Source organism: Centruroides sculpturatus, unplaced genomic scaffold (assembly GCF_000671375.1).
Source record: "Centruroides sculpturatus isolate CEXI.00-Female unplaced genomic scaffold, Cexi_2.0 scaffold9, whole genome shotgun sequence".
NCBI classification, from domain to species: Eukaryota; Metazoa; Arthropoda; class Arachnida; order Scorpiones; family Buthidae; genus Centruroides; species Centruroides sculpturatus.
In genome coordinates, this window is record NW_019384576.1 from 1,716,480 (window position 1) to 1,788,568 (window position 72,089).

At 27.5% G+C, this 72,089-nt stretch overlaps 2 protein-coding genes across 2 annotated transcripts in view; one reads left to right on the plus strand and one right to left on the minus strand.

Annotated features, from left to right (window-relative positions):
- LOC111624365 (probable ubiquitin carboxyl-terminal hydrolase MINDY-4) overlaps positions 1-4,851 on the minus strand; it is a 31,957-nt gene extending 27,106 nt beyond the window's left edge. Inside the window, exon 1 of the mRNA XM_023367192.1 lies at positions 4,661-4,851. Within this exon, the coding sequence (XP_023222960.1) occupies positions 4,661-4,729 (69 nt within the window). The 5' untranslated portion in view covers positions 4,730-4,851. The remainder of the gene's footprint in view (positions 1-4,660) is intronic.
- A 6,596-nt stretch (positions 4,852-11,447) lies between these two features.
- On the plus strand, positions 11,448-52,296 carry LOC111624351 (UPF0047 protein YjbQ-like). The gene is made up of 7 exons (XM_023367175.1): positions 11,448-11,795; positions 17,344-17,378; positions 22,340-22,359; positions 24,989-25,028; positions 25,946-25,987; positions 50,027-50,144; positions 51,434-52,296. Exons 1-7 carry the CDS (start codon positions 11,633-11,635, stop codon positions 51,478-51,480), a joined length of 465 nt encoding a protein of 154 aa, XP_023222943.1. The 5' UTR covers positions 11,448-11,632; the 3' UTR covers positions 51,481-52,296.
- Positions 52,297-72,089: the final 19,793 nt, after the last annotated feature.

The window sequence follows — 72,089 nt, forward strand, 5'->3', positions numbered from 1 at the left end:
CTAGAAAATTACTGCACTAATTAAATCCATACTAATCAGGAATATAACTAGCAAAAAACAAAAATGATAATTTTTTTGAAAATAGATTTTCTTTTTTCCACTTAAAAATAATTAGAAATGACTTAATAATAGATTACAAAATCCATAAAAAACTACAGGAAGATGAAATAAAAAAGATTCCATCAATATTGTGATTAAATTTTTAATTTCTTTATTTTACAACTGAAGTTGAAATTCTTTTTTATTAAAAGAGAAAAATTTTCCAATAATGTATGGATCTGCTTCCTTTCTTTTCTATTTAAAGTTCCTTATAGCATAAAATTGCATTTTCTAAAGCTCTTTGTATATTAATGCTTCTTTCTTCATTTGGATCATTATTCAAAATTACATCAAAATACAGTGGGTGATCAGTTAACGAACATAATCCGTTCCAAGACTTTGTCCATTATCCAAATTGCTTGTTAACCGATTATCAATTTACTATAGGTTTTTATGGGAATTTGATTAATTCGTTCCAGAGACTTCAAAAAATAAAAAAATATATACTTTTTTACTAAGTTTATTTATATGTAATAGTAAAAATACATATATATGCAGTCTTGCATTTTTATTAGTCATGTTTTTTCCGTTTGTGAGGGTTAAAGAATCTGTCCAATGTTGATTGCTTTTCTCTTTTCTTCAGGATTTTTCGGAAGTAATGAATAGTATTGTAATTGTAGAGATCCCCAACCCCATTAACCTTATTCTGGTTTGGATGCCACTTGGATGATCGTTGTTCTGACATCCCTGGAGTTCTTCTGTTGTCAGATCAGTTTCCATTATGAGCTCTAAAATGTTCTTTATTTCTCAGATGTGATTTTCATTACTCCATTAGCAGCTTGAGACTTCTTGATATATCTTTCATATTTCTCAGTTATTTCTCAGATGCGATTTTCATTACTCCATTAGCAGCTTGAGACTTCTTGATATATCTTTCATAGCTAAGATTGTGCCTACTGTAGATCTGTTCAAGCCATACTGCCTAGCAACATCAGACATATTGTGCCCACTTTCTATCTTGGCTATTATCTCTTACTTGGTTTCTATGGTGAGCACAGTTCTTGACAATTTTTTTTTAGGCTCCATAATATTATCAGTTTCTTTTTTAAATAAAAAGTTCAGAAATGAACTTACAAAAATTCAGAGAACAGAAATCAACTAGCCCATAAAAAATTATTTAAACGTAAGGCCCAGATGAAATTCGAAATTTGGTATTAAAACATTAACAAATATCTGATGGGACAGTTAAACTTTCACCTTTTGTAAATAAACCTCCGACACAAAACAAGTGCCCATCCAACAGTCTCATGAAGACTATAAAAAATTATTTGTCAGAAAGGTAAACAAAAAGCTGGAATTACAAGGGAGAGTTTCAAAATTCAGAGGGATACTATCTGATTGGTATCAGATTGAGTGTCGATGTTGACGTCTCCTGCGCTCCAAAAGGTTTCGAATTGTTACCTGAAGACAAGGGAAAATCAATGGGTATTCATTATTTTGCTGTCGCTTCTTTTTATGTTTGTTCAGTAAAGTGTTCATTATCCGAACATGTGTTCGTTGTCCGATCATAAAAATCTTTCACGAAAGTGTTTGTTATCCGAACTGTTCATTAACCGATCACCCACTGTATATATTATATCTTTTAAAAACATGTATGAAAAAGCCTAAATTGTGCACCAGCAAATGCAGATAAGTATTTGTTGGTGCACAATTTAGCAATGTAGTGAAAAGTGAGTTGCTGGAATGAATAGCCACTTTTGCTACAGTAAATTCCACACTAAATGAAGTCTTATTTATAAGCAAGAATTCCTGTATTTTACTATGACTTACTCTTGAATCACACAAAGTAATATGCATTTTATATTATACAGCACAGATGAATTCTTATTAATTTATCTTGATATTTAAGATATAATGTGTGCAATGAGAAATAAATATTAATTAATCAATTAGAAAATATAATAAGCACAAATAATTGTAAATGTCATTCATTATATAAAAAAAGAAACTTTAAAAAATTGTGATTAATAATATCTTTAAAATAAAGTTAAAACATAATATTGATCAATCTATTAAAGTGTAACTCTCCTCAAGTAATAAAATATCTTCCATATCAAAATAAAACTTCTGCTTTATCATTTCTTTAATTATCTGATAATTTTAAATTTAATTCAAATTAAAACTAAATAAAAAATTTCTTAAATAATTCTTTAAACAAAATTATTCAAACACATTCATCTAAAGTATATCAGTAAAAATTCTATGAATCATTTATCTTTTTAAATATGTTTTTCTAACATCTTATTTAAACCTAAAATTATGCATAATGAATAAATTTATCATCATTAATAGTGATGATTTATGCATTCTATGTATAGTATTTTAGAAAAATGATGCCTGAACTGTATATGTACAGTACATACATATTCACACACACAAACCTTCTTAAGTGTACATATACAACATAAATATACAATCTCCTAAATCAAGATTTTTTTATCTATAAAATATTTGGAATCATTGGTTTAGAAATTGATTTACTTTTATTACGTATATATTCTATTATTTAGAAATTGACAAAATGATTATATATTTGTACTATAATATCAATTGGAAATGTATATGATAATTTTTTAGAATGAATTTCTACCTATATTTTTTCTAATGATGTAATATATTAACTGCTCTAATTTCAATAACTGAAGATAGCTTCAAGAAAGCCAAAAACATTTCTGCAGAATAAATATTTTTCACTTACCTTAAATAAGCAAGTGTACTCATATCTTTTGGTAAAATATATTAAAGGATAAAAATAGAAACTAAATAGGTTTTAATGATTTTCTTTTAAAGAGTTATTTTAATATTGAAGTAAGGAGAAATGATTAAATATTTACACATTACATGATTAAATCAAGATCTAATAACTAAATATTTCAACCATGCATTTCTAATCATATATTTTTTATAATTATTATTAATATAATTATTTTTTTTATGTATAAAACTAAAAATGTTTCTTTATTTATAATGTTATAAACATTTATATATTTAATATAAAACATTGAAACATATAGAAACTGTCTTTCTTTTATTATATGTGGCTTAAAGTAAAATTGCCAAACTTTAGTTTTCAAAAACTGTACATTTTTTCAATTAAGAGATATGTCATATGCAGAATATTTAATAATTTACCTAATATAATATTTATTACATATTATTCATTGCAGTGTACTTTATATCATATAGTTTAAAAATTATAGCCTATGATATAAAGTACCGTATCTTGTGTCATAACACAATATTACTGGCATTTTGAATATACTTATTTTTAGAAAAAATTGAACAGAAAATTAATATATTCTACTCATATTTTTCTATTAAAAACATTAAATAAATGACAATTTGTATTGAATTTATTACTATCAGATTACATTTTAATTATTTATTATTTAATTAATTTAATATTCATATCTATTTATCATATTAATACAGAAAATGCTGAAAATTCTATTTTGTTACATAATTATAATATATTAAATATTCCATTATCAAATGATTATAGAAATGAGAAAAAAATTCTAATAATAAGAAAAGAATAAAATAATTGTATAGACTTCCTTCTTCCTTCCTTGAGAAGTGAGTAAAGAAGTGTAGAGGAGGCAAGAAGTTATCTTTCTCTCTACACAATTATTTTAATAATATTCTACAGTTCATAAAATATATAAAAAATTGAATAATTCAGTCTTTTAAAAGTTAATCTCTGATTTACTCTAAAAATAATTTAATTAAATCATTTTCAGGATAAATCAAAATATCCTTACTTTTTATTATCACTTGTAATAATTTCTTATGAATCATACATAACGATAGTCATTTATAGACATATACCAAAAGTTACAACCATACTTTATTATTCAATTTTAAAATTTATAGCCTATCTATAATAGCATAGATAAAAGAATTTAAATGTTTTAAGCTTAATATTTAAATAATTATCCTAAAAACATATAATACATTCATATGATTCTTTATGTATATAACAAATTTATAGCTAATAAAATTTTTGAAATGGTTTTACCTAAGATTTAGACACTTCTGGTTGTAACTAGGCTACACATTTACATAATAATTTGTTATAATAGTTTCTTATATTTGAAATAACTTTAAAAAAGAAAATATACAGCAACTTTAATAAAATGATGATAATTATTAATTTAAATGATATTAGAATGGCAAATTATATAATAAGAATGTTTAAAAATTTAACCACATTCATCCATAAACATGAGAAATTAATAAAATGAGGATGATAAAATATAAATTGGGGCATGGTAATTTAAATTTGCTAAAATATATAAAATTCATTTGTATTTAAGTTTCTAAGTAAGAAATTTACTTGGTTTAATTAGAACATTCTTATCTATTTACCGTTATATGAATTGGAAGCGGGATATTTCATAAGATTCTTCAAACTACACGTAAGCCTATTGAAGATAGGAGACATCTGTGTCTCTTCTCTTCCATAACACGATTCCCGGTCGATATATTTATAAATAGAATGTATTTGAATAAATCATTACATCATATATCTGAATATTTTCCATATCAATTTTATTTTCACCTTTCTACATAAGAATTCTCTTATCAGTGAAACAGCAACATCTTCTAGCGATTTCTCTTCCGCATCCATTGATCACAACAGTGCTGGAAAACAAACCGTTTGTTTATATTCTATTCACTCCATTTCCATGGGACGGAGGAAGTGACGAATTAGCTATTATTAATTGATCTGTTTCCGGAACGATATAATTAAGATTACTTGATAACAAAATATTAAATTATTACTAAATGAAGAGGGAAATTATTTTTATAAATAATTTCCCTCTTAACTCTTTTTTAATTTAATAATAATTTAAGTACTGTATTTATTTTAAAAATTTAAATTTTAAAATATTAAACCGCACCAGAGGGCTCTATTTCAATATACTTCGAAATGTTGCCAGATTTGAAGAATTTTCTCCAATACGAAAAATTTAAACAGTAAAATCTCAATGAAGAATTGAAAAATTTATAAGTCCTTAGAGCTAAATGTAATTAATAAATATAGTGTTTTATAACTGTTTTATGTTTTGTTCAACGAGCTGGGATATATTCTAGCTCGTTGGTTTTGTTTTCAAAATTTAATATTAAATTTTAAGTATTTTGTTAATAAAACGCCAATCAATTCGGAAGCTGGAAGCAATGTAGATATGCCTTATATTTTATATTGTGTCTGTTTTCAATGTAAATTTATGTATTTTTATTTTTTCTGATACTATTTTTTATTAGGTTTATGTGCGAAAATAACATTAAATGAGCTCTACATGCAAAAAAGTATATGCGTGTTAAAAAACCCCCTTAATATTTTTTTCTTTTTACTCTTTCCGCCCTGTGGGGACTAAGAGGACAGGCCCATTATGGGTTCGGTCAGGTCCACAATGGGGCAGCCGGGTGGTGAGGGATGGGGCCCGACATATCCGAGATTCCCCGAAAAATTTTTAGGGATTTTTTGACCCGTCCGGATTCGATCCCGGGTCCTCTAGAGCGGTAGGCTGCCACCTTGACCGCTGGGCCATCCGGCCGCAACCCCTTGATATCATCTCAATATAATTTACATAGTAATGGCAATTTAATGTTCATAATACAGTATAAATAAATTCTATTTCTAGAATGCATCCAAGCAAGTTATATTCCAGTTTTTAAATCAAAAGTTTTATTTAAATTTATGGGGGAAATTTATAGAACAAATACAAAAATAGAAGATTTTCAAATGATTCTAAAATATGTAAAAATGGATAATGAAACCAAATGAAAGAACTTTAAAGCGGTCAATGACGAATTCAGGATTTCAAAATTTGGCAGCATTGCTTCAAAGTCTTAATATGGTCATTAATTCTTTAACATAACTGTTCATTTGGAATAAACTGTGACCTTAAGAGAAAAATGTATTTTCTTAATTTAATTATATCTTAATCAATATTATTGCAAGTATTAAATCTAATGGAATAGTATTTGAGAAATCATCAATCTTATAAAGAAAAATTATGGCTACCATCTTTGAAAATAAACTAAATTTTCAACACGACCAATGAGAATCGGTAAAAGCGGTAAAAGATAAATATAAACACTGAATAAAATGGATTGAGTCGTTTCGGATTTTAGAACAATTTTAAAAATGAAGATGACAAGTGATAGGATTTTGAATGTTTATATATGTAAATAGTTATATACAGTCGGATGTCTTTTCATGCGATAGATTCGTTCCATGAAAAATCGCACAAAAAAGACAACTTGAAAACTTAAACATAGGTACAGTAATTTTCTAAAATGACGTAAAACCAAATCTATCAGGACATTCGAATTTTCAACGTTGACTCAGCGCTGATCTCAACATTCGTTAAAATTCGTTCCTTTTTTCAACGTTGAGGTAGCGCTGTTGTCAGCGCTACCTCAACGTTGAAAAAAGTGATGCAGCTCAGCACTCACCAGATGTGTCGACTGCTACTTTCCAATGAATTGTGGGTAATTGGTAAGACATTTGAATGGAATCCATCTTGCTGAGAATGGAATTATGGGAACTAAGCACTTCGTACTCGAGTTGGAACGTCGTTGATGACGTCAAATTGTTGACTTCAACACTCAACACTCGCGTTGAAAATTGGAATGTCCCGAATGAGTTAAAATTCAACTAAAATCGCATAAACAGTTTAAACAAAGTTAAGAAAATGGGAATGTTTAATAAATTTTTTCGGAAATCTGAAAAAAATTCATACGAAACTTAAAATAAATTCGTTTTCAAACTTTATTTATTTGATTTTATTACAAAGCAAAAAACATTTTTACATTTTTTTTCATCGGAATTATGTTAGTATCAAGTTTACTAGCAGTTATGGAATATATTGTACTATAAGCAAACTTAAAATGAATGAAACTGGAATGAAGAAAGTGGTTGTCCTTCGTTGGTGTTGATATATTTTTATTTACCTAGATCTATCTGATCAACCAAACGGCGACAAAGCAGGCTAATGACTGTCATCGAATCGTTGTAGCAGTATGTAACTACAGTGGGAATTTTGGTTTTTATTTCCGGGTGCCGATTTGTTCAGTAGATACGATTGCTTCGAATTAGCGAATTTTTAAAAATTAAGTTTGTACATTTAATTAAACGTAAACTTGTATGAATTTGCAGAAAAATATACATACAATATAGAATAAACGTTTTAAATTTTAAAAATCATTGTCTGGAGCCCGGATTCATGAATTTCATTAGTTACAACATCGTATTCTTGCGATGTTGTTAAATACGACAAAATTTATGACATATCATATCTGCAATTCACGAAGCTCATCATAACTCGATTTACTCTTTACGACAAAATATCAATGTTAAGATTTAGAGAGTACTGTATACTGTTTTGTCCAATAGGATTATAAGAATATATCCCAGGAAGTTTCAATTTTCAAATGGCGCAAGTTGTCTCCGACGTGAGTTCTGGTGAGAAATGGAAGATAGAAAAAAAGGCGTAATTTTACTTCTTCCGAAACATGGGCATTGATGGAATCGAAAAAATAATAGAAGGAAGAATGGATGCAACTATTCGTTCAAAGGGACAATTGGAGAATAGATTCAAAGCGAGACAATTTCAGCCTATATTTGAAATCCAAGCTGAACGAAGGAAACTAAACAACATTAATTTTAATTAAAAAGCATAATAACGGAAATGTTTTTGAACATGGAAGGAAACAGCATTTTTTTTTATTATTAAAAACAGTTTCTTGAAGAAAACGTACAAATTTACCATAATTTTGCTCGGATAACTAGCATAAAATTATCGATACTAGAAGGAAAATAATGCCAATGCATCTCATCCATCCTTAGCAGCCGTTGAAAGCATGGTGCTGGTATGCAATTTAAAACGCTATCTACTATTCCAAACATTAAAACGTTGTTTTTTTCTACTTTACTTCATTGTAGTTGTAATTGTAAGTAAAACAAAAAATGAAATACCAGAGAACCACCTAAAATTCGTGTCAAAGATACGAATGCATTCTGAACTGCAAACCTTTTCTTAATTGTATCGCTTTATTTCTATTTTATTTATCAAAATAGTACATATTTTATTTTATGCTTAAGCTTATTTCTATTTTTAAATATTCAACACATTGTATTCAACACATGTAATACTTCTTGTTTCTGTGTGGCTTTTAAGAAAGTCACAAAACACAGCTTGGTAAAAATTATTTTAAAATAGTTTTGAAATTTCTGTCGGGTGTACTTATGCAGTGCTGGCCCGAGGCAAGTTTTAGGATGGAGCGAGATCCTATTATGGCGCCCCCCTTGGTTGCCCCTAATTTATACCCTTTAATTTTCTTTACCATTGAGGCGCCTACTAGGACTTAGCGCCTGGAGCGGCTGCTCCATTCGCCCTATGGTAGGGCCGGTCATAAGTACACGGGCCTGTCATAAGTACACGGGCCGGTCATAAGTACACGGGCCCTATGGTAGGTCACGGTCATAAGTACAGAGGCCCTATGGTAGGGCCTCTATACTTATGACCGTGGAAAACGTTATCTGTAAAAAATTTCGATCCAATTTCCCTATATTAAGTCACAAAGCTACGTCAAGGCGACACTCATTTTGTGGTAGTTTTTTTAGTTTCCACAAACTGACCTTAATTGCCAGACTGAATAACAATCGGGGAATAAAGCTGGATATTCATTGCTATTCGATTAATTCAGTAAACCGAAATCGTTCGCAAAACTCCAATTCTTATGTCATTTTAATGAAATGGAAGAGGATTCTTAATAGAGATTTATTAGTTTAAGTTAAACACAGAAATAAATAAAATATTACTTTGAAAATGTAAATAAACCATAGCATATTTGTACGTTATAGATAATGTATATTAAAAATATATTACAGTATTATAAATATAATTTCGTACTACATAATTATAATATTGCAAGTAAAACTTATGTTTTGCGTAAGGTTCGCTTGCACATCTTGGCTCTTCAGTACATCACAGAAGCTGAAGGACAGCGATATAGCTTTACCGCAACGCTTAGCAGTGCTGCAGAGCAGCATCTTAAAGGCTAGCTAAATTGAACTTTTACTCCTAGCTATGTTTATAAGATATTTTTGGATCCCCTCGACCTATAGAACACTCTGTAAAAATATTGCAATTAACTCGCAGAACATTCTGTATATGCACAAAGGATATACAGTAGTATATATTTCAAATTGCACATAGTACAGTACATAATACACAAGTTAGTACATAGTACATCGTACTCAGGACATAATGCATACTGCATATATACATGGCATTGGTACGAAATGCACACTGTATTTAAAAAACAAGCTATGCAAGAATTATTTATAATTTTTTATACGTAAACATAAAATGTATTCACTTTTTATATAGGCTATATACAGTACACAATATATTATATGATATTGAAAATATTGTTTTATTAAAGATTTTAATAAATATTATTATAGATGCAGTTAAATATAATTACTTAATTTGTTTTCTCATGATGTCATGGTGCAAGTTAATTAATTATAAATGCATATAAATCCAGCCAAGAATCTACTCATAATTTTTAGAATTATTTCACTTATAGTTACACTATTGCAATTACAACTATTGTACTGTATTGTTTAATTAATGTCCAATGTATTTATTAAATTTAAAGTATATAATATTCAGGACCCAAAATAAGATTCGGATGCTAAGCATATTCTGTTATGGTATTTGGATCTGTATTTTTCAGCAAAAATCTTTATCAATTATAATAAAAATCGATTTTAGTCTATAAAACAAATATAAAATTTTATGAATATGCTATTTATTAATTTAATATCGTTACTTACGCGAATTTTTATCACTTTCTAGAGAAAAGTGATTTGCGTTTTGTAGCTATAAAAACGTTTCTAGAACCGTAATAATAATAATAGTAATAAACTTATGTAAACAATGTAATAACTCTAGGCCAAGAACACACGTGCGTAACAGCCAGAGTCGAACTTGACAGAAATTAAATCCTAAAAAAGTGCTTAAAATTTTAATAAATTCCTTAATTTCACTCTAATATTTTCACTCAATTGTCTACTAAATATGGACGATATTAAATGGACGATTAAGAGTTGTTCTAAAAACAGAAAAATAAAATACTGGTAATAACCGCATTTTACTTATCTATCTACTTATATGTACTTGAATAAAGGTGAAAGTTAAGGAATTTTTATTGAGTTTGCTGGAGTGTATAGATAACAGATGATATCGCTCAGTCAGAGATATTACTGACGAGGTTAAACTTTAAAATATAATTTATTATTTACAGGTATTTTAATAAGAGATACTTATCACTGTATATATTGAAAATTATTATAAAACATTAAGAAGTTTTATGAAGCAAGATCGAATTTAATTGTATAATTCCTTATCGTTATTTTATAATTATTTTTTAATAAATGAAATGTAATAACTTGCGAGTTAGTTGGAAAATAATTTATATTTAACCAAATCATGCACATTTTATAAATTATTTATATTTGTACTAAACTTACAACACTTAAAGTTCGGACAAGCCCCAATAAGACGAGAAAGAAATGCATTTTCTTTATTTTTGTGTTTAATTATGATTATATGATAGGTTTGATAAGAGACACTAAAAGGCCTCATGAAGCCCGTCGTAAGTTCGGCCACAATGATTGGTGGGTGATGAGGGACGGCGCCTGGCATGTTCGGGGCAGACTGTCCTCGAAACATTTTTAGGATTTTTCGACCGCCCAGATTCGATCCCGGTACCCCAAAACGATAGGCCGATGCTTCGGTCATCTAGACGGCGGAACTGATGCATTATTTTAGATTTGTTGTTGTTTTGCTCAGCAACAACGAATCTGAAATATTCAAAAATCTTCTAGAAAAAAATTCTTACGTTTATTTGCATAAAAATTTTTAAATTTTCAGTTTTTATGTTATTTTCTTTGATAATGGGATTTTTTTAGATCGAAGAATACTTAGTACTGTATATAATACGTACAGTATATTAACATTTAGCGCATTTATTTGGAAAACTTCAAAATTTTCATTATATATTAATAAATATATACATATACATTGTATTTTACATTATTCTCAACGATTTTTATCTTAGGAAGAACCCGATATCATCAATATTTAAACACCAATGAAAACAGTCGGCTTTTAGCAAAATCATCAACAATCATATTCGACATAATAAAAACAAATTAATCGCAGTAATATTCTTAAACAATTATTACAAAGTTAATAAACAGTTTACATATAGCAAATGAAATTATAATTTAATTCGAAATAAATTTTATTACGTTTCCATTTATTACCGGAAGAGGGCGAATGAAAGTGTTGCTATGACAACTAATGGTAAAAAATGACAGCCGATTTCTTAAAGTGAATTATTATAAGTCATTTTTGCAGTTATTTTTAAGCCGGTCGCCAAATATATTTGCATTAATTATAAGAGGCCTGATAGGCCGAGTTGTAATAGGAAATTATTGATATGAATAATGGCATCGTCTTCGAACGGAGTGATCCGTCATGGCTCATCGTGGATACAGAGACAAATTCATTTACGCCCCGTTAATCGAGGTTGTCATTTAATAACAAATGAAATTCTTATAGAAGTACCTGAACTTTCTAGAATTAGTATTGGATTGCTTCACGTTCAAAGTGAGTATCGAAATAACAATAAAAAAGCTGCATGATTACAAAATATGAAAGTTGTAGTGCAAAATTGTAGTTTAATTAATAACTATTATTGCTTCTGCCAAAACTCATAGAACATGCTTGAGGGTGGGATTTAACTTTACAAGCTTTTCCAAATGTCTTTTAGGAAGCACATGTATTTTCTGAAGTGAAATCAAACAAGTGCTGCCAAGCAGTTCTGTTTCCCAAACACTGGAAATTCGGTCTGGTTTTGTGCCTCGCCAGCCCGTCCTGGTGAGGTGCAGGTTTCCAGGTCTTCTCCGTGTGTGTAATGCCAGGAATAGGGGCTGGTTACCCTTAAAAAGACCTCCCGGGAGGTGTCCTCATAGACAGATTGCTTGAGTGTTGCATTGCTGAAACTTAATAAATAACAACAACAACAAACAAGTGCTTCTTAAAATGCATAACAATAACTTCACTTCTTGCAATGTTTAAAAGTAAAAATATGAAAAGTAATGTGTGTTTAAGTTATGTGTGCTATGTTAAGTTGTTGAAATTTCGTATTGAAAATGAAATGTTGCATATTTTAATTTTATGCAAAATGCATTTTGTGTTTGAAGAAATTTTTCATTTGTTTTAAAAGCCTTGTTCAATTTTAAGAAAAAAAAAAGAAATTAAATCTGTCCTTATATATATATATATATATTTTTCCCCACATTCAAATATGGCAGATGCAGTATTTTATGACTTTGAAAACCATTACAATCAACTACTCGAAACTGGTTATCCTGAATAAATAAGGTGAATTAAACCAATTTCCACATGAAATATGGTTGAAAATGTTTTTCTTAGAATTTTGTGCTGAAAATCAGTTTTGTTTGCCTTGTTTAAAAATAACTTTTATAAATAAATATTGTTTGATTTCTAACTTATTTATTGTTTGCAATAAAATCTATGTTAAAATAGTTTGAGAATTTTGCTCTTCTTGATTATTATTTAATTGCTTTTATATGTTTTAAAAGCAAAATTATATAAATAGTATGTAAATTTTACATTATCGAGTGTAAACTTTTAAATGTTCTAATTCAATAGTTTGCACTAATGGTTAATAATTTATTACTTTGAATTTCTGCTACTTTTTCAAAAAATTTTCTTTGTGTTGTAAGTTTGAAAATAATATAATTTTGATTATTGGTTTTTCCTATCACTATTGTAAAAGATCATTAAATGATCCATTCCATGCTAACAAGATGTCATCTATATACCTAATGTAGAGGATTGGAAAACATGTTAAAGGTGAAGAGAAATATTTATTCCTGTTTCAACAACCAAATTTATTTATAAAAACAAGGTGGACCCAAAGATCCCCTCTATCAGCTGTCTTGGTGGGATTAATCATGAAAAATATTAAATTTTTTTCTTTACCTTTAACAATGTTTTTCTAATCCTCTACATTAGGTATGCAGATGACAACTTGTTATCATAGGACAGATCATTTAATGATCTTTTACACTTCAAGCAGTACATCCTCCATATACCCATCTATTTCATTTACTTCCTATTACTATAATTTAACTAATTTTCAAGATGACAAAGTAAGAAAATGAACATAATCCTTTGTCGTTAAGATCACTTTTATGGCATTTTTTGTATTATGATGTATTAATCAATTTATGTTCAATACCTTTTTTGCAATAAGCCAAAATAATTATTAAAATGTTAAGCTTAGTATGAAACTTGATTCCTTAGGTTTTTTTCTTATTTTAGATGATACATTTTGATTATGTTAATTTGATTAATCAAAAGTATTAAACATAAAATAGATTGATACAGTTATAATATAAAAATATCATCTATAGATTATATTAGAATTATTTGAAAGATTTGATTTTTTGGGTCTATTACTAATACAGTATAAAATATGTTAAAGGCGAAGCCATTGCATCTTATAAAAATTAAAATAATATAATCTACTATTCATTTAATCATCAGTTAACTAACTTGCCTGTTAATTGGATAAACCATAATTAATGTAAATTTGACTATTATCTGCTTTCTTTCTATTAAATTTCAATATATAGATATATCAGATGCATCTGTATTGTTTTAAGGTTAGAAATAGGGATGTTTTGATACTGCCAATGCTGGTATTGATACTTTCCTCGAATATCAGATTGGTTATCGTTACATTTCCCACAGACAGGTAAGGTCTTACTGAAATTGGATTTTGCAACCAAATTAGAAACTGAAATGGAATTTTATGTTATTTTCAATGTTAAGTTAAACATATATAAAAATATTAATGACCAAAAACCAATAAATGTATTACATCAAATTTCATTTCCAGAATCTGTATATGTTTAGAGTTCTGATTACTATTTGGTCTGCAATTTGAAAACAATTCTAGACCTATAAATTCCCACTGTTGTTCATTTGTCTGTCTTTTCTTAGTCTCGAGAATGGAGTTAGGTAAATGAATATGGAGACCAGATAAGAAAACATTAGGAGTAGGAGGCCCCAATTAACTATATATGAACTTCAAGTGCAAACTGGAAGTCATGTTATTTCAATTCAAAACTTTTTTCCTGAAAGCAGTTAATAGATGACTGGCATGACAACTCTATTTGTAAAGGAAAAGTATGATTTACAGGGGTAGGTCACTACTAATTTGAGATGGAGAGCATATATTTTAAATTAAATTAATTAAAAATATGATTAAAAATTGCAGCTCATTGTGATGATGTTGCAATAAATAATTGTTCATTATAAATAAATACTTAGTTAAACATTATTTAGTAATTTTGTTTGTTATTCACTTAGACAATTGTAGATGTTTAAAATGAGCTACAGTTTGTTTATACTTGCTTGCAAAATTTGTAAAATTTGAGCACAATAAACAACTTTTAATGTAAAGACATTGTTTTATTTCTTTACCAATGATTTATCTATTCCTATCCTGTGTATAGTAGTACCCACAGAGCCTATTAGCAGAACTGTAAATCTGGGGCTTCTTTTCTGTACATAAAAGAATCCTGGTTATCTGGTTCAGAAGTCAGTGTGTCAGTCAGTACTGAAGTATTAACTGATGCACTGACTTCTGAATCAGATGGCCAGGATTCAATTTCCTGGAGTAAGCAACAAAATATTAATTGCTGTTCTGGGTCCCATTTATGATTTATCCTTCATTGTAATGAGTACAGTAACCTTCTCAGCAGTAAAAACAACTGGAAGGTGATACAACAGACTGAAGAGTGACAGCTAGCAAGATTTTCAGTTTTGATACATGATGCCAATACCTGTTTTGATACTTTAAGACTGATACCAATAACGATATTGATACTTTAAAACTATTCATGATATCAGTATAGATACATTTGTGGTATTGGGACATTCCTAGTTAGAAATAATACAAAAAAGTTGTTAGTGATATTTGTTTTAAAATTTAACATTAGTTTAGTTTATATATTTAAAATCTTTGCATTTTTAAAATTTTGAAGATGTAATTTTAAATTTTAAGCTATTTAGGATTAAAACAAAATTATTTTACATCTATAAATTGAATTTATTTAATGTTTTTTAATATAGGTTGATTTTCTAAGGACAAAATTTTCTGAATGATTTATATAGTATTTCTATATCATCATCAGTTATTAATATAGTGTTGTCTGATGATTTATCGAATTTCAGACATTTTTATCTATCAATAACAATAATTAATTAATAGATATTAAAAAGATTATCCAAGATTCGAAGTAAATATGAAAAAGTTTATCTTAAATTTTGTATTAAGTATTTAAAATTTTTTTATAAAAGAAAAATATTAAAATTTAAATAATTTCAAATATAAAATAAAATAAATGTATAAGTTATTTAAAAATTGTAGAAAACTGATGACACAATTAGATAAAATTTGAATCAATAAATCTTATTGATGCTTTCTCAGTTTAAACTTCTCAAATATTTAGCAAAAGTTTAATAATAATAATTTTATAATAATCTATAATTATGTAATTTACACTTTAGTACTTAAGGGAATAGTATTTATCAATAATTAAACTTATTTATATTAATATTATATTAATAATGTTTTCTTGTGCTGTTATGAAATATGACAAGGAAATGTCTACATAAATGTGAGATCAGCCGGGGGTACACTAATTCGTTGGCACCACTTAATCGGCCTATTCCGTGAGAATAGTTCTCCGAGTTTCGAATCGTAAGATCCGATCGTAAAAGTTTACATAGGAGAGCGTATTTTAAAATGATCCGAACTGCGAAGTTCAGACGTTCCTGTCAGGTTCCCGACACCAGTTTGTCAATTTATCGAGGCGCGGACAAACACGCGTATGCGATCTGATTCGGACATCCAATTAAGAGACATTTTTATATAATAAACAAAAGTAAAATTTAATAAATCTAAACAAACGAATACAAATAACCAAATACAACGATTATACTACAAGCTATAGACCACGGCTTAATCTACGCTAATGTGCGTTCGAGAGAGAGAGCTCACAAATGATTCTAAACATACGACCTGTTAGTTGTCGTCTTCGTTTCTGTAGATATAGGACACCTTGTAGATAAAGTTCATATTACTTTCGTATGGGAGATCAATTCGTGCACAAAATATAAAAATATCACTTCTTCTAAGTGTAGACTCGGGACTTCGTCTATCGGACTCCGTTATGGGCGTTGGCCATCGGGAGGAAACATATGTGGAGTTTAGATGCTTCGGATCTGTCGAAGAACTCCGTCGATGAACTCCCCGAATTCTGACTAATCTCTCCTTTTATTTCCAAATTTCGTCCAATCATTGTCCAGTAACTCTTTCGTGAGAACGGATGAGAGGGGGATGAATGAGGGGTAACCATTTCCCATTTGAGCGAGATTTTTAACGGATAGGGAAAAACAGAGGATGTACGGACTTCCTTCAACGGAAATAGCATCTGTTATCTATCTTTTCCCACGACTAAAACACCAATTTTTCACCAAAAACGAAGTATTATTTTGTGTGAATATTTAAGCATATTTAATAAAAATTCACAAATTAGACCCAGGGCCTTTCGGATCTCACATAAATGTAGCAGGTAGTAATCAGTTTAAGTGATTTTACATTGAATATTGTTTTTCTGATGAAATTATGTTCACAGCATATTTTTAATTATATAATTAATAACAGCATATTATTTAATTAAATACTCTGTTTTACTTTTTTCTGATCTTTACAAATATTCATTAATATCAAAAGTATTATCTTGTCTTTATAAAGATGAAATATCAATTATTAGCAGGTATTTATTATGATAATTGTCTTTCTTGTAAGTCAATAAAATCATAATCATTACATCTTTAAATTTGTTTTTATTTTAAAACTATCCATATAATTGTCTACAGAACTTTTAGTTTTAGGAAAATTAACATAAAAATCAATTTTGTTTACATTAAGAAATAAATGCATAATTTGCATAAATTTCATTGAATGCAAAATTTCTAAATTTTTATTGATATTGTTTGTCATTCTAAAGAACTGAGTTTTTATTTAATCTGCATTTATATTTATTTTTTTCAGTTATGCATACTTCAGCTAGCTTGGCTTTAAATGAGGTAAGAAAAGAGAAAATCAATTATTATAATTAAGATCATATTGAATGTCAAATTATCATTTTTATGGTTTAATTTTTTTAAATATTTTATTATAAATGAATATCTACAAATATTGTGTATATTTTATTTCAATATCATTACAATTGGAAAAAAAAACTTTATACTTAGGGGTTTAATTTAATCTTAAGAATTATTATTATTTTTTAATTCTTAAAATATTGATTTTGCACAATATTAAAATTAAAACAGCTTAGTAAAGTGAGAAATAAATTTTTATTAAGTTGCAAATTAACTTAATATAAAGTTAAGTAGCTAGTAATAATATAAAAGAATATTTATATTTTTTATTTGCTTTAATAAGAAGATTATTAAAATTAAAACTGGTGAACAGTTTTAATTTTAATATATAATATATATAATAAAAATAATTTATAGGAAACTATCTGTAATTTATTTATAATTGTACAATATCTGCACAAGGTACAATAAATAATATATCATAGACTTAAATTATGTTTAATACATAGCATTTAATTTCTATAAAGTTTGATATACAATGTACTGATAATGTAGGACTTGGAGCAGTCTTATTTGTTCAAAAACAAGGCAAAAGGCACCTACTACTCCTTGGGCCTAATACCAAACTTTTGATGGCCCTGTATATATTTCTCAGAAAGTTTATCAACTAAGCAACTAGAAAAATCATCTTGGTGAAGTACCCAGCAAAAAGGGTTTGGACAGAACACTAAAACATTCCCAGTGCTTCATGGAATTTTCCATTTGTGATGCACTTGTCAACACTCCAGACACTCAGATTTTGGATAAAGGATTCTCAGCCTATATCTTTAAATATATCCTTGGAGAGGGTAATATTTTCTAATAACAACATCTATTTTACTATTTGACTGCCTCAGTAAAATTAATATAATTGAATTTAAGCATCATTCATGTTTTATTTAGTGATGATTATTGCTATTTTATAAATTAGCCAAAGCTGCAGTAACTTATTTTAAATTTATTTTTAGTTTGAAACAGAAGTCTCCCAAAAAATACGTGCAGAATACTTTGCATATTTTCTCTGAATATTAGGATAATACTTTAGTTTTGGGTATTTAAGTTCATTATAATGTTATTTCTAATAAATTTGTCTTAGCTTTTGCACTAATAAATAATCCTTTTCTTTGAATTCTAATTGGAAAAAAGCAGTTTAATTAGTCAAATTTAAGTTTGAAATTATAACAGCATAACCATTATATACTGCATATTTTCATTCATCATTCTTGGCTTGATAGTTCTGGAGGCCTTGGCCTTTATAAGCAGTCTTCTCTGTGTCTTTGTTCTTTATATTATTTCTCCAGTTTTTTTATTTGAATATCTCATCAAATAAAAAACTGGGTCACAAAATCTCAGTCTAGAGAGTCTATCTATTTCAGTCTTGATTATCATCTATCATCTTTTTCTTTTACCCTTTAGCTTGGTTAGTGTTTCTTTAACCATGCTATTTTTATGCATTCACTTGATATGTGCAGTCTTATTTAGTTTATGTATTTTGATTCTGAATATTTTTAATGTCTGGAACATTCAATACGACTCAATGATGTACCTTCTACATTTTCCCTCTTCCTTGTTGCTAACAAAGATAATTGAGGACTTTTCTCTCAAAGTATCTCTCCTAGAGTTCTTTCTTTTCTTTTTTTTCTAATGCTATCACTAAGATAATAGGTTAAAACAGATTGAATTGGTAAATCATAAGAGATCAGATAAGTGTTTTATATAATAGCATTTTTGTTTTCCTTGAGATATATTGCAATATCAGGAGTCTTTTCAGCAAAGATGTGTTTATTGACTGCCAGAAATTGTTTCTGAATTTCTGGGTGTATTTTGTTCTTGCAGTTAAATTCAGATCTCAGATGTGTGAAGATGTGAACAGTTAAACTTGTAAGAGTCATGCTCAAAATAGGAGAGAGTGTCTGTTTTTATTACCAATATATATGATTTTATTTTTTTATTTTCAATCATTATATATTAAAATATTTTTAAATATAAGTGACATGAATGCATACAATTGATAAAATTTGAGAAAAGGAATGAAAAATTCAGACCATATACAGTATATCAAAGCCTGTCATCAAGCTGATTTTAAAAATGGATTATTTTGAAATAACAAAAAATAGTTTACATAAATATATAAGGTAATTAATATAGTAAAATATACATATAATGTGTATGTGTTAATGCTTTCAGCAACTTATTTTGTACAGTTATACCTCAGGTTACGAACGCCCCAGCATACGAAATTTTCAGGATACAACATGAAATTCGAACATATTTTTGCTCCACGATACAAACAAAAACTCACCATACGATGTTACATTAGTTCGCATTTTTCATTTGTTTTTCTTACTACTGTTATTTTTTTTAATGTATTACTTGGCTTTAATTTGAGTATGTTTTTCGCGTTGGAACAAATTATTTGGTTTTACATGTAATCGTATGGGAAAAGATGATCCACCTTACGACATTTTCATGATACGATCTCAGTTTCGGAACGGATTAATTTCGTATCCTGAGGTACCACTGTATATCTATTTTGTTTTCTTCAAATTTTTAGTTGTTATTTATCCATTGTGTATGATGCAATTTAGTCTATCAGGTTTTTGTATTAAATAGAAACAGTTAAACTGTAATTTTTATTTCATAAGTTAAATAAAAATTTTAGTTGAAAACTTAAATCTTATTTGTTAGCAATTTTAAATATTGATCAAAATAATGACAATCATTTGTAAGAAGTTGATAAGTCTTTACTGTTTATATGCTTTTGGAATTTCTTTTCTAAGTTCAGATCCTTACAATATGGTGATTGAATACATTAAGACACTGGGAAGCATATAAATGCCTTTTAGTGTAATACAATGTACAGTATTTCTTTATGAATGTACAGTACTGTATATTCATAAAGAAATAACTCCATACTTTAAGCTTACATAAAGGGGTTAACTTAGCTGTCATCTGAAATTTTTAAATTAGATCTACTTTTCTCTCTCTCTCTTGTTTCTCTCTTCTTTTCTCCATGGAGTCATACAATGACCTTCAAACAAAAGATAATGCATCTGTGTTTTTGGAATTGATACAATCTCCATTTGCTACTTTAAAGATCTCTAGAACCTCTAGCATTCTGATATGATTGGTTTTAAAGATAATATGTATCATTTCAGCCTTTTCTGAGTTAGCCTCCATACCTGGTTCCATGACAAATGTAGTTAATGTACTAATGGCTTGTTCTTTTCTATAGTATACCTATGCTACAGAGTACGTGGAAAGTAACTTGAGAAATTGCTATAATTTCTCAAGTTACTTTCCATATTTCTGGTACAAAGAAGTTGATAAATTATTTGACATGACCTTATTAAATGGAAATATGGATGCATACCTTAAAATTTAATGTACACACTGGTACCATCCACCAATGACACCATTTTTCTCAGATTATGATGCGGATAGACAGTGTCTGTGTGTCCACAATTGAACCTGTGGTCATTAGTTTTGAATGAAAATTCTGGATTGTTTTCAGATGGATTGTGGCATAACACCCCTTTATCATAAACCAATATCTCTGTACAGCAACCACTGATTTCCACACGTCAGTGTGCCGTGATCTGTGCTTGCTCCTGAAAAGACAAGCGGCAAAAAAGATGTTAAGTGGCAAAAAAGATAGTTGACCTATCTTTTTTGCCACTTAACATGCGGTCTCTCAGTCAATGCCCACATCACCAATGAAATAATTATATATTATTATATATAATAATTGATTGATGTACATGCATACACAAATTTTATAATAATTGCATTATTATTACAAAAATTATAGTGATTCTCAATGCCTAGTTAATTTCTACTATCTTGAACTCTATAGTCTATATATATAAAATGCTTAGCTTAAAATCATCGTGACACTTTTTCCATCATGGAAAAAAATAGAAATGGCAGCACTGAGAATCAATGAATCACCATGAAATTTTTGTTTTGACTAGTTTATATTGGGAACAAGTGGATGAAGCCTGTGTGGGCGAGTAAGTAAAGCAAGTGTGGGCAAAGCTCTTAGTGAAAATGTATGATTATTCATTACACTTAAAGAACTATGCATCAATGGTATAAAATAAATTTTTCTGAATGGGGATTTAAAATGCAATAATACAGTACAAATAAGAAAATTTCAGAATAAAATTAAGAGATTGTATGATCTATTTTAATAAAAAGAATATTTACAACAATACAGGCATACCTTGACTTACGTCGTTTCGAGTTACGTCGTTCCTGATTATACGTCGCTTGTTAAAAAAGTATATGGAAAAATAAAAATCAAGTTTAAGTCATTTTATTCGACTTTACGTCTGTCCGCCACAAATATTGAAGTCGTAATATCACTAGAAAAACGTTTAAAGCACATAAAATCATATTAAAATTTATACAAGTATGTACTGTATTTACAGTACATGCATTCGTAAATTTAGATTACTTTTTTGTACTATATTAAAAACTAAAATTTATTTGTTTGTAAGCTTAAAATAGATTTTTATTAACCATATATTATTAAAAATGCATTAATAAATAAAATACAGAACCGGGAATGGTAATTTACGGTTTAGCCTAGTGATAAGTAGATTCGGAGACAAGTAAATTCGACTTACGTCGTTTTTCGACTTATGTTGTTCTCCTGGAACCAATTTCCGACGTAAGGCAAGGTATACCTGTAATTCTTTAATTTTAGAATTGCTAGATATAAATTTAAATTGATTTTTAACATTATTAGAATGGTTAAATTAGCTTAAACATTTTTAAATGGAAAGTGAAAATTAAAAAACTATTCATATTTAGCAAGTACATGTTTATTTAATGTAAATATTTGAATATCTGTATCTTAAACATTAATGTAACTAACAATATTTTATTTATATTTTTAGAATTGGGATCCGGATGTAAGGTAAAGTCTTTATAAGATATTTAAAGTAATTAAATTATAGAAATAGATAAGTAATGAATTATTGTTTTAAACCAAATTAGATTATAACATTGATTTAAATTTTTTATATTAATTTTTGATTAATATTTATGCTTTATGAGATTAATTATTATGCTAATTTTTAATTAAAATTTACAATTAGCACATCATTTTTGTAGCAATTGCATGTACTGTAATACAAAAATTTCATTGTGTATTTTTTGGTTTAATATGGTTCTGGGGTCACTAATAGGTATTGCATGGATAGTGTATTGACCTACTTATTTCAATTAAAAAATAATTTTTTAACAACTTTTTTGTTTTGATTTTTGGATGTTGTCTTCATCACTATTAACAAAATGTTTGAGGCATAGAAGTCTTGAGAAAAAATAATTTTTTCCTTTTGTTTTTTTTCTTTGTCTAAAAGGAGTATGTTTGTGGTGATAAAAGTTTTCTAAATTGAAGATCTCAGTCAAGGAACATCAAAAATTCTTGTCTGAGTGTTTTGAGACATATTCTAATTGTAACATGAGTTCTTTTACTATGACGGCTTTCCTGTGAGTTGAACAAATAATGAGTCAAAAGAATCTCATATATGTAAATTGCTTTCCAGGAATGTATTCAACCATTATCTATATATATATAAAAATGGATGGGTATGTCCCTATATTTCACTTTTCCGCCAAAACTACACATCGCACGTGAATGGTGTTTGTATGTGGTAGTAGCCCCAAGTCTCCATTCGTGCACTATGGTGGTTGCGTCTCGATAGCTATAAGGGTGTGGGAGATAGAGGGCTGAAAGTGGTTTTCTATTTTGAATGTTATGTTCGAATTTGTTCAAATTTAATTCAAACATAAAATTCGAATATTGGTTCGATTATAGAACAATTGTAAACGTTCCAGAAATGTTGAAAATAGTTCATTTGACTGGACGTAAAAATTCTCTAATTAGTCTGGAAACGGGGGACCTAATTCTTGCATTCTGTGAAAACAGGTAAGATTGGCTATAATGTAATTATCTTAATCTTCACTATCGTTACTTTTTGCCCAGCGAAGTGGGTCCTTGCAGCTAGTTAAATATATTTTTTATGGAAAATATATTTTTGTTAATGGTTTTTCCTTCATCATATTACTATCAAGGAATGTATTTACTGCATTACCAGTAATAACCTCAAAAAAACATTGTTTTATTTGAGAACAAATATCTAATAAAATAGTAATTGTTATGAAAGTTTTCATTTTTACATTTATAAGTTATCAATTGAATTGCTTTGCTGTCATTCAACTTCTCAATTGAGTTATTTTTAACATACACAATTTACATACAAGGGGATATCATTTTATTATAGTCTGTTTTCTATGTAAATTTTAGATTTGTTTCTGATTAAATTTTTAAACCAATTATAATTACCTACACTTCAGTTAGTATTTAATCTGTGTTTGTGGTAACTCATCAAAGATTGTCTTTGAATTTAATTAATTTTTTTGTTGATGGAATGAAATTTCTTATAAATTTTAGATATCAATTAAGGATCGATTAATTCAAAAGATTACTGTTTATCTGCATTAACCTATTTAAATATAAATACAAGGTGCATCTGAAAAATTTAGTGAATTGTCCCATTGTTGAATAACCGTGCGGTTAGGATGTTGTGCTCACGCAGACGTAGTGAGAGACTCGCCGACTAGTGGCCCCTAGCATCAAAATCACGACAGTTAAACAGAAGTGCATGCAACAAACAATGCAACACAGTCAGTGTGAGAAGGAGTGTCACTGCGAAATGGAGTAACGTGTGAACATCAAGTTTTGCTTCAAATTAGGCAAAACGGTGACGGAAACACATGAAATGTTAGTGAAAGTGTATGGTGTGGAAGCAGTGAGTAAAAAGTATGTTTTTGAATGTTTTAAACGCTTCAGAGACAGAAAGGAAGATGTCGACGATGAGACACGTTCTGGTTGACCGTCAATAAGCACAACTCCAGACAACATCGAATGAGTGCGACAGATGCTTGCGGATGATCGGCGCCTGTCAAGTGCTCACACTGTCTTTGCTTATCTTCAAATCTTCTGCTATCATTCTCAAAGACAGGCGCTGATCATCTGCAAGCATCCGTCACACTTGTTTGATGTTGTCTGGAGTTGTGCTTGTTGACGGTTGACCAGAACACGGCCCATCGTTGACATTTTTTTTTTTCTGTCTCTGAAACCATTCAAAAACACACTTTTTACTCACTGCTTCCACACCATACACTTTCACTAACATTTCATGTGTTTCCGTCACTGTTTTGCCTAATTTGAAGCAAAACTTGATGTTGACGCGTTACTCCATTTCGCAGTGACACTCCTTCTCACACTTACTGTGTTGAATGTGACAGTTAAACAGAAGTGCATGCAACAAACAGTTGCATGCACTTCTGTTTAACTGTCGTGATTTTGACGCTAGGGGCCACTAGTTGGTGAGTCTCTCACTACATCTGCATGAGCACAACATCCTAACCTCACGGTTACTCAACAATAGGACCATCCACCGAACTTTTCAGATGCACCTTGTAGTATAATTTGTAATGGTAATTATGGAATTTCTTAGAAATGTTTTTTATTTTTTTAGAGAGGATATGGAAACATTTCTTACTAAGCTAGTACCTGAAGTAAGTAAATATACTTTGATTCTATTCATTTTTAATTAATTATCTATTTCTATAACATCTTAATATTTAATTTACAATTATATAAAAACTTTTTATATTTAATTATCTGTAAAAAATAAATATTTGTAATAAATTATTGCATATGTTTAACTAAAATGATAACTCAGATTTTTTTTTTCAGATAAATTTAATTTATAAACAACTTTCAAGTATCTTTTAGAAATTAAACATTTTGTTTTAAATAAAAGATTTATTCTTGTAGTTGTTTATCTCAATTGTTATTTATGTAAATAAAATGTATTTTAGTATTTTAATAAACTTGAGTACTTTGACTTTCTATCTGTGTAGAGGGATTAAAATAGCAATATGTTCATTGATGCAATCCTTAATCAGTATAAGCTGTCTAATGTAAGTAATTTTGTTATGGATAGCATGACAACTAAAACATATGAATGAACAAACATTTAATAACAAATAGTAAACAAATGTAAATGATGAATATACAAATTGGTGCTGTTACAAAAGTTGTTCAAATTGTCACTTCACTGCAATGAAGTCATTACACCTTCAAACGAAACTCTGGTGCATCCTCTCAAATATTCCAGGTATCTCCTAGACTACATCTGTTCTGCAGGAATTCTTAGTAGTGTGTTCCAGGTCATCACTAGCATCTTGTAAATAAAACTTTTGATATGTCCCCAAAGAAATTCACATTAGATGGTTTATACTGACAAGATTGCATTAGCAAACATGGGTTTTTATTTGAAAGTTGCTCTGTTTTAACACCTCTATGTGCTCCTGAAGTTTGATACCAAGCTTTTCAATTGCCCTATATATATATTTTTTTCAATTTAACATTTTTACTACATATACTAAAATTTTTTCAGTTTAAAATATGCTGAATTTTTGTATTGCAGAATACAGATTTCAAGCATTCTTGTGAAGGACCTGATGACATGGTAAACATTTTTATGTAAATATAAAAATATTGAAGTGTTTTTTGAATCAAATGAATGATATAAATAAATATATTTTAGTTATAATTTAATAACATTTTAGTATATGAAACATACTAAAGTAATTTATGACAATAGAAATGCAATAATAACTTTAATTTTTCTGATATATATAAATGTATGTTTCCTTTGCTATCTGAAAGTATGTTTCTATGAAATTTTTTGTAAGCTGAAATGGTAATTGCTTATTTACTTTACATCCATTAATTTATATGGGAAAAACTTTTGAGCATTTCCAGACTAAAAACCCAAATCTAATCATAATCTACCAAATCATACCAAATAACGATAACAGTAAAAACAGGAATGATATGTCAAAAAGCATAATTACATACAGTTTATGCCGAGCATAACACACTTATGAGCTCTTACGCATTTCTCATACTTTTCATATTTTTTGATACATTTCTGATACTAGGATAAATCTTTCTAATGGATGCACGAAATAAATTGAGATAAAGTACAGATGTTCATATTGTATTTTTGCAGAATGACCGGAATGCCAGTCTATACGGGGAGACCATGAAATCAGATATTTCTGTAAAATCCAGTGTACTGGTTTAAGTGAGGTTATACATCTTCTCTAGAGGGTGCATTAAAAAAACCAAACGAGTCATGTAAAAACAAATGAGTTTTCTAAAATTGTGAAGCTCAGAATTACATCAAAAACTACAATATATTTAATTTCTTTATTTTGTCTTTTTTCTAACAACATAAAATTCTCTTGGAATTCCAAAAGTGCTTTTCTTGTGCAAAAATAAATTAAACACATTAAGTTTAAGAAACTCACTGTAAATTATCTCAGCTTACACTGATTAACATCAGCTTTGTGTGAAATTTGAGAGGATGATGTTATTTTTAAGGTTGGGTAGATGGTCAGTGTAGCCCCCACTAAACCTAATGTCAATAAGTTGTTAATTGTTTTATTGTCTTGTAAAGGAAAACTTTCTTCCTGATGTTAAGTCAGTGAAATTACAATGTTATTTTATTGTACTTGGAAGAATGTTTCCTTTAACTTTTAATTGACAAATAGTTTTGTTGGATTTGATTAATTTTATACTTTAGTCACAGTTTAACTGGCATGCCAGTGTAATCCTGGGGTTTCTGACATACTGATCTCCCTTGTTTTTATGTGGCATGCTGGTCATTTTGCAAAAAGACAATAGAAGTTAAAAGTTTTTTTAGCTTGATGCAGAGATTCTGAGTATAGTTTCTAGAGGAACTTGGTAATGCCACTCTTTTCCAAGTGCATGCTGTCTCTTGACTGTAATGGCTCACTGCAAAACAGACACTGTGATGTTTTTGCTTTTCACCTTTTTTTTTTGTAAAAGCAAAATTACTCTTTAAATTTTTTTGCAAAAACAGGTACTACTGTAGAGCTTTTGTAAAATAGTAGTAGTATAAAGAAAACTTTCAAAAAGTGTGTTGGTGTATATATATATAGATTTTAAGTGTGAAACAAAATATTATTGTGCTGCAAAAATGATGTAAGTGCCACTAATCCCATTCTTGGGTTATGGTATAAAATGGTTGGATTTCATTGTCCATGTATTGTGTATTTTCTTGGCATAATATACAGACAATGAAATTCAACCATTTCATTCCATAACTCTAGAATGGGCCTAATTAGTGCTTAAATGGTTTTGTAGCACAATAATGAAATACTATATTTTTGGTATAAATGTTAATTTTTTTAATCTAAGTTAGTCAAATTATATAATTTTTGAAATAGAAATTTGAATATAGACAAAACTTTTTCAGCTACACAAGTAACTGAAAACGAAGTAGTATTGACAAATGTCATATTAAAATAATTTTTGCTAGTTTTAGAATTTATGAAATTGTTTAACTTATTACAGTTGTCATAACTAAAATAATTAAAATAAAATAAAAATATATCAAATCTTAGTGTATGGAGTTATATTGAAGATTGAAATCCCAAGTATTGACATTTATTCCCATTTCAGTTTGATTATAAAAAAATTTGTAATTTTTTTTTAACTTTTCAAAGAAATTTCTCTGTTTCAGAAAATATAAGATTCTCCATTTATTATTGATTAAATTCATAATCTGTTTATGTATTTACTGATTAGCAAGTAATTTTTTTTTTTGTGTTTTTTGAAAGTATTATTTTAAAAAATCATAAATCCCACAGTAATTTGTTACCAAGAATTTTCATTTACTCAGATGTAATTAACTGTTAGTTAACTTAAAATTTAAATTTTACAATATTTAAATAACAACAACTTAAAGCCCAAATAGTATATATAATAAATTGCCAAACGATTGCCTAAATATCGGGCTACTATATGGCTAATTAAATGATTAGAATAAAGTAATTTGTCATTAGAGGTAGGTGTTAGGCACCATCTCTTAAGTAAATTAATAATTAAAATTAAATAAATAAATTATTAAATTAATTTTAGAACCTTCTGGAATAAAAGAACTGGCCCGGGATGGGGCTTGAACCCGCAACCTCTGCTTGCCATGCGGTGCGCTTGCCAGTTACGCCACCTGGACCTGAGCGAGTCTTCACTTCCAGAAGTATATTAGATTAGTATAACCTTACTTGGTTAAATACATCACTTACTGGGGACGACTTCATCGCCTACGACCCCAATGGCACTCAGCCAGGTAACGTAACACCCGGCGAGGTATATGTATATATATATAGTCCCCAGTCAGTGATGTATTTAACCAAGTAAAGTTATATCTAATCTAATATACTTCTGGAAGCGAAGACTCACTCAGGGTCCGGGTGGCGTAACTGGCAAGCGCACCGAATGGCAAGAGGAGGTTGCGGGTTCAAACCCCGTCCCAGGCCAGTTCTTTTATTCCAGAAGGTTCTAAAATTAATTTAACAATTTATTTATTTAATTTTAATTATTAATTTACTTAAGAGATAGCGCCTAACACCTACCTCTAATGACAAATTACTTTATTCTAATCATTTAATTAGCCATATAGTAGCCCGATATTTAGGCAATCGTTTGGCAATTTATTATATTTTACAATATTTATTAAATAATACAATTTTAATGTTAGATGAAATTATTGAATAATCCTAGTGTCAATTTTTTCTATATAATCCTAATTTTATTTAAAAATTCTGTATTTAATTAACATATAGTACAATACCTGATAGTGGGAAAACTTTTAAATTATTAGATAGGAAATTCCATAAAAATTCTAATTTCGGTAAATGTTTTTTTACAAGACTATGTCTCATCTCTAAAATTGTGCTGCTGTCAACGGCTGCACACCTTAGAAGTATGAAAGAGTACATGTCAGGAGTTGCAATTTGGCACAGAATATTTGGTGCCCAAATCATGTGCACATAAAATAAAAGAGACTTGTAGGTAGTCAGGGGACTGAGAACCAGGTCAAAATAAATACACAATGCTGAGACTTTCTACAGACAGGCGCGAGTGTGAGATTTGTGCTTGCGTTGCTTGCACTCTCTGAGACATAGTCTTGTCCCAAGAATGGCTTTGCTGTTTTACTTGTTTAACTTAAAATTTAAATAAAAATACATCTGATGGTTGACTCTTTTAAAAAATTATATTATTTGTAAGTTAATAATAAATCATTCAAAATTTTGAATAGCCAAAGTGATAAAACACAATGAAATTACCAAGTGAAGGTCTGAAGATGAAATGCATAGAAACTTTGAAAATATTTACTAGTTTTAACTGATCCTTCCCCCATTGTGAGTTTGATGTATTATTAGCTTATAAGTCTAAATATGGAGTTGATAAGTCATAATTTGTCAGCTTTTGATACATTTTTGAAACAAATACAGTTTTGAAAAACTATATTTGTTCAGAATTAAATTTAATATTTTTTATTTTGTTTTATTGATATGTTTACTAATTAATATTCTTTGCAGAATTACAATTATTCTACTGTATACCCAGCATATCATTTGGCTTTTTAAACATAAATGTAAGAGATCAGGTAACATCATAATTCATTTAAATACTGCTGAGCATTGATAGCAAAACTTGATTTTCTGATTAGGGCTTGAAAGCCTTTTGGTCCCATTGAAATTCAAACTAAAACTCTGCCCTCAAATTTCTTTATCTTGGAAAACTTTATATTGGCAGATATAGAGGAGATATTACTGATATAAAATCCACCATTACTATTGATTACAAAGTGCGAGAGGATGAAGTAAGATTCATCATCCAAAATGAACTTTTCAGAGAACTTTCACAATAACTTTCTGCACTTCATCTTTGCCAGTGATCTTTGCATGTCCATTCTGTCTAGAATTACCTATTTCTTTAAATATTTAATATCTCATGGAGCCAACTACATGAAATTTTCAGTTTAAGGGCTACAGATTGAATTGGGCTTGTTGCTGTCTTAACAAGTCCTCTTTAATCTTTCCAACTTGGCTTTTGTTAAAATTTTCACATTTCTATCAGATCCCTTTTCTGTGGTGATAATTTGCTCTTGAAATATAGAATCAGTTTGAAATTCCTTCATTTGCAAAATGGTTTACAATAAACTTTTTTTAATGTTTTATTTTAATATGTAAAAGTTGTGCACTCTTAGGCATAAATCATCATAATTTACATTTCCGTGTGTATATACTGTTGCTTGGACCTTGTTTATTAGTAGGACTTATTATACTGGTGTAGTTTCTGATTAGCAAAAAGAGAAGATCTTAAACAAAAGTCAAAACAAAATATCTTTAATCTTTTTGTTGCTATTTTGAAAGAATGCAGAAAAGGATTCTAGAATGTTCTACAATATTCCATATGTTTTCAAATTATTAGCATATGCAGCATAATTAAAAATTATTGGTTGTTAGCTAGAGCTTGAGATATTTTGTGGAGATTTTTCTGGACACCCATTATATGCTTAAGGAATTAAATATATTATTGGGAACATGATTGATAGAATTATTTTTAGAAATAAATTTGACTTTTTTGCAGAGTAGATTAAAGTTTAGATCTGAAGAGTCAAAGTAGACTATTTATGTTGTTTCTGTCCCACAAAAATCAAAGCCTGTAAAATTCAGTGAATTTAATCAAAAAATCAAAGCCAATAAAAATGTAAATATAAAAAAAAGTCAAGAGTAATTATATAAAATTCAGTGAATCAAAGCCTGTAAAATGTCATTTATTCCTAGTGTCATTTATTATAAAAATGAAAATATAAAAAAAAGTCGAGTAATTATATAAAATCACTAGCTGTTACCTGTGGCTTTGCCGGTGCGGATTTTGCAAGCAAACCCCATTTATATTCAGTATTTCAACAACCATAGTAATTGTTATATAACACTACCACTGAGAATGATGAGAATTGCCGAGAATCAAACAAATTATTTTCAATTTGATCAATTTTCTGGAATGTTTAAAATCATTCTATAATCGAACCAATATGCAATAACAAATTCAAATTTAAAATGGTTCGAACATTTTAAAAATCGAAACAGATAAAAATATTTATAACAATGTCTGAATTGTTATCAATTTAATACACCTAAGTACTCAATGAAGACTAAATCCTCTCCCTCTCCCCACTCAGGAAAATTTTGAAAAATTCCTTTTCAGTATGCATTCCCATGGCATACCCTACTTAAACGCAGATAAAAACAAAAAATCGCATCTAAAATAGTACAGTAGAAGCTGTTCTTCCAGTTAAGCCTTAATGCTCTCCCTCTGCCCCCACGGGGGAATTTCAGAAAATTCCTTCTTAGTGTGTGTACCGTAACTGTGTACCAAATTTCACCTCTTTAGGTTCAGCAGTTTGCTGTTGGCGATGATGAATCAGTGAGCCGTTCAGTCAGTCAGGACAGGCAATTTTATATATATACTGTAGATGATTAATTAACAAAGTCAATGATATGTGATTTATGTGCATTCCCACAATCTTTCATACCTCTGTATACATATTTTAAATCACTCATGTTGTTTAAATCGTTATCCATTATTTTTTTATTGAATCGATCAGGTAGAAAAACTTGAAATTCATTCCATTCAGTGTCCATGAGAAGTACTAATTTTTTTTCTCCATAGTGAGTGGATACTGTTTTAACATAACAAATTGGATATTCATAATTAATTTGTTGGAGTATTTTGAAGTTTATTTATTACAAATTCTTGCTAACAATGAAACAACTATATTTTTATAATTTTCAATAAATTCGTTGGAGAATCTTTTCTTTATAATAACATCACACCAATCAATTTTATTTTTATGTTTTATAATAAAATCTTTGGATAATTCTTGATATTTAACAACTATTTTCCAGTCTTATAATTTAATCGATCTAAGTCTTTGAGTAATTGTTCCTATATATTTTATAAGTGAATTTAAATTTAATTTTAGAGCATTTTTCTTAATAAAGTCATTATCTAAATTTTGAAATCGAGATTGAGCATCCCAATCCACTTTATTTGCATATTCAAGAATAAATTCCGAAGATAATGTTTGATGTGTAGAGATGAGTTTCCAATTAACCTCATCATCGTGTTGTCTTATAAATTTTTCAGAGAGACTTTGATGTTGTGATATTTTTTCCAGTTAACTCTTTCTTTAAATTCTTTAATAAAAATTTCAGACAATTTTTGTGTATGAGATATTGAATTTATCTTTAAATTCTCTTATGAAGAGTTCTGATAACTTTTGATGTATTGAAATCAAATCCCAATTAACTTCATCTTTCAATTCTCTTATTAGATCTTCTGTTAAATTCTCTCTTTTAGAAAAATTAACCCAAACGATAGTCCTCTTTATTCCAGAGTCCATTTATATAAGAAAAAATTTATGTCCTAATGCTAATGTATGAATACCATCTTCTAATATATGTCTCTTATCATCACGTGGTGATAATGTTAACTTGTTTACCTTCATAGAATAAATTTCGTGCCTTTTACTTCTAATTAGATTCATTGTTCTATATTGCTCCCTTTTATTAAATAAACAGTCTTTATAATCCTCAAATGATATTCTATTCTTAACAACACATTCTTAATGTCTTTAGCTTTCTTTTCTTCTTTATTCTCAACTTTCAAGGCATATATTTTTGCTCTTAATCCCACAAATTCAACCATTATTTTACCATTATTTTCATCCTTCATTTTACCTAACACATTCTTATTAACTCTCAGTATGCCATATTGATTATTCTCAGGGTAATCGGATGTATCAAAGTAATCTATCATTCCCTTCATATCTTGATAGATATCATCTGTTTTTATATCATATATATAACTATCCCATATCTTGATATAACAGTTTTATGTTATTGTCATATTTAGGTTTCATCACATTATAATGAAAATCATACATTAAATGCTTCGAAAGATCTAATATGCTCATTCCCACATAGATGGGTTTATCAAAGTATATTTTTGTCTTATACATGTGAATAGCACATAGGTTTTCAGTAAATATGGTTTGATCTTTAAAGTTCGGCTTAGCAATTAATTTTTCTACTTTTTTAGCATCACAACATAACCTGATATCAACTCTCTTCCTTATGTTTTCCATTGTCTTTCCAAATACAGAGTTATTCATCAGTATATAAAAGTTCTTTTTGAAATCATTAGTTGCTTTGGTTCACATTTCTATATTCAGATCTATATAATTTTTTAACCAATCTGAATTGCTTGAACTCTAATACTTTATGTACCTTTCTAAGTTTCAATTTCATCTGCAGATAACTGTTTTAGATTTCTATAATGAACTACATACTTCTCTTTATTATATAACATGATTAACAGCTTAGATTGTTTTGATCCATCTGGTATTCTGTTCTCTGGAGCTAAAGGTAGATCTGAATGATAATCATGTAATTCTTTGGGATATTCTAGATCAGTGGTTCCCAACCTTTTTTCATTAGCGTACCCCGTGACATATCATATCTCTAGATTGTACCCCGTGACAAGTCATATCTCTAGATTGTACCCCTCATTTAAGAAATTTAGTGAGTAACCGTATTGTTAATTTTACATATTGTAACTTTAAATTAAAGGAAAAAAAACCTAAAAGAAAAAATGTATAAAAAGTTGTGATTGTAGCAAAGAACATTTTTTATCTAATAATTTTTAATACGTTTGTGATACATAATATATTATTTTTTTCTACCATAATAACTAACTTTTTTCTGTACCCCTAAACAACCTATTGCGTACCCCTAGGGGTACGCGTACCACAGGTTGGGAATCGCTGGTCTAGACCATCCGTTATACAGCGAAGAAAATAAAAACAAATTAGGATTTTTCAAAGATAAAGCAAAATCATTAGCAATATCGGAATTTGTAGGTTTAAAAGCTAAAATNACTAACTTTTTTCTGTACCCCTAAACAACCTATCGCGTACCCCTAGGGGTACGCGTACCACAGGTTGGGAATCGCTGTTCTAGATCAACTTCTAGAATGTAACCAGTCTCTGAGCCATCAGGTATTTGTGTTACACCTATATTTATATTAGACCATTCAAATCCCCCATAAGGTAAATATTGACTCATGGGCCATCCATATAAGTTATTAGCATCTAGATACATCAAATAATTAGATTCCTTGTTTTTATCATAATCTTTCATATACTTATTATTTGCCTTTCTATATCTATTACAGCATTGGGATATACCACCTCTTATTCCTTTTTCTAACATAAAAATCATATCATAATCATACAGCAACTGTAATTTTACACCAGTCATCTTCAACATTGCATCCCAAGCAAGACCTGGAGATGTAAAGTACCAAGCAGGATCTAGTTTATAGGGGTTTATGCATACATCTCTAAAATTCTTAAAGATGTCAGCTAGTATCAAAACATCTGATTTTACATATAGATCTGAATATTTTCCCATATTCCTAATCTTAAATGCTTCCCATACATTTTGTGCATGTTCGTAATCTCTATCTGTTATACCACATTCATTTAATTTATTATAGAACTCTTGTTTTGAAGGAAGTTTATTCATTTCACATTTCTCCCACGAATCCATATAGTCATAAGGATATACACCTTTTCTTATAACTAAATCTAATAGGTGTTTAAGAAAAACTTAGCTGTTTTCTTAACTGTTCTTTTTTCAAATTACTGGACAGTTTATCAATACTACTTGCCATAAATCTAAATGAATCTAAAAACCTAAGTTTCATATTTCCAATTTTCTTACTAAATGATAAATATCTCTCCTCATTGTTTGGTATCAAATCAATTCCCTTTTCATCATATCCAAGTTCCTTAACAAATAAATGAGCATCATATCCAGTTAGATTATGAATGAATACTGGTATAAAGTTAGGGTTTTTATATTTAAAATTACATAAAGCGTGTGCTGGTCCTCTATATTTTCCTGTCAAATGATCATGGCCTCTAACTTTTTCATCGTCATCATCAATTAGCATCTTGTAAAGTACTGTATTATTTTTCCACCCTCTACAACGATTATTGACATGACTGTGTGCCGGAAATAGCCATTACCTAACGGGTACTTTACGTGGATTCGCGTTAACGTACCAGGCCTGGACTTTTAGCGTGCACCGAATTAAATAATGACCAAGTTTGTCAATAACAAAATCAAATATTTAAAAAATAATTCTAATAATAACTATTTACAAAATTTAGTAAAAATCAAAACAACAATTTATTCAATGAAAATCAATAAGAATCAACCCGACAAAACTCAAATCAATCTAGTTTCTAACTTAAATCTATTCCCCTTTGGAATTCGACAAAATTCAAAGACTTAACTTATATACAATAATTCTTATGAATTAAAGATCCTAATCATCACTTCAATATACTACGAACCTATTTCCTCAACTCTCAAGACTTTCTCTATTCGTTGATCCACAAATCGAATAACTTCAAAATCGCCTTGGAACTATTTGATCCTATCGGACACCTCTCTCGTTCACTGCTACGAAGCTCACCAAGCTCGTTGCTATCAGAAGCTCACCTCGTCCGTCTTCACTTGAGGTTCAGTCTTTATACTGTGAGGTGACGTCACAATTCTGAATGCGATCACTCCCCTCATTTACATACTTATTTGCTAACAATAAACTTTTTCTATTTGTCTGGCAGCCTATTTTCCGACAATACTCGCTAACCTTTTACATTATTCTTTTTGACAATTTTCGGGATGTTTTTATTCTTTAAGGTTTAGCGAGTCCCTAAGTTGTGCTTGTGGGGTCTCCCCCCTTTTCTCGGTGCGGACTTACTTTTTTCCGCTCGGGAGCGCAAGTGTGCGCGAGTTTTTTCTACGGCGCTTTTCTCTCGTCGGTGAGTTGGTTTCTCTTCTATTTTTAAGTTTCTAAGGTGAATGGTGAGGAAACCTTCGTCCCAACAAAACATAAGCCCCAAACAAAATATAATAAAAAAGCAAAAATAAAAGTAAATAAAATAATGCTCGGACTTGGTTCCTTACAATCTCACCACATATATGGCAGATATTAGTATTTTGAAAGTATTCTTCTTCTTTAGTTATAACCATTGGTTTATTGTCTTTATATATTTTACTAATTTCCTCAACTTTATTTTTTAACATCTCTACAAACTTTCTTACTGCATCAGGCCCTCTGTATACAACTGGTTCCTTATAGTCTTCATACTGATACTTTATGTAATAAGAAAAACTCATTGGTTCATATTGCTGATATTTCATTGTGTAAGACTTAGATGGATCTGGTTGACATGTTTCCATTTTCATAGTTAGGCATTCAAAATCTACATATATCACAAACAGAATCCTCGTTGATTTATTTAAGTTATTAAACCAAATATACCCATCTTCAGGCATTTCAATCTTTACACCCTTTTTATCTCTGCAATCGATTTCATGGTTCTTTAGTTTATCTTCTGAATAGAAATATATTAGGCATCTTTCACATATAAAAATCTTTCTTTCATGTTTTGTCAGTTGTGAACTAATTAATCTAGATAGGTTTTTTATCAAACAGTAATGTGATTTTTCTTCATTTTTTATATATAACAGATTTACATGCTTATCTAGTTTATTTTCAGTTATTCTTAGAGGATACACTACATCCTCCTCATCATAACTACAGTAGAGCATTGATTATCCGACTCAATTGAGGACTGTGGTTGGTCGGATAATTGAAAAGTTGGATACCCGAAAAGTATGAAAAAATCCATTATTAGTGTAGTATATTACTGTATCCCATGTAATTAGTATATTAGTATATCGCTATTAACCTACTTTGTGTTGAATTTTTATCAATGTTAAGCCTAACAAAAATTTTTTTAAAATAATAATCGTCACTATTGTATCGTTAAAAATTAGAAAATTAAGCCTCGTTTAAATACTGGCTCCCTTTCATGGTCGAGCCAGTGTTGCCAGCTAAAACATGTAAAAATAATATTAAAGTAGCCAAGACATAGCCAAATATTGTAGCGCCACATCACTAGTGGACATTTGAATTTGCCAACTAGAACACGTTCGGATAACCGAGGTGACGGTTAATCGGGGGTCGGATAATCGATGCTCTACTGTATAAACATTCACTGATGTATTCAATCTTTTTTCACATTTACCTATGTCTTGTAAAGCAATAGGTGATTCGATTCCATTGAGTGCTTCTTTAATTATACGAATGTTATAATTAGTAACTCAACCAGGATTGTGATCACTTCTATCTACTGGATTTAAATATGCAGCAATGCAATAAGCAAAACATTTTTGATCTTCATTCTTAATGTTTAAAACAGCTTTTTTATCTCTGATTTCTTTAGGTAATTCAATATAGGATGATCCTCTAAATGGAATATATTTATTGATTCTTAGCTCTAAATTATATATTTCTATTAAAGTTCATCCAGATCCCTTTGCTTCAAACTCACCCATCTCTCTTAATAGTTTATCAATCACTTGATCATAATAAGTATTCAAATCTTTTGTTTTGAAAATGATCTCATTCATAGTTTTAAATGAAAAGCTTCTCTCCTCATTTTCTCTTTTATATTCACAGAACAGTTTGAAATTTACTTTCAAGTCCATTTTTTTCAGTATCTCAGTTATCTTTTCAATAACTACATTTCTAACATCTAAAAATTCTCTTGGAATGATAAGATTAATCACATTATTAATTGAATACATTTTTAATCTTGATTCATATGCTGTCTCAATCTCTTGGATAGCTTCATTATTGTACAAGGCATCCTTATATTCTCTCTTTTCAATGTGGAGTTTCTCATAGGTTGGTTTATAGTATTTACCACAAACATCACATTTTATTTTATTTTTTCTCTAATTTCTTTTGGTTCTCCAAAAAGATCTTCATGAAATTTAAACATCCATTCAACAGTTTGTTGAATAGTTTGTTGAACAGTTTGTTTTTTTTTAACATGGATGTTCTTTTGAGATGGTTTATAATATATTCCACAAATTTCACATTTCATTTCATTTTTTTTTATTTTTTTAGGTTTTCCAAAAACATCTTCATGAAAGTTAAATATTTTATTAATTATATTTCTCTGTATAAAATTAAGTCTGCTTTCCTTAACCCTGAATAATCTCTAAGATTATTTTCTCTACAAAACTGATGCAATTGTCGAACAGTACGTGATTTGTAATATTTGCTCCATTTATTAAGAAGAAAAAAACATTTGATATTTTTTCAACATTAAACACACCTTACAAATATACCCATATCCATCAGTATTCCTTTTATTTTTATGAAATTCATTTAAAGATTTTTCCTCCATTCAATTACTACACTTTTTAATTTTATTTAATCACTTTCTGTGAATATCATTTTTTATATGCTTCTCTAAATATTATTTTAAAATTTTTTTACCACATTCACATTCTATTAATTCTAATGTCTTTGGTTTTAGCATAATAAATTTTAAAGTATTCGCTAGTACAACCTTTACACCATCGAAAATAATCATCTTTAGAATGATTATCTTTGCTATACTCGCTGAAGGGTTTATTTGTATTACAACATTTGCACTGCTTCATTTATTAAGGAAAAAATTTTGTTCAATATCTTGTATCATAAAAAAAACAGAATTGATGACGTGTTTAATACAAAGCCATTAAATCATATTAAAAAATAAGTTTGTTTATTTAAATTGATAAGAACGCACAGGAAGTTGATGAATCATAACATGACTAATAATATTACAACATAATGTTGAAATATCCTTTTCTTTTTCAGTTCAGTGAATACAGTCAGTATGAGTGCTACTGAAGAAATTGCTAATTTTAATTTAATGATTAGAAACTATGCAAGACATTGTGCTGAGTTAGGTGAATTTGTAGATGTTAATGATGACTCATTATTGTCTAAAGATAAAATAAGGCAAATTTATAAACTTATATTGANTATTCAATCTTTTTTCACATTTACCTATGTCTTGTAAAGCAATAGGTGATTTGATTCCTTTGAGTGCTTCTTTAATTATACGAATGTTATAATTAGTAACTCAACCAGGATTGTGATCACTTCTATCTACTGGATTTAAATATGCAGCAATGCAATAAGCAAAACATTTTTGATCTTCATTCTTAATGTTTAAAACAGCTTTTTTATCTCTGATTTCTTTAGGTAATTCAATATAGGATGATCCTCTAAATGGAATATATTTATTGATTCTTAGCTCTAAATTATATATTTCTATTAAAGTTCATCCAGATCCCTTTGCTTCAAACTCACCCATCTCTCTTAATAGTTTATCAATCACTTGATCATAATAAGTATTCAAATCTTTTGTTTTGAAAATGATCTCATTCATAGTTTTAAATGAAAAGCTTCTCTCCTCATTTTCTCTTTTATATTCACAGAACAGTTTGAAATTTACTTTCAAGTCCATTTTTTTCAGTATCTCAGTTATCTTTTCAATAACTACATTTCTAACATCTAAAAATTCTCTTGGAATGATAAGATTAATCACATTATTAATTGAATACATTTTTAATCTTGATTCATATGCTGTCTCAATCTCTTGGATAGCTTCATTATTGTACAAGGCATCCTTATATTCTCTCTTTTCAATGTGGAGTTTCTCATAGGTTGGTTTATAGTATTTACCACAAACATCACATTTTATTTTATTTTTTCTCTAATTTCTTTTGGTTCTCCAAAAAGATCTTCATGAAATTTAAACATCCATTCAACAGTTTGTTGAATAGTTTGTTGAACAGTTTGTTTTTTTTTAACATGGATGTTCTTTTGAGATGGTTTATAATATATTCCACAAATTTCACATTTCATTTCATTTTTTTTTATTTTTTTAGGTTTTCCAAAAACATCTTCATGAAAGTTAAATATTTTATTAATTATATTTCTCTGTATAAAATTAAGTCTGCTTTCCTTAACCCTGAATAATCTCTAAGATTATTTTCTCTACAAAACTGATGCAATTGTCGAACAGTACGTGATTTGTAATATTTGCTCCATTTATTAAGAAGAAAAAAACATTTGATATTTTTTCAACATTAAACACACCTTACAAATATACCCATATCCATCAGTATTCCTTTTATTTTTATGAAATTCATTTAAAGATTTTTCCTCCATTCAATTACTACACTTTTTAATTTTATTTAATCACTTTCTGTGAATATCATTTTTTATATGCTTCTCTAAATATTATTTTAAAATTTTTTTACCACATTCACATTCTATTAATTCTAATGTCTTTGGTTTTAGCATAATAAATTTTAAAGTATTCGCTAGTACAACCTTTACACCATCGAAAATAATCATCTTTAGAATGATTATCTTTGCTATACTCGCTGAAGGGTTTATTTGTATTACAACATTTGCACTGCTTCATTTATTAAGGAAAAAATTTTGTTCAATATCTTGTATCATAAAAAAAACAGAATTGATGACGTGTTTAATACAAAGCCATTAAATCATATTAAAAAATAAGTTTGTTTATTTAAATTGATAAGAACGCACAGGAAGTTGATGAATCATAACATGACTAATAATATTACAACATAATGTTGAAATATCCTTTTCTTTTTCAGTTCAGTGAATACAGTCAGTATGAGTGCTACTGAAGAAATTGCTAATTTTAATTTAATGATTAGAAACTATGCAAGACATTGTGCTGAGTTAGGTGAATTTGTAGATGTTAATGATGACTCATTATTGTCTAAAGATAAAATAAGGCAAATTTATAAACTTATATTGAAAGAAGAAAGAAGGCAAAAGAACTCTTGAAAATGTTACAGGGAAAAATTAATGTGATACAATCATATTCAGGTGAGATATTTCAATTACCATATAAATTGACATGGGAACAAAGGCTTATAAATGTTGAAAATGTGATCTTAGCATACAACTCTAGTCATTTTATTTCTTCTATACGAACTTATGAATTAGGATTACTACTATGTGAGCTTAATGAAAATTATAAGTTAAGATATTGGCAAAATTTGGAAACTTCAAGTTGGTCTGATTGGTTTAAAACTTTTTGTTCACAGAAAAACATAACAATAACTTTAAGACATGAAAGACACATAAGAAAGTTTTATAAAGATATAAGTCCATATCCTTATCTTTTAAACACGGGGATGACAACATCAGAATTAACAAATGTCTTACCAAAGTTTTTAAACGTTTAATTGCTTTCCCTGAATATAAGCCTTTTTTCAACAGTCGTTTTATCAGTGATTGAGAAATCTCTCTATGTCACAGGAAGAGAGGATGTAGCTTGTCTGTTTTCAACCACCATTTTGAAAGTGATGTCATAGGAAGAGAGGACATAGTTTGTTTGTTTTCAACCACCATTTTTAACTGATTGTACATCATATAAAAATAAAATAAAATGTTTTTATTTAAAAATTTTAGTTTCGAATTTCTTACATTTTTCAGAAAAAAGTATCCATCTTTGTTTACATTTTTGATTTCTTTCATTAAGAATTTCGGAATATGGTCGAATATGATGCTCCTTTTTACATTTGCACTTCGCTCCCAACATTGTCTAACTCACAAACTTCATCCGTCAAACTTTCCTTAGTTGAAAGGATATGTTAACTTGACGTAGAGCTACAGACGAGCGAAGACACTGATTGGTCGACCACCGGTCGCCGTAGCGCATATATAAGGTCAGTTTGAGCGGGAAAATTCAAGGTGGCTAAGGAGAGATAAATAACAACTAGCCAACAAGAAGTAGATTTGTCTCACTAACGATAATTTGTGATCACCAGAAGTGCTATTGCATCGTAATGTGTTTTCCTGAATGAACTGATACGGGATACATTCATTGGCGCTATGGATTCGGATGCCATTTATTGGACTGTTAAGTTTAATATCGTGACTCGTGGGTACCTAAACGTTTAGTATTTTAATATTAATTTAATGCAAATTTATACATACCCAATAATATTAAACAGAAAAAATAAATATATTTAATAAAAATCTTTGTTTTAACGAACGTACAATGTCGTGGCTCGGTAAATATGTCAACACTGAAATGAAAATCAGTCTAGCATAGGGAAAATCAGGGAATTACACCTCAAAACAGCAAATTGCGCAGTGGCGTTATTGTGAATCAGCGTAAATTGAACCGGTGTAAACTGAGGGCTACCTGTACTTGCTGTCAAGAAAGACTGATTCAACAGCAAAAGTCCCAAAGATCAGTAAACATCTCCAGTTAGTATGAGAACTTGACATCAAATTACATGTTGGTGTTGACTCTCCCAGGGCCCAAGTTAGTCTAGAATTTCACCTAAAGACAGATGAAGAACCAATTGGAAAAGTGAAGTAGGATGAATTGAGGTGTTTGATTGACAAACTCTCTAAAGATTGTCCTTCAGACACATGGTTCCTCTCATTCCAGTTTAAGAGGTTCCATGCCCTTCAAAGTTTCCTTTGACAGATCCCTGCNAAACAGCCTTATTAGTACCACAAACAGCACACATTCCTTTTGCTATAGGTTTATTATTTTTTGTTGTTGTTTCTATAATAATAATTGTTTTTGTTTTGTTTTTACACTTTAAACAATAGATGCTATTTATATGAGAAGAAATTTCTAAGCCAAATCTTCTTTTTCATACTATAATTGGTTTAACAATTCCTCTATCTATTCTTTAAGTGAAGTGTTTTCTATAGCATCTAATTCATTTAACATATTTTTATCACAGATTTCATTTCTAGTTTTTGTATCTCTATTTTTCAAATAACAAATATCATGTCTATATGCAGTTTCATCTACTTTGTTTATTGATTTACTCCATGACTTGTAAGATAAATCAGGATTTAATCTAGTTTTTCCCATAATAGTTGAGTTCCCGGACCGTAAATGAATGGCCAGGTAAATGCATTTCAAACGGTAATTTGTTTATCATATCATTAACAGTGCCTTTTCCTCTCTTCATTTATATAACTATAAAAATTTATAACCATTCAGTTGTGCTTTCTTTGTATATTTCTCTAACGGAAAATATTTCATATTTTTAATAAATTATTGTTCTCTCAAATACACGTCAGATTCTGATATGCTCCCAGCTTTGAATAGATTAGATAGCTGTTTATAAAATTTAAATACTTGCTTGTATTCCTCCTTTTTTTCAGACAGTTTTAACGATTTATCTATAACTTCAATTATTCTGGCTCTCAAGCTTAATGCTGGTAACAGAACTATAACAAACACAGATAGACGTGAAGCACTAAATATAAATTTTCCAACTGTTAATGATACACTAATTTTATGATAATTATTATAAGTCTTTCTGTAAACATATATTTTCTTTTCCAAGTATTCTCTTATTTATAGAGGAGTAAAATTACATTGATACTTCATATTTGAGTTTTTAAGATCTAGCATAAAAAAATCATATGGTTTTTGTGTAGCTTTACTATATAAACTTTTACAAAATGATCCATCTATTTCTCTTATTATCTGTTTAATTTCTCTGTCTTGAATCTTGAAGAAAATAATATAATTACAATTTCTTCTTATGTTAATTGGTGTTGAATAATAGGATTGAGATACATAAATAATTGAAGCATTTTTTTTCCTTCCTCCGATAAAGAAATGTACAATTTTAGATTGATCTTTTTTAGTAATACAATCATAAAAAATAATCATATTTTTTTATTGATGGATTTAAACTATTAATGTCAATCATATCCTTTATGCTCAAACAAAATAATGATTCCTTTTTAAATTTTTTAAATAACTCTAATAACTTTTTATTTTTTACATTCAATATATCTTCTTCCAACTCATCTAATTGAGTATAGTTTTCTTGAAGTTTTTCATATTTTGGCTCATTAATATCTTTAGCACATATATATAAAGCATCAAAATTCAGTTGATCATAAATTAGATTTAATAAGAGATTTGTTTTTCCACATCCTGATGGACCAATGATTAAGAGTCTGAATGGATGTTTAGGTAATAATGGATTCTGATTAGGATCTTCATATTGATCCGGTTCTGTATAATCTTTTATCTTAATCATTTATTTGTTTAAAAATTTCAGCTTCTGCTAAATGATTTCTCAGCTTGAGCTAATTCTTTTTTAGCTTAGTAAATGGATGAGAAGACAAAGAAAGTGTTACTTACTTAAGCTAAGCAGAACAGAGCACTAAGAAAGAAGAATAAAGAACAAATATTTAGTAAAGCAAAATATGAAAAAAGTCTTTCAAAGTTTCATAAGCCAGTTAGAGAGAAATTAAACGTTCCTATAGAAGATGTTAGACAAGATTTAAAAGCTATTGAAGATGCTATTCATAATATAACAATTCCTTCTACCATTGATTTGTCATTTCCTCAACTTCCTGAAGCTGAATCAACTTTAGTCAACAAAAAAGAAGTACAGATATACTGCTGAAAACTTAGATGAAGAATTAGATGTTTCATATTTAGAGCAAATAGCTTTATTGTACCATCACAATTAGTTAGTAAACCCGATGAAATAGATGAAATGCTCGAAAAAGCTGAAAGAAGAACAAAATCATTAGGTTCGTTTAAAGCAAAAGTGAACAGAAAATTAAAGAAATCTACAGATGATTTTCAAAGAAAAGTGTTAGAAGAGGAGTTAAATATGTATCATTCTGATTTAGATTTATTTAAACTTTGTAGAGAAAAATTAAAAGTTTTAAAGTCTGCTTCACAATCATTTAAAATTATTGGAGAAGGATTAGTTAGTGAATTAGAAAAATTAACTGATAAGCTGTTAGGTGGAGATAAAAAAAGTATATAATAAAATTGTTGAAATTCTAGATCTATTATTAAATTCAGGAGAAATAACAGCTGATACAGTGAAAGAATATTATTCAAAATTTTTATTTAAATAAATGAGTAATTATATTAAGACTAGACTTTATCTCAGTGAATCTCAAAAAAATAAATTGAAATCAGCTTTTAAGAATGGTGAAGAAATATATTTACAAATAGATAAATCTAAACCTCCTAATCATGATATGGTTTTAACAAAAACTCAAATAAAAAATATTAATGAAGGAAAGAGAATAAAAATAAGTAGAATGCAATTAAAAAGGAACGGAGGCATCTTACCATATTTAATTTCTATTCTAACTACTTTGGCTACGGAAACCTTATTGGGCACTGCAGGATGGGGAGTTAAAAAAGCTTTAGATACAGTAACTGGATCAGGATGTAATAAAAAAAAAAATTTGAATGCCTTCTCCTTTCCCAAGGCCCTTTAGGTCCAATATGCCCAAATTTCAAATTAGGGAAAGGAGTATTCAGAATTGGGAATATCCAACGAGATGATAAATGATATTATAAAAAACGAAAAAGGTTTTAGAGGTGTGTTTACAGTTGATCTATTACTGAAAACAATTAGAAAATTTGAAAATGGTATAATTAATTTAGATGTTTCAACTGGAGATGGCACACACTGGGTTTGTTATTATAATGATCCTAAATATCCTTTTGGTGAATATAAGTTAAAAAATGTAAGATTGAAAAGAGAGAGAATTCCAAAAGAAATCATAAAATATTTAAAAACATCTAAAAAAGAAATAAGATATAACTCTAGTTTTCTTCAGAATCTATGTCTGTTAGATTTAGTTACTATTGTACAAGGTGTGACAATTAAATTCCAGTATAATGAACGAACTGGATAAATATATTGCTAATAAAACACACCTTTAATAATCCAGCAAATAAAAATTAATAATATAATAATGTTTTCGATCGTTTCTTAACGATCTTCTTCTGAAGAAGATTGTTAAGAAACGATTGAAAATGTTATTATATTATTAATTTTTATTTGCTGGATTATTAAAGGTGTGTTTTATTAGAATTAAATTCCAGGTAATAAAAGGACACAAAGAACATATAATGAAAAACCCTTTTGATATGTTTCAAAGTAATCCCCCTGGAGGGCAATGCACTTCTCGCAACGCTTGTACGAGTTCTTGAAACACTCAGCAAAGTCACTTCCGTTGGCAGCTCTGAATTCCTTGGTCACATTGCACTGTATGTCCTCCAGGTCATTGAATCTTCATCCCTTCAATGTGATTTTGATTTTAGGAAACAAAAAATAGTTGCAAGGCAACAAATCTGGAGAGTATGGAGGGTGGTTCAACTCTACAATGCCATGTTTGGCCAAAAACTCTTTGACAACAGTCGCAGTGTGCGGGCGGGTATTGTCGTGCAGCAGTACCCAGCTTCCTCTTACTGCAAACTGAGGCCTAACACGACGAGTTGTCTCTAGATTGATACCAGTTGTCTCCGCTATCATTTGAATAGACATTCGACGGTCATATTGCAGCAAGTCTCTGATTTTTTCAATATTTTCTGGTGTTCGAACTGATTGAGGTCATCCAGGGCGAGCATTATCCTCAAGGTCTTCCCGACCATCCCTGAAATGTGCAAACCACTCAAAAACACGAGAGCATACACTCGAAAACACGGGATAGGGCATCATTCCCATAAACTTGCTTGATGAAGGCATATGTCTCTGTTGCACTTTTACCCAACTTGTAACAAAACTTAATGTTCGCTATTTGTTCCATGGCAAAAACATGACAGCACTTTCTCATAGCAGTATGTGAATGGAGTACAGAAAAATTAACAAGTTACGAGACATAAACAAAGCTTTGCAGACAAGTAGGCATATGGTTGAACTATTATGACAAGCTTAGACAAGTTTCTGCATGCTGACACTGCAGTGCTACACAACCAGTCCCAGATTTAAATTGTCACACCTTGTATGAAATACATTGTAGAAAGAAATAAAGGTAAATCTCCCATTGAAGTTTAATACTCATTTATGCAAGAACTGAGCAAGTTTAATGAGAATTTTGTTTTATATAAATGAAACTAACAGTCTTAGATTTGAAAAATGCTGATAAATCGGAAGACTTTACAATCGAGTTTAAAAATCCAATACCTGTAAACAGTTCAAAATTAGCTCTGAAATCAATGTCTATGTGGGTTTCTTGACATAATATTGATGAAAAATTTAATAACAATACCTTTAGATATTTTGATAAAACAAAGTGGTATGACGTAACGATAGAAAATGGAAATTACACTCTTCAAGAACTAAATAATTTTTTAGTAAAATTCTTTGGAATAAATGAGCCTCCTATAAAGTTTGGAATTCGTTTTGCAACAACAATATTTATAATTCATTTAGAACCCGGATATAAAATTGATCTGAGTAAAGGTAAACTCCATGAGATATTAGGTTTCAAACCAAAGATATATGAAGATGAAGAACAGAAAGGAAAATACATAGCAAATATTTTCAAAATTTCAATATCCAACAGAAGATTATAATGTTAGTTTTAAACCCGGAGAATTAGATTATTTGAGATATTGTTCAGATTTTTTAGCGGCGGGATTAAATACTAATAACACAGAGTCTGGTTGTTTAGTAAGTTATACAAACTATGTATCCTATCATTCATTTCGATGTTTCCAATCATCCCTCTTATAATAATGTTGATAATTTGAAAGTTGAATTCTTTTGGCATTTGAGGGAAATGCCTGCCTAAATCATATAGATTTTATTTCGTTTTAGTCGAAAAAAGAAAAGGATTTATGAATATGTACAACAAGACTTTTGAAACTAAAACTTTAAACTAATTAAATGGCTTGGTTTCCTTTTGGTCATTATTACAATGAAGTAAAAGAAGTCCTCCTAGTCCTCCAGGTAATGGTTTCAAATTAACGTATGATGGAAATTATGATATGCAAAATAAGATCTTAAAATATTGTAAACATCCAATAGACAAAAACAATGCTGCAGCCAAGAAATATATTGATGATAAATTAGAACATAAATTAAAAATAATGAATTAAATAAAGATTTTGAAGCTTTTGCAAAAGAAAATGCTAATAAATTAAAAATATTAGAAGGTGATCACATAACAGATAAAACTAATTCAGAAAAAAATATTGATGATTTTAATTTAAATGTTAATAATTTCATAACAGAAATGAGTAAAAAACTTCATACATTAGATAGTAGATGTCTGAAAATATATAATGGTGCTTTCAATGCAAAAAACAAAAGAGTTGGTAATGTTGATGATCCAACGGAAGATAAAAATGTTGTGAATAGAAGATATTTAGTGAATAATGCTTCAACCATAAAAGATGAAGTGTTTGATGCAAAAAATAAAAAAATAACTAATTTAAAAAATCTAATTATAGACACGGATGCAGTTACAAAATCGTAACTCGAAAATTATTTCAAAATTGATGAAAATCCAAACAATATAATTAAAAAGACAGAAAATGGTTTATTTGCTTCAAGTAACCATTCATTCATCTTAAGAGGTTTTCTGAATTTAGCTAAACCAGCTGAAGATGCAGTATTTTATTTAACCCTAGGTGATCTTCCTATTGATGATAGTGATAAAAAAAATTATGATAGAAAATACGTGTTAGAATCTGATGGTTTCATTAGTAAGATTTATTTTGCAAGCAATGTACCATTATTAGATGTATCTATAGGTATATTTATCAATGATAAATCAGTATTTTCTTTAAAAAAAGAGAAAGAAGATAATTACAGTTAGAACTACAGAAAAATATCTGTCCCATGAGGAAGCAGATGATGTTGAGAATTTCTTGTATAAAATTTTAAAATGTAATATTTCAATATTAATAAATTATATTAATTAAATTTTTTCCTATATAAATGGAGACACTGAAAAAACTAAACAATATTGGTAATCTTCAAAATACTCCAACAGAGAAATTAAACGAGTTTGCAAATTGATTATGAATATGACATCACTAGTAAGACGATAATTATGTAAGCATTGACATCGTTTAAATTTCTACCAACCGACGCTTTAACAGACCACAGTATACCTGAAGAAGGCCGAAAATGTTCGTACTCGTGTATAAATGGCTAGAAACAAGTGAGAAAGGTTTTGTCTTGGTCATCTTTGAATATCCTATTTGTTATGTTAAAATAGTATCCACTTGCTATGGAGAAAAAAAAGTTAGTAGTTCTCATGGACACTGAATGGAATGAATTGGAAGTCTTTCTACCTGATTGATTCAATAAAAAATAATGGATAAGGATTTAAACAACATGAGTGATTTAAAATTTGTATACAGAGGTATGAAAGATTGTGGGAATGCACATTAAGCGCACATCGTTGAGTTTGTTAATTAATCATTATTTTATATAATTACTCTTGACTTTTTTCATATTTACATATTTATAATAAATGACATTCACTGAATTTTATATAATTACTCTTGACTTTTTTTTATATTTACATTTTTACTGGCTTTGATTTTTTGATTAAATTCACTGAATTTTACAGGCTTCGATTTCTGTGGGGCAGAAACTGCATAAATAGTCTATTAGTCAAATTTACAGTTTATGCAAAATAATAATAATAACAAAATTCAAGTTATATAGATAACATATGCTAAAAATTAATTTAAAAGTTCTTTTATCTTATAATTATACTTAAATTGTTTTATCTTTTATATAATAATAGACGACATAATTTTTATCAGGATATTTTTATTTTATTTATTAATGTTTTATTTTCATTTCATATTACATTGTTATTTTAGCCTGCTCACATTAAAGCATGTTTTATGGGGTCCTGTCTTACTATTCCTATTACTGATGGCAAACTGAATTTAGGAACTTGGCAAGGAATATGGCTTTGTGAACACAGAAACAGAGCAGGTAAATATATTTAAATCATTTTTATAGTTTATAAATTTTAATATAAATAATTTAAAATAAAATGTATGCGGAATTATGCAAGAAAAATCAGTGAATGACTATTTTTCTTGCATGATTCCAATCTTGTTCTAAAGCAAACAAAAGTTTTTCAAATTTTTGTTTGCTTTGGAAAAAGACTATTATATATAATATATAATATAATATGTATAGATTATTCTTGTTCCAAAGCCTTGTCAGATTAGTTTTAATAAATTCAATAATTATTTTGAACCACTAATTATATTCTTACCCAAGTATCTTAAGCACTATGAACTACTAGAATCATAAATTATGTATGTATTAAATGTGGACAACAAATATAATTTAGACAATCTAAATGAACATGTGTTATAATCATATTATTTATAGTTAATTAGTGAGGAAATCTGACAGTAAAAAAATTAAATGTTCCCTTCATTATTCTGACTTGATTAAAAGACTGCCAAAAAATCAGTGATGAACCTATATAAATTATAGTTGGAAATAAATTGGACAATTTGAATTTATGATGATATATATATTTGATTTTTGTATTACTGTAACACAAAATTAAATTTCAGTTATTTTTATCTGATCCTAATTTTATCTTTAGTAAAGTAAAATTTCATATTTTGAGTATAATTATAAATTTTCATTACTTTATACAGTAGAGCATCAATTATCCGACCCCCGATCAACCGTCACATCGGTTAACCGACCGTTCTAGTCTGCAAATTTCAAATGTCCGCTAGTGATGTGGCACTACAATATTTGGCTGTCTTGGCTACTTTAATATTATTTTTGTTAAATTTTTGAGTGTTTTAGCTGACAGCACTGGCTCGACCATGAAAGGGAGGCCAGTATTTAAACAAGGCTTAATTTTCTAATTATGAGTGGTTGTTTGTTTTGTGAGCAATAAAATAATTTTTAACGATACAATAGCAACAATTATTATTTTTAAAAAATTTGTTAGATTTAACATCGATGAAAATTCAACACAAAGTAGGTTAATAGCGATATATTAATATACTAATTACATGGGATATACTAATATACTATACTAATAATGTATTTTTTTCATACTTTTCGGTTATCTTTTTTTTCAGTTATCCAACCAACCCCAGTCCCTAATTGAGTCGGATAATTGATGCTCTACTGTAATTTTATAATGAATTTTTAAGTATTATATTTTATAGAATTTAGAAATATAGAACAAATCATTTAGAAATTTTAAAGTTTAATATAATAATGTTGTTCTGAATTTTTTGTAGGATCAAGAAAAGTTATTATAACAATTAATGGTGCTCCAAAAGATTAAAAGAAATTTATTGAAAAATACTTGTACTATTCAGAATTTTAGCATTGATGTCAAGTAAAAATTTTACTAAATATATTTCTCTTAAATTTTATAAAATTTTCAAGAAAAAGTCTGTAGGAATCTATAGTACTGTACATTTACTGAAATTAGAATTTTTATGGAATTTCCTATCTAATAATTTAGAAATTTCCCCACTATCAGGTACTGTACTATATGTTAATTAAATATAGAGTTTTTAAATAAAATTAGGCTTATATAGAAAAAATTGACACTAGGATTATTCATTAACTTCATCTAACATTAAAAATTGTATTATTTAATTAATATTGTAATAATGCAATTAATGAATTCATCAGTATTAATTCAGTTCATAAATTTAATAAACATAATTTAAGTTTCAATTAAAATAATAAAATATAAATATTTTATGTAAGTTTTTCTTAATTATAATAATAGTTGTGTGTAAAGATTTGCTTCCATTTACACAGATTACAGGTTTATGAGCAAAAATTTTTTTCAATTCATTTTAGAAGTTATTTCTTTAAGAAAGAATTATGTTTTGAAATCAATAAAATTTTATTTCAAAGAATTTGGTGAAAGTGCAAAACAAAAACAAAAAGTAGTTTGAATTACCTTGTCATATATTTGTACCAAACGAATTTTACATTAGAACAAAAATTATTATATATTCTTATTTTAGAAATATTAGATTTATTTACTAATATATAAAGTAAAAAAAAATTAATGTACCTTATAACTAAATTAAAAAAAAAAACTTCTATTTGAATATGCAAATAGATTTGCCATCTATACAAGTATAATAGTGAAATTAAAATTATAGGTTTATTTGTATACATTTTGGAATAATATTTTTAATCATTATAGCAGTATATTTGTTTCATTGTGATCATAATAATTATTAATCATTTGTAAAAAAGATCATTAAATTTCATAAATATTAGAAATTATAAAGCAGAAAGAACAATCTGCTTTAACCATATATTAATTGTTTTTGTATATTGATAGAAAAGAATCAAATCTTGTCGTTGCAAAAAGTCTTGTATATATGTTAAAATTAATCACTATTTCAATATTTAAAAATATTGAAATTTTAACAAATCAGTATTACAAACAAAAAACAAATGTAATTTTAATCTGCATCCACTATGGAAAAGTGTTAATAATTTCAAAATATGCTGAAGTGTTTTGCTATTATATAATACTTCTATGATGTTTTAAATAATAAGCTTAAAATTAATTTTATTAAATTAAAAATTACTATTTAATGTATTTTTGAAATTTAAATCAAATTATTTAATTTGTGAAATAAGTAAAAGATATATCTTTTTAAGCAGTTTGAATACTCTGCATAAATAATAGATTAGATTAAAAATTGTTAATTATCAAAATATTATGTGATATGGTATTAAAATAAACATCTCGTATATGCAATAATTTTGTACTGATAAGTAAAATTTGAAAGCTTTATTTTAACATTTACTTTTAAAATAAAGTTTCAAGTAAATTAATAATAGAATTTTTTGTATGGATAATTCTTAACTTACATTAATAATAGTTAAAGTTTTGTTCAGCTAGTAAATTGAATGAATTCTGGTAGATATTTAATAGAAAAAAGAAACCCTTACTTTATATTCAAATGAATTCATTCATACTATTGTTCTTACAAAAAGTAGTATGAAAGAATAAAAGTTTAACTATTTCTAACAGTATATTTTTGTTTTATTAATAAGATTAATATTATATGTTGTCTCATTCATTGTAATTCATATGATTAGTAAAATTAATGTAGATTAATCATGAAGTTGATAACAAGAAAACATTAATATATTTAAAATGTATTTAATTTTTTTTTTTAATGTAGAAAATATTAATGCTTGTTATTTGTTTTGGCTACTAAAGTTGATGCCAAGATCTGTAAATATATTTTTTTATGCACTATTTAGTTTTTAATTTGATATTTAGTTTAGTTTAATATTTTAAATCAGTTACAAGTTAATATTTGTGGTTAGAGATAATGTTGAACAGTTATGAAAAAATCTCAATGTAATTTTTGCTAGGAATCCATACATTTATACAGTTTATGCTGAACATTGTTTAAAATTTAAAATTATTTTTGCCTTTAATTTGAAATATATCAACATTTGATAGGAATTTGAGTCTTAGAAAACATTCTGTTTGTAATATTAAAACATGTGAGTACAAACCTCAATTTGAATGTTTGAAGAAAGTGATTTGATATTTGTAAAGACTGGTGTTCTAAAATTTGTTTTAATATCTTTGTGTTCAAACTGTATAGTGAAATTATATACTAAGGATGGCCTTAGAAAGGTTGAAAATGTTTTGGAGTGAAAAACTTTTAACTGATAATTAAGGTTAGTGAATGATATTTTGAATTATTTATTTAAAGAATTCCATTTCTGATCTTATCTTGTTATTAGGTTAGTTTTATTTGATTCATTTTGATGATTTAATATGAATATATTGAACTGATGAAAAAGTTTGTTTTTTTAGACAAAAATAATACTCATATTTTAAAAATTAAAGTAATTGTGTTAAATTATATATGCACTTTTGTTTTCTATTATTGTAGTGCATCTGTGGGGTAGACCCATTATCTCACAAAAAAAAATTTTGGAGATTTTTCTTCAAAAAAGTGTTTAAATGGTTTTTTCCATATTGTCCTATAGTTGCAGTGGTAATATGAAAGTACAAGATTAAGGGAATGTAGGGAGATACAAAATATCCCATCCAAATTTGAAAAATCAATTTTTCAAAATAGTTAAAGATGCATGTGGTCTAGCTTTGTCTTACTGGAAAGTCACACATTTTCTTTTTGTTGATTCTGGCCATTTTTATTTAATGACTGCATTTAGATTAAGCTGGGAACAGTACTTCTTTATATTAATGGTCTTATTTTGAGATAGCAATTCATAGTAGATAATTTCCTGTCAGTCCTACTATATTTTCAGCATAGCCTTTTTTAATATCAGTTGACTTTTGATTGCATTGCAAGAGTTCAGTTGGTTTTCTCCATTATTTCTTTTTTTGCTGCAAACATTAATTGTAAATAATCCATTTTAATTGCCAGTAATTAGTTAGTTTGAAAAGGTATCCATCTTGTTACAATTCAATGGTAAATTCTAGCCATATTCAATCAGGTTTCTCTTTTTTTTCTTAATTATAGGTTTGTTGTATTTGTATGCATTTTAACTAAATAATCCTATATTTATAGGTATAGTAGGTTTCTCTTGCTAATTGATGTGCTACCTAAGCATCAGAGCATGATATTTTTATAAGTTGTGTAAATATCCAACAACTAATCCCTGGCTGATAGATATCACTTCAGATTAGATAAGAGTGTTATCTATCCTGTAGTATATCTGTAATTTTTCTGATGATGTGATGTGGGTTCTGTTGAATTAATGCAGTGATTACATCAAGAACGAACTTTTTGATCAACTCAAAATAACAAAAATGATATATATATTAATTTTTTCAGATTTACGATAAAAAATTTAAACTGTTGATTCTTTATACCTTTTGAATTAAGAATCACATACTTAGATTTAAGTTTTGTATATTATAGCATAAGTACAGTAGCTTATGTTTCAAATTCAATGAACTTGTTGTCATTTATCATCATAACATACTTGATGTTTTTGCATTATAATTAAGGTAATTGAAAAAAGGGGAAAATATTAAGTTATTGAAAATTTAGTTTAAGATTCATAAAAGTGAACAAAAACCAATATTAAATTAATTTTTGAATATTGTAAGTTAAGGAATATCTCTAAAATATTCTGTAATTTGAAGTGTTTGTCATAACTGTTTTTCATCATTAAATTAAATTCATTGATTTGTCTATTCATTTATATTTATTTACTTTGAAACTTTTCATATCTTCCTTACATTTTTTTCACTGTTTTTCTTTAATATATTTATTACAATAATTTTTTGATGTATTTGTTGAATATTTCTGTTTTCATGAGATGCAATTTTCTTCTGGAACTTATGCAATATTTTAAAACCTTTTTGGACTTTTGTAATTGCATTATTTTTATTTATACTCTAATAATAATCTTTCTATATAAGGTTTTGCTTTTAATCTATTAATGTGATTCATTAAATACTATATATATATATACATATGTATTAGTAGAAATTAAATAGGAATTTTATAATAAAATTTGAATGTCTGTTGCACACACATTTCAAATACTCAAGAAATATTATTAGTAATTAATTCTATTTTATGAGCATTATGTAATTTAAATAAATGGTTAAACATTTCATTAACATTTATTTTAGACATTTAATTATTTCGTGAAATTCATTACTTTTCTGTTAGCTTTAACAGAAAAGTGACAAATTTCAAATTTACTTGTTGAAAATTTGACTTTTAGATATATTTATTTCAATATTGCAATTAAATTAAGAACACAATATCTCTTTCCTATAATTAATTTCAAGCATACAATTCAGATATACAATTTTTAGTAAATTCTAATATGACAAAATTAATTTAATGTTTTCTAGTAGATTGAATTATTGTTAAAATTATGATATTGTAATTATACTGTTAGCTACTTTTGTACTTTTATCAATAATTCAATAATCTGGATATTTAATCAGATACAAGTTTGATAAAAGTACAAATAACTGAATATTAGATAAATTAGTTTATGGGATAATTATATTAACAAACAATTTTTTAAATGAATGACTTAAAAGTTTTGGAAAATTTCTTTTTAAATCTTGATGAAATCTAGGTTTGTATTTGGTTTGTAAAAATATTTTACCAGAAATTATGTAGTAGATTTATCATTAAACATTTTAATTTGGTTTAACTGATTATTTTTTAGTAAAATTTAAAATGATAATTTACAAGATTTTCAGACTTCATCAAGTTTTAAAATTTCAACAAATTTCTTAATTAACATTCTAATTTTTAGAACTGTATATCAACTACAGTCAAACTTTGATTTAGTTCCACCATTTGTGAAATTGATATTAAATTGAGAATTATACTAAATGGAAATATATCATACAATAAGAATTATATATACAAGGTTGAAAACAAATTTGAAAGCCACCTGATTTTATAATAATGTCATTTGAAACACAAGTCATAAATGCATTGTATTGAATTAACATATTTTGACAGACAGAGACATATGTACCAGCAACTGATTGTTTAATACATGAATCAGCAAGAATACATTGATTATAATTGTGTAGATCTTATTCTATACTTCATTTTAATGCATATGAATTTGATTAAAGTGCAACAAGTTTGCTCATGAAGAGCCTGATACTAAAATTGTGGTTTAACCTTTACTATGCATTAGTGATAATTTATTTTATGGGGTCCTAAGTGTACTGAAGAGTTCTGTATTTAATATTTATAGGGAAAATCCATTTGCAAGTATTTAGTGGCATTCTGTGAGCATTGTACTGTTTAGGAGGGTGCTACATCAAGGTTTGACTGTATATAAATTAACTTAAGAAAGGTTCTTGTTTATAACTTTTTCAAGTTAAATTTGTGAGATGTATAAATAAGTTATCATCAACACATAATTATTTACTAAATTATGCTTTTGTATATCTCATGAACTGTATACATGACATAAATGTAAATTAAATTCTATGAAATAATGCTCAATAACAACAACATTTTAAAAATCATTTTAAATTAATCATATCACTTGAAAAATTTCAGCAAATATTAATTTCATTTTCAAGATGAGTTTGCTAATAGCTATGAGAAGAGTTCTTCTAACTATAAGAAGTAACATTTGTAAAATAAATATTTTCAATAAACATTATGAATCAGATAGCATTTGAAATTAATTATTTGCCATCTTTGTATTTAGTTTTATATCTTGTTAATAGCTATATAAAATAAATAAAACATTTAATATATAAACTTTATGAGATCTAATAAAATTATTTTTGGCTACGAATATTTATTCAAATTAATTTAATGAGAAAATAATTTTATATTAATAATAATTAGGCCTACCCTTTTTTATATTTAAAATTATGTTTTTAACTCTAATATATAATTTTCACTTGTGTAGCAATATTTTAATAATTTTAAGATTAAAATATTGTTACACCATATATTCTGATAGTGCAAAATTCACAAATGAAGTCAGTACAAAATCTTAGAAATGATTACAATAATCATTTTGTTATCACTGCTACATATAAAATTTAACTTACCTGAAATAAGTGATCATATTTAATGGAAGTTAAATTCAAAGACTCAGTATTAAATTACAGTGAATTTAGAAACATTTTTAAGGATACAATGTTTTAAAATGTTAAAGATGAAAATAAAGACATGTATTATCTTGGTTTTTTTAAATGTCATCTTTATTGTATGGTTTAATTTACAAATACAAAACTTTTTTGAACTTCAATTAAGTAATTTTGAAAGGAAAAAAAAAACTGAACTATTGCCAAAAGTAAAATGCATTTTTTACATCAAACAATGAAAGTAAATTCACTTTTAAGTTATTTCATAGTTTTGTAATATGCAATATTTTGAAAGAACTTTTAAATTATATGTATTCTAATATATAATCTTATTTTAAATTATTAAATATACATTTATTTTTTGTAATAGTTTTAACATAAAATGTTATCATGCATTAGTAATTAAATTTATGATAATTTCCTACTATACTGTATCATTTAGATTACTTTTGATTTTAATTTAAACCTTTAAGCAATATCAGAGAAGCTACAGTACACAAAAGTAAATGAAAACCATTAAAACAATAATAAAACATTAATAGAAGCCTTTTTGAAAATACAATTTACTAGTAAAATATTATTATTTAGTTTTTATTATAAAGAATATAATTCTTAGTTAAACTAATTTAGTTTTTATTATAAAAAAATGTACTATAAATTTATTATATCTGAAAAAATATTATAAATTTGAGTTAAATTAGTAATAACTTTGTTATATTATTGACAAAATAATTATTAAATGTTCTATTTAGTATTATTAATTTATACATTTACAGATTATTTTTATTTATTTAAAAAATTCTATAATATCTTTTTATAGAAACATGATGTTATTGTTTATAGAAATTTTAACATTAATTATTACTTTACTAAAATGAAAATGTAACACTTAATTTTTGCTGCTGTTTTTAACTTTTACTATATTCTGAACATATAAAATGAGGTATTAAACTATAAATAAAACTAGATAGTTAAATATAATGGATATTTTTATTATTCATAATATGAAATTGATGATGTTAAATATGAGTGTGTGTATAAATTTTATTTTGATCACATTTTCTGCATGCAATACAGTTGTTAAATGTTTTTTTACTAAATGAAAGACTGGAATTAGACAAAATTAAAAAAAAAGTATTAAAATTGAACAAAAACTAATGTAATGTTCCTGGAATGAAAATAATAGACCCGCCTGTCTTGGTTTGGTTGCAAAAAACTATCAATCTCATGTTGTAAATTATTACTAGATGATAATGCATTAATATGATGATGTAGCTATAGAACATTTTTGAGACAATTAGATGATACAACATGCATATAATTGACATACAACTAATTTTTCAAACATTTCACCAAAATCAAAGACATGATTATATTTTCATTTAGAACTTTGACTATATATTATATTACCAAAATAAATAACATAAACAATCAAGCACTTTCCATGCTAAAAAATTCAGGACTATATATTCAGTTTTTTTGATATTACAAATCCAAAAATTAATAAATAAATTTTCTTTGAGTATAATTTTTCATGATGATGATTCTGTTTTGACCTTCCTTGTTTCTCTTTCCTTAAAAAGATTTCAAAATAAAATTTTTAGCAATTTAAAGAGTAATTTAAATTTATTTTTATATATGATGCATAGAAGCAAGGATGATGATGATGATGAACCGTCATGTCACAATAATAAGCTCTGGGCTTATATTGAAAAAAATTGCAAAGTTTTCAGGAAATTTGGAATGTGCTTATAAGCCCAAAGCCTATATTTAGAAGCTCTGGGCTTTTGGTAATTTCATGTCCCTAATTACAGGCATCAAAGATTTTGCTCATTTACAAAGAAAGCTAATAGAAGAAAGATAATGATTTACTGCATAACTAAATATCAAGATAAAATTTATGATAATTTCCTACTATACTGTATCATTTTAGATTATTTTTGATTTTAAACCTTAGGCAATACCAGAGGAGGTACAGTAAACAAAAGTAAATGAAAACCATTAATTTAATTAATTAATAATTAAAACAATAATATTGCAGTGCACCAAAACAAAATCTTTCAGAATTTGTTGGTGTCATTTGTGTATTAATACTGTCACTATTGTCAATGATTGTAGCATTAAGACACGTTATCAGTATTTTGTCATCATTGCAATTATTATCTATGATAACTTTTTCTTCTTCATCATCTTTTTTCCCTATTTTTATCTATAACCTTGCTGTATTTTTAAATGAGCTGTTCACTCCAAATTACTTGAAAATAGTTTTAGACTAAATCTTGAATGTTCTTTTCAGTGACTCCAATAAAAAATGTTCTAAGGAAAAACTGAATGAAACTGAAAGTAAGAAAAAATACGATCATTATCCTCTATTTCATTATTATGTTTGACTTCTATCCGAACAATGTCATTTCTAGTTTCCAAGATTTTCTGTAGGTGGCTGTTTAAATCTTGAAGGGAAACTCCTTGGCCAAATGCAAAAATTTCACAACAGTGAAATGATATCTGGTGTAACAGCTTTCATCAATTCTACAACAAAGTTAATGATATGTTGATAACTTGATCATTTTCAATATCCTTTCTTAGTGAATTCTTTTTATCAGTTCTCTTGCCAATCAATTCACCAATGACATATGGCAGCCATAAATATCAAGTTAATGACTATATAAATAGGTTGAAAGTATGATGAAGTTTTGGAGTGATCTCTAGAATGTTAGTATTCAAACACTGCTTTAACATATTTAAGAACTTATCTTTGATATGAATTCCAGAAAAGTCTATGGGAAGTATTGATTTTGTTATGTAAAAAATGGTCCTCTGTTACAAAAACACTTTTCTATCAAATTTTTCATGACCTTGTTATTCATAGAACCAGAAATAGTGACATTAACAGGTGTGTTTGGTGGAGGATTGACTTTAGGAATTTTTCTGAGGCCTTTCAGATGATCAAACATTTCAGAAATCTTCAGAGGGGGAAATACTAAGAACAATAATGAAATGTGTTTCCTGTTTCCCAGTGTTGCAGCTGTCAAATAGTTTTCCCTCTGAAGTGAATAGTTTAATCTCAGGCCATACTAAAATAATATGGAATTTCACCCATGTTGAATATCATGTTTTTATCATAAACAATAAGCCATATATGAAGACTATTAATCTTCCACCGTTATCATCTCTGTATCAGTTCTCTTGTCTTCTTTGCCTCTCTCTCTTCTCAAGGTTGTTGGGCAACATGGAAAAAAAACATTTGACAGGAAAGCAAAGTAGTAAAACTGCTTGTCCAAGACAGGAAAGAAATGCTTTCCTGTCTTGGGCAAGCAGTTTTACTACTTTGGTAAGGTTTCTTCTTTAACACTCCATCTAGATATTCAATTCTGGGATTTTCCAGGATTCTTTTCTCTCTCTACCTTAACTTCCAGTAATGTGTGCATCCATGTTGAATTTCTGATGAAAAGAGTAGGACCAATCAAATTGTTCATACTCTTTTCTGTTGTTGCCAAAAGTCATTTGTCTTCTCCTGATATCATCAGATGTCTTCATTTCTCTTCTGTCTTCATGATATGCATAGCATTTGTCACCAGCACCAGAACTGAAATGCCTCCAGTTTACATTATTTTGCCTCTTGAAGTGTCCAAGTTTCTGAGTTTTATGGCTCAGAAACTTGGACACTTCATATATGTGCACCTTTCTGTTCTTTTCTTGTGCATTTCATTACCTTTGTGTTTTTATTAATTTTCATCTTGCATCTCTCTGTCAGATGTTTATTGAGATTGGAAAATGCTTGCTGGAACCCGTTTTCATCTTCTGCTATCAGGGCAATATCATTAGCATATTATATTGTAGTGAACAATTTTCCATTTACAGTAGAGCGTCGTTTATTTGAATCAATTGGGGACTGGGTTGTTCGGATAACTTATTTTTCGGATAACCAATTATGTACGAAAAAATATACTGTATTAATTTATCCCGTGTTGAAATTTTTCTCCGTTGCGTGTCGCTTCGCGTTGAATTTTCGTCGATGGTAAGCCTAACGAAGACTATTGTATCGTTAAAAATTATTTTTTTTATTTTGTACAAACAAAATAAATATATTGAAAAATCTAAAAACAATAAAAAATTATACTTCAGAAGTTAATTTAGTATCAAAAACGTAAAATATTTGAGTAGCCGAAGACATAGCCAAAGATTACAGAGCCACAGCACTGACGAAAATTTAAATTTGTCGACTGGAATTCCTTCGGATAACCGACCTTTGGATAAACGACGCTCTACTTTATTTTTACTCCTGATTTGTTGGTAACAATAAATTCTTTCATAGCTTTTTCTGCATACATATTGAATAGGAGCAGGGAAAGTCTGATCTCTGCTATATTCTTTTTCTAACAAGCATTCATTCTTTTTAAAACTTTTCATTTCTTTCATAATGTGTGAATTTTTAGTCATCTTGCTGTTATCATCTAGATTCATGGTACTGTATGTGGATTATGATGGAATTGGTAGAAAAATTATAAAACTGCATCTATTGTAATTTTTCTGGAAACTTTGCTAAATAGAGGGTAATAAGATAAACAGAATAAGAACAACACTTCCATACACTATTAAAATTTTCCAAGAGAAATTCAAGAGAGTCTAGGCTAAGTCACTACAAATACTAAGTGAAGAAAACATTTCAATATACAGTGAGAGCTATTATTAACCATTATTTCCATGGGCTTGTATTTGGAAAAGATCTCTCCAGAAATATATGTATATATTTGACTAACAATAAGCTCCTAGACTTAAATTTGGGAGAAAAACCTTAACATAGGCCAGTGGGCATAAATTTGAGCAAACTTATTATGGGAAATTACAGTAGTATTGAAAGTTATACTAAAAGAAAAACTTACAAGATGTTTTCATGTTCTGTGAAGTCAAATGATGATAAGTTCTTAATAAACCAGACATATTTCTTAAGTTAATTAATTTGAATAGCAGTAACATATATACATATACATATACAATCTGTGAATATAAAATGCTGACACTTTAAATTTGTTAAACACAAATCTGACATATATTTTTAATACTGTTTAAATGTTTTAACTAATATTACTAAGTGAAGTGATCATAAAAATTTTATTAACAGTATTTTGTTGCTGTACCATTAGAATGATGGCAATGATGAATTTTTTACACACAGACTCGATGTGATTATCTCTACTTTTATTTTGTAGTAAGTGGATTGTTAGAAAGTTTTAATATTGATATATCTAAAATACTGTAAAAAATAGCAGAAAGCATAAAAATTTTAACTAATATTTTGTTGTAAAGCTGCTAAAATATTGTAAACATTGTAATTAATGAATTTTATATTTTGCTAATATATTTATATTAGAATTAAAATGAATATATTTCTAGCATTTTATAATATGCTTTATAAATAAATCAAAATAACTGTTCAGGTAAGTTTTGATCAGCATTATATAACATTGATCAAAAACTTGAGTGTACTATTTTCCAAAAAAAAAAAATAAAATAAATATAGTGTGTGCTTTATAGTGTAACATGTGAAGAAAATTCAAGTGATTCAAATTATCTAAACAAATATTAATGTTTTTGCTGCAAATAAAAAAAATTGACACTAAAATTTTGTTTGTTCAATTCTCCATTTACCTGNATAGTGTAACATGTGAAGAAAATTCAAGTGATTCAAATTATCTAAACAAATATTAATGTTTTTGCTGCAAATAAAAAAAATTGACACTAAAATTTTGTTTGTTCAATTCTCCATTTACCTGAAGATGGTCTCTAAAAAAGACTGAAAACATTACATTTGTAATTAATCTGCTTTTGCTGCAGACAAAGGTTTTTGTGTGAATTTTTGAATATTAATGGTTGCTAATAAAATTCAAATTAGAGATATTATTAGATGATTATTCAAAAATTTTAATATGTCTGTCTATTTTATAAATGACAGTATTAATAGATCTAATATTTGAAATAGATCAAATTTCTCCACAGGAATAATAAAGCAAAATTTTTTACTTAGGATTACAATACAGGAATATATAATAGTCATTCACATTGAGAGCATAATCTGTAGTTAGTTTCTTCTTTATGTCTAAAGATGATTTTATTATAATGTGCATGTTAAAAATTGAATAAAAATTAATTTTATTTACAAAGGTTTAGGAAACTATACTGAGATTCAATAAATCAGACCTGAAAGAAAAATAATGAAAAAAAAAATATATATATATTTAAGTTTTTTTGAAAATAAGATGATAATTAAATGCAAATTACATTTGTATTGTTTGTATATGCAAAGAATGCATCTAATGACAGTGTCCTATTGTTATCAGACAGTTTTGTTATCATTTTAGGTGTGTAGCTTATATCAACTTGCTTAAACCTGTGATTAGTCTGACAAATATTTTTAATATTGTTAATGTTTCAACTAATATTACTAAATAAGTGATCATAAAAATTCTATTAACAGTTTTTTGTTGCTGTACGATTAGAATGATGGCAATGATGAATTTTTTACACACAGATTATTCTTTAAATAGTTTAATTAACTGAATATTATTATTTTAATAAATATTTGTAATAAATAAAATATTGTAAACATTCTTTCAATTTTACATTATTAAAATAATCAATTATATTTTTAATATTTCTCACTACTACCAGATATGATCTGCTAAATTATATTGGTTATAATATGGCTTTCTGATTTAGAAAAACATATTATAGCCAATAGAAAGACATAAAAAGAAACATTTTAGACACACAGTAATTATGAAATAAATATTACTATTAATTTTATTATTATTCAGACAAATGCTGTATGCTGAAGAAAATATTAAAGCATATGCTTAAAATATATGATCTACATTAGAAAATCTTTTCTCTAGCATAGTGATTATTGTTAAAGTACAGATGAAACTCATTTTAAATATTTACTATAAAAATATCAAATGTCATTTAAGCAAGTACAGTAGGGCACTGCCAAACATGACCAATATGTCAATATGTTCCAAGGCCCCTCATATAAGCTGAAATTTGCTTAAAATAGCAATTCTTTTTAAGTATTTCCTATACCAACAGACCTATTGCACATTTTTCATCCAAATACGATAAATGCTGTATTAGTAATAAATAGAATATCACCATAAATCATAAAAATCATTAAAAACTTTCAGAAGAGACTTTTTCTTTTCTCACTGAATTTAAAATAAAATTTTTTTTCTTTAAAGTAACTACTTTACAGCTCATTTTTGGCTTATCAAAGCTACCAGCATTGCTATCCTTGTATTTTGGAGCCATGTTTGCAAAGTAAGATAGGCACTGATATCACGTGGACATGATGTGTTACAAGTGAGAACTTTAGACAAATACTGATGTGAGTGCCAGTGTTTAGTGCAAAACAAAGAAATAAGTCATAGTAATGCTTTCCCAGAACAAGAATGAGTGAGATGCTGCAAAACTTCATGCACATTAAAAATTAGCACAAATTTAGCACAAAAATTTAAGAATTTTTATTTAGCATATTTTCCACTTTTTTTTTTTTTGAATTTTCAATAGCATAAATGTGAGACTTATACAACAAGTCCATATATTGTGGTGTCCTTGTATAGCAATTCAAAATATAAAAAAAATGAAAAAACTAAATATGATTCATGTAACTGAGTATCTTCATACAAAATACTTCTATCATTAGTTTTATGAAATTCTACACATTTATTATAACTGTAGATAATATATAGTGTTACTTGAATTAATTTCGTGCATTTTGATATTACAAAAGAAATCAATTTTTCAGATGAATTCTGTATAACGTATACTGAACTAGAGCAAATTAAAACTGGAAGCATCATACGAAAGTTCTCCTGATAAACAACCACCTGCAGATTGGCCACAAAAAGGCGAAATTTATTTTGATAATGTTTCTTTACAATACTCCAAGGATAAATATACTATTCTGAAAAATTTAACCTTTACTATTAATTCCGGAGAAAAGGTAAAATAATATGAAATCTAATGAGTGTTGTTCTAAAAATTACTGTCTGAATATGTATTAATTGTTTTTGAATCGCAGATAGGAATTGTTGGGAGAACAGAAGCAGGAAAAAGTTCTATAATTGCTTCGTTATTTCGCATGACAGAGCCATCAGGAACAATAACCATCGATGGAATTGTCACAAAAGATNTTTATATTTATGAAAATTTAAAATATTGCATATTATACAGATAATATTGGGATTTAAATTTCTATAATTGAAACAATCAATTTTATGGTCTAGACTATTGAAATTATTTATGAAATTAAAATCAAAAATGTTTTATTGGATTGAAAAGATGTTTGAAAATAACTTCATTATTTTAAAATGAAAATAAAATATAATTATGGAAAATTTTTCCTTTCTAAAATTAACATAGTTATAGAGTGATGACACAAGTCTCTTTCTGATTATTGTAAAAGTAGAGTGCAACCATTATGGAATTTTATGCTTATATACATTAAGTTAGAACTGTGCTAAATGATGGTGCAACTCTCTGGTTCCCTGTCCATAACAAAGGGGATGATAGCTAAATTAAGTTTCTACTAGAACAGTGGTATTCAATCTATGGGTCGCGATCCCATTTGCGGTTGCGGAAAATTATCTTGGGATTGCACTGTTAAAATGTTTTGAATACCATTGTACTAGAATAATGTAACACTGTCATTGCAAAAGTATGAAGGATGACAAAATAATTACTTTTAGTTTTTATCACATTCCAAATAGTAAACAAAACTGTGAACAAGATTTCAAATATGATGTGTATAAGAAATAAATTCAAAAATTCACAAATATTTACACATTTTGATACATACTAAAAATGACTGTAAGCTAATTAGGAGTGGATGAAAATTCAAAACATCAGTTGATTTTTAGTATTTTCATTTAAAAAAAAATGGATGCTATTTCACATATTATTTTGAAAAATAATCCAGATGTTGTTTGATATTTTAAAATATTATAAAAGCTAAAATTACTTATTTTGCATTGTTTCCATTAGGAGCTGAAGAAGTTGCCATCCTCTTCAACACAATGCAACTGTCTGGCTCCTGTTCTATCATTCAGTCTTGATTTGGTATATATTGACATAAGATCTGTGATACTTGCACTATGCTTTTGCAGTAATTGGCCATTGAAGAATTTTTGTTGTTATTCTCTGTAATGAACTATTGTTCTTAATATGTTAAATTCCTTCATATTGAAAAGAGTTTTTTTTAAAGAATACAAAGATTATTATTTAATTACAGTTGATTAAAGTCAATATTTATATTAGTTTCTGTATATAAAATCTGAAATATTGAAAATTGGATAATATTATGTTATTACAGAACTAAAATAAGCAAGAAGAGAAATTAATTTTCTTCTATGCAATTGTATGATATAAAGGAAATAGGATATTTGCTTTACTTAACTGATATTTTCGTAAAATTGTTTGACTATTTGAACATAATACAATTTGAATTTGTAGTTATAAATAATATTTTTTGTGTCACTAGAATAGAGCTATTTCCACTATTGCATAATGACAATCTGGTTTTTTTAGATAAAAATTTCATAGATTTTAGATTAATTCTGTCATCTAAGATTTATCATAAATTGAAATATCATCTTATATTTTCAATTTCAAAGTTTTCTCATATTTATATTAAATGTTCAGATATAAATAAGTACAGCAATAAATTCCACATATGAAAGAAATTATATAAATTTGCTATATATAGATTTTATTCATGCCTTTAAATATCAAGTAAGGTAAATGTAAATTAAATATTTCCAAAAATGGAAAAGTATAAGTGATAATATTTGAAAACTATTACTTAGTTTTAAATAGATTTTTTTTTAAATTAAACAATTATAATGATTTTTATCTAGATTTTTACCAAATTAGCTAAGAATAATTATATTTATTGGGCATTAAATTATATGCAAAATATTCATATCTGGCAATTAACTTCTTTGGATTTTTTTTTAATTTCCAAATTTTCAAAAGAATTTAATCTTGGAAAATTAAGAGAAAATTTCAGAGAAAAATGATTAAAAAAAATAATTTTTGACTATTGGAGCCATGAATAAAAATATTTAATATAATCATTATAAACTTTTATATGCTAAAATTTAAAGTAATATGAATATTCTTAAAACTTGTATTTGCATATATTATAGACTTGCATTTAAAATAAACATAACAATAATAATATAGTGCCAATATTTACATACAAATTTAGTAAATTCTACCAAGCAGAACAAAATCTAATCTAATTGCATTGTTAGATTAAATCAGCAGCAATATATTGTACTTACGACTGTATTTTAAAGATAAAGTTGAAATTTTTACAATCTTTTTAAAGTAATATTCTGATTACACAGAGTTGATATTAGATACCTACATTTATCAAACTAAATGATGTATGTGTTTGTGAAGAATAAATATCATTGCTAGCAACACCATAAAATATTTTTACAGTATATGTGAAATTGGCTCATATGTGGAATTTTGATTCAGGCAGAAAGTAGTACTTCATGTTACATTTTCAAGTATCTAATCCTCACAAAACATTGCATTCCATTTATTTTAGATTAAAAAAAAAATTTATATTAAATATTGAATTAAAACTGAAAAATACAGTATTTATTTATTTATTATCATAACAATTACAAAACTATCAATTTAGTTAAATTCAAATATTCCAAAGTTTTTACAAAATTAACTTGTAGAGTTTAAATTAGGTCTCATGTTGTTGTTGTTTATTTTTATAATTATATAAATGTCATCTGCATATGAATTTTTCTACATTTTTATTAATATATATAATTTAGATTTTATTTAATTTTAGTGTAAGATTTGTTGGTTAGTATTTTAAGTAATCATTGAATTTTCAAAATCTGTTAAATAAATTAAGAAATATGCTATTTACAAATTTAAATATTTGTGTCCATTATGTTAGTTTGAGTAATTTACAAATTTTATTTAAAAAATTTTTGTGAAATTTGTAAAATTTTGTGATGTTTTTATGTTTTTGAGAATTTATAAAAAATTTAAGGATATTTTATTATTTTAAACTTTTAAAATTTGTTCTTCTTACTATTACTTATATATTTCATATTTATTTTGTTTTGGAAGCAAGTTTAAGGATTGAAAATTCTTTGTCAAAATGATTTTGGTCTTCCTTGCATATTAAAACATTATGTAATTATTTATGCACCATTTGTGATAAAGAAGTGATTTAAACAGATGTTTTATATTGTCTGTACTAGAAAGTATTTAGTACTAACATTTCTTTCAAACTTTTAACATGTGAAATAATTTGGAATGTTTTCTTGTTTTGAAGTAATAAAATTTTATTATAATTTAAACTAGAGTTGAGTTATAATTTCACTATTGAAAACTTTTGATATTTGTAATATTACAGTTTTCTTTTGTATTTGAATAATAATCTATGTAGATTAATCATTAATGAAATGTTTATAAAATTAAAAACATATTTAGACAAATTGTACTACTGCAAAAAATGACTTAAGTCAAAAAACTTTTAATTTAATTCACTAACAAATTTGACCAATTTATACTTAAAATCTGGACATAAATCCAGTTTCTAAAATACCAAATAATGTCATTTAATTTCTATAGCAGAAATTATTGCCATTATTTCAGATCTGCTAAATAAATTTGAAATAATGATACTTATCTAAAATTATATTGACTTTTGTACTTTCTTGCAGACTGTGCAATATATTTAGATAATTTATTTTTTAAATTATTGTCATTTATGAAATATATAAACTTTTATAATACATTTATGTGCAAAGTACAGTAAAATTCAGAATGAAACTTAAAAGTATCACATTTTTGTCTTCCATTTAATAACCCTAATTGTCAATATTTGTCTTCCTTAAAAGAAAAATCTTGTTTTTATTTAAATTAAGCTGTACATAATGAATTATAGTTTTTTCTTTTTTTTTATGCAAAAAAAGCAAAATTAGTAAATATGATTTAACTCAATCAAAGTAAAAATTTTTTTTTTTTTTTTATGCAAAAAAAGCAAAATTAGTAAATATGATTTAACTCAATCAAAGTAAACTAATTCTTTAAATTTTTATATCTGTTAAATGTTCAGTTGTATTTAGAAAATGTTAACTTTGTACCATTCCTTCATATCTTTAATATTGTGAAATATATTTCTGTAAATAAAAACTTTTTTCATTTCTATTTATTTTCTTTTATAGTTTAAATTTAATCCCGATTAAAATTGTTCACTTTTTTCAATGACATTTTTATGTAATAATTGTTAAATAAATAAAAGTATTTAAATGTTCAAAACGTTTATACTGAAATTATTAGAAAGAAGTTAAAGATATCTTATATTTTTTCTTCAATTAATACTTCAATTATAAATAATAATAATAATATCTAATTTTTCTGAAAACATTTTAAATTTTTTATACCTGTAATAATGTTAATTAAGTAGATCCTTAGTAATTATTATTGTTAGGCTTTTAGAATGTAGTTGAATTCTTGTCAACATAGATCATTATTGTGGAATGCTAGTTCCTATGAAGATAACAAATTACACAGTCACTAATTAAATGCGTCACTTATTGTAAATTCATTTCAAGTAAATTATTATCTTTGTTCTAATTAATGTGTCATTTAAAAAAAATTTTATAATTTTTTTTAGAGAGTAAAATATAAATTATGAATGAAAATAAATATCAATGCTACATTGTATGCTCACTTTTTTCTACATACGGCGTAATGATATGCCGTATGTAGATATCAATGATATCTACATATGATATCTACGTATCTACGTATCAATGATATCTACGTATGTAAATATCAATGATACATTGTATGCTCACTTTTTTCACATACGGCGTAATGATATGCCGTGTAGCATGCTATACAACAGGGATGTATAGTTCACCTTTTTTTTCATTTCAAAACTTTTGAACTGACACAGGCCGCATACAAGAGAAAAGAGGAAAAAAAGTCGGTAAATCACAAGTATTTATTTATATATAATTATAAATTAGCATAGGTATACTTAATTTAGCTTCTGGAACTGATGTAAACGTAATATATCGGAAATATTTGGTTAAATATTAGTCATTGCTAGCTTTAAATTAGTTTCGATGTTCTGTTAACCGGTTTTTTGTTTTAATTTTTACTAAATTCATTGTGGAAAAATTATTCACATATATAAGTTGTAGAAAATAACATTTGAATTTTTGCTGCATACTTCCTTAAGCTGGGAAATTGATATATTTATTCATATTTTACGCGAGTCGCAAAAAAATATTACTGCGGGCTGCGGCTGCTATATATGGATAAGGAAATACTGTACTACTAATGAGCGTTCGTTTGTACGCGTTGTGGAACATTTTAGACATGCTCCTTGATATTTGGTATGTGCTTGATTATTTAGTAGTTTAAGTGTCCGGAACTACCAGCACTTTCCCTATTTGATTTCTACCAAGTATATTATCCCGTCATATCTTGGCTGGCATATCGGTTTAAGTGAGGTTATGCATCCCTCTCTAGAGGACGCATTAAAAAAACGAACAAGTTACGTCATGTAAAAATTAACGAGTTTTTATTCTAAAATTGAAACTGTCGGCATTGTATCAAAAACTACAATATGTTTAATTTCTTTATTTTGTCTTTTTTCTAACAACAACAAAAAAATTGATTAATTAAACATATTAAATTTAAGAAACGCGCTGTAAATTATCTCAGCTTACACTGATTAACATCAGCTTTTCTGTGAAATTTGAGAGAAAGGTGCCTTTTTTTAAGATTGGGGTAGATCAGTGATTCTCAAACTTTTTCGATCCACCGCCCCCTTTGTTCCATAAAGTTATACCCAACGCCCCCTAACCCATTTTCTCTTGTGTGTGAAAAGGATTGGAAATATTCTTAGGAAAACTTTTCTATGAATCTCACACTTTGTGTCCTTACTGTACATTGTTCTCATCATCTGGAAACCATTAAACGCAATGTTTCCTCTTATCAGCCCCAATTTTGCCTTTGGTCACCGTTCAATACCCTGCCTCTATCATAGATCTATTCATCGCGCCAGAAGGGGGCGTTATTGCTTACTTTGAGAAACGCTGAGCTAAAATAAAAGTCAATGTGTTAGAAATATTCAAGTTGTGACCTTCAATAAAAAATANTAATTTTTTTTAGAGAGTAAAATATAAATTATGAATGAAAATAAATATCAATGCTACATAATGATATGCCGTGTAGCATGCTATACATCAGGGATGTATAGTTCACCTTTTTTT

Bases quoted from the DNA above. Each gene is read 5' to 3' on its own strand.
- LOC111624351 (XM_023367175.1), top strand. From the start codon at position 11,633: ATGGCATCGTCTTCGAACGGAGTGATCCGTCATGGCTCATCGTGGATA. The intron at 11,796-17,343 runs GTGAGTATCGAA...TATTTTTTTCAG, and splicing joins TGGATTGCTTCACGTTCAAA to TTATGCATACTTCAGCTAGC. The intron at 25,988-50,026 runs GTAAACATTTTT...TTGTTATTTTAG, and splicing joins GTGAAGGACCTGATGACATG to CCTGCTCACATTAAAGCATG.